The 57,500-nt window shown below is 39.0% G+C and overlaps 1 protein-coding gene and 1 long non-coding RNA gene across 2 annotated transcripts; one reads left to right on the forward strand and one right to left on the reverse strand.

The window, feature by feature from the left end:
• Positions 1-28,006: 28,006 nt before the first annotated feature.
• LOC136838335 (uncharacterized) lies at positions 28,007-53,205 on the reverse strand. The gene is made up of 3 exons (XR_010852942.1): positions 53,016-53,205; positions 51,321-51,416; positions 28,007-28,097 (listed from the first exon to the last, which is right to left on the reverse strand). It is a non-coding gene; the product is annotated as an uncharacterized lncRNA (long non-coding RNA).
• On the forward strand, positions 34,019-34,866 carry LOC136838337 (oocyte zinc finger protein XlCOF6-like). The gene is made up of 2 exons (XM_067103240.1): positions 34,019-34,340; positions 34,511-34,866. Exons 1-2 carry the CDS (start codon positions 34,019-34,021, stop codon positions 34,864-34,866), a joined length of 678 nt encoding a protein of 225 aa, XP_066959341.1.
• Positions 53,206-57,500: the final 4,295 nt, after the last annotated feature.

Genomic DNA, 57,500 nt, shown 5'->3' on the forward strand with positions numbered 1-57,500 from the left:
CGATCTTTAATTAACCTTTTAAGGGATTTTAAGGGACAGGGGAGGTCACGATGGCCCCCTAAAATTTAGGTCAGACATCCACGAATCACTTTGTGACGGAAAAAGTTTATTTTAAGTATTTTAAGGCCTTAAAGGGCGGCTGTTTAAGGACCTAATTTATGCCTATGTCCTAAAATTTAGTCCTTAAATTTAGGTCCGAAATTTGAGGAAAACTGGGTCTATTTTAGGTATTTTAAGGCATTAAAAAGGGGCTAATTAAGGACATAAATTTAGGCCTATGTCCTTAAATTTAGGCCTATGTCCTAAAATTTAGGTCCAAAAACTTAGGACGAAAAAAGGGTCTATTTTAGTAGTCCTTAAATTTTAGGACGAAAAAAGGGTCTATCTTATACTCAACACAACAGCATATATGTTATATATCGCCACATATCCAACATATATCAACATATATTATATCAACATAGCCCTATATGTATACACCTACTCTTCACAGCTATAAGTGATAATGTCAGTTTGTTCCTCTTTGACATTTAAACAGACTCATGAACATTCTAACATCCTAATTTGCATATCAGGTCAGGTAGCTTTGTATGTATTAACATTCGAACAAGTGGGCAGTTATCAGTAATGCGTCGGCCATATTTTAAAGTGACTTAATATCTTTCTCACTCTCTCTCCAAAAGACTTAATTTCTACTCCATTTTGAGGTTTTGCCGCGTGGTTAGGTTTTCATATCTTATGATTCGTAATCACATCATCGGGGAATTCTATTGGAAATCAAGTTAATATAGCACTGAACGGCTAAAGATGAATTACGTTAAAACATTCATCATTAAAAATCAATAAAAGATCTTTCCTAATCGTAATCCTTGGAGAACGAACAGGATTCTAAACTGGCCTTTTTAGATATTTTGATTTTCAAAGAAATTGACCATTTCAATACTACTATTTTTAGATAAAGGTCGTTTACTGGTCTTGGGTCAAACTTTTATAGATTCTGCTTTCCCCATTTCAAACTTAACTCTACTGGTAACTGCTTTCCAAAGGAAACTTTCAATAGAATCCTTTCCAGACTTGTGAACAAGTCCCTTCAATCCTACAGTAAACTTTAAACTCCCTATATGAGCCATTTTCCCCATTTTTACACGAAGGGATTTCAAGAGGATCGTTCAGAAGTACTCTTGGGACCACTGACATCAAACCCATCCCCAAAAATCCAACGACAATCGGCTCCTTCGACCGTCACAATAATTAATATGGAAAAAAGCCACAATCAGGTTCTTTCACACCTGAATGATCAGGGCCACAGTAGCACAAGAGAGGGATTAAAAATACTAATAAACAAAACGGCAAAAATATATTTATTACAAACAATACCTTGATAAATTTTAGACACTCCCCGAAAAGCCGAAATATTTAGGGAGGTAGAAACACATTCAATAACAAAACGCAGCCACTATACCGTCATTCGCCCAGCTAACTTTCGCTCATGAGGTCGACGGGAAAGAATTAGGCAGAGGAAAGAATTTACCTCACATACCACAGTGAGAGAGAGAAAATAAGAGAACCATTAACCTATTCCTATAATTTATACAATATCCAACAAAAACTATACAAATTGATGTAGGCGAGGTACCATAAGACCCTAATTCAGCCTCTCGTGACTGAGCAAAACAAAGCAAATATATATATATATATATATATATATATATATATATATATATATATATATATATATATATATATATATATATATATATATATATATATATATATTACGTTAAAGTCACGAATAAATTCAAATTACGAATAACCTGCATGCAATTAATGCAATTTTCATTATTTATTAGGGATATATTGTTGGAGAATTAAGAAGAAGAAGATGAAGAAGCTTTCGATAGAAAACAATATTAGTAAATCCGAATCTTATAATTTAGTTTCCTTTTGGTGTAAGATATACATAAATGATATTATTTAAAGTAATATATTATTTTTTATATATAAAATGCTGATTTTGGAAGTGTGATATCGCAAAATAATGTCATATATATGTCAAATGTTTTCAAGACCCCAAAGTGCGCATTTGAATTGTCGTGATCACCGTGAGACCGAATGATTTTTGCTTGTTTCCGTATGAATCGATTAACACAACAGCTATATATTACTAAAATGTTAAAACAACATAATATAATGTTTGTTATAAAATATTAAAAAAGTAGAATTGTTGAAATTTTACGTAAATGAACGAAAGACAATCATGTAAATTTTGGCAGAAGTAATCATTATATTGTATCTCAAAGCATTAATTTTGCTTAATTTGGTATATAATTATTAATTAATGTATTTAATAATATTTTCAAATGGTAAAATAATATGTTTTATTTAAATATACCAGAATTAAAAGTTGATTTACGAAATCCTGAGAAAACAATACAGGAAAAGAAGTGCCAACGCCGCCATGTCTTCTTTAAGGCGCGAAAAGCCAAGATCGACGTCGGTTTGTTTACATCTCTCTGTGAATGAGGAGAAGACGGTGTCTGGTGTCGTCTTATTTCTCCGTAAATACTGATAAAAAAGCTATTTAAGCTTACAGTGTAATTTGATTATACTTGAATATACTTATTTGTGCTTCAAAAGAGGATTAATATGATATAACGGCGTGAGGAGGTTAAATGTAAGTAACGGAGTGGTTCTGACGGTGATATGACCCGCAGATTTTCTATATATTTACAGCTAAATATTTCATTATATTTTATGGAAGGATTTCATGCGGCTTTTTTATTATTTACCAATTTTACACCATACTATTCATCCAAACTTCATTAAATGTGGTTAAGGCAGGCCATCACTTCATTACCCTCGTATGGTATTGAATGCTTGCGGCAGGAGGACCTTTGGGGGTGCTGTTCTAGGCTAGTTAGCATGGTAGGGTAGGCGTTGGTGATTGAACCCACTGCATAGATGGGTAGCCTTGGCCAGTCTCTCTCTCTCTCTCTCTCTGGGCAGGTCAGGGCACGGTATTGTCAGGTTTGGAAGGTAATTTCAGGCTAGTTCAGAGTACGACAGTCTTGGAAAGGTTAGGTTAAGGTTATCTTGGTCGGGTCGTAGCCTGTGCCCTAAAACGACATGTCAGAACAGGGAATTAGTTCCATTGATCTGTTTCGGACGTGAGGTGTTACCTGGGGAGGTCTGGAGCTTTGGAGGGGTGTTTGTGCAAAGCTCATTACAGTTGGTAACTAGGCCAAAGTGCACTGGCTCACACACTCTTACTATTAATATTACCTTATACTTATGTCGAAGCCTAAGTCATTCATATCCTTAATATATAAATCATACTATAATTCAGGCTATTTGTCTTTATGTTTTAAAAATTCAGAGCCAGTGTATACCTGAAAGGCCATGTGTCTGGCCTGGCTACCCCATAGTTGTAGTTATATTTCAGAATGACCGCAACTCAATCTGACCTACCTTAACCCAACCTAAGCTCAGATACTATGCCCTACCTGGCCAGGGAGTGGGTCTTTGAACCCCTTGGCAAGTCATGATTCCTATCTGCTTACTGCACCATTCATTCATTCCCAGGATAACCTCGGCCACTCTTGAGAGTGGGTGTTGTATTAAGATAAAATATATCCTTGTCAGAATCGCAAGAATAGTCACAGGAAATTTATGCTTTGTGTAGCCCAGTTTATATCCAGTAATGGCAATGAATTGAAAAGCACAGGACTCCACAGTCTCTCAGTGATTCCAGTGACGCTAGAAGATCACTCGGGCAGGATAGGTTCATGGGTTAACCGTTGCCATCTCTCCACACTTTTGAAATCTGCGGCATCCAACCTATCCTGTGGAATGAAATGGAGTATGAGGTTTCTGGCTAGAAAGACCCAGCACTGGGACCAATGAGGCTGGTCCAGTGCTTTGATGAATGAACATGATTTTGAAACAAAATATATACATTTATACTTGAACACACACACAACAGATACTTTTACAAGAGGTTTCACGATGCAATATTAAAAAATGCTTAATGATTTCAAACAGAGCATCGATATGTATTTTATCAATTTGTACTTTTTAAAAGTCACAACACACAATTGGTGGAAATGATATAAATTTAGAAAAGTTATATAAATTGCAATAAATTTGTATCTTAAAACTTCATTTAAATTTAAACATTGCATTCTGTCCAAAACCTCACAGTTGCTTTTGCCTTGCAGGTGATGTCTGCGGCTCTTACGATGTTAAAACTAAAACCACTACTGGCGTCCACTGTCAGACCAGGACCGCAATGGACACACACAGGTAGGTTATTTTCTCCAATAAAAATCTGTGATTCAAGAATGTGTATTAATTCTGAGGAAGAGAAAGATGCCTCTATAGCCTCTGATTATGTTGTTACGAAGGTCAAGGCTGATATTTGCCTGAATCTTTTATATTCTATTATTCAGAGTGAGGGAGAGGCCCTCCTCCTACATATTTTTCACGACATTACTGACGATATGGGTTTCATGTCAGCGTGAGGCACTTCTGTAGCTGGACAGCATTTTCCAGCAATGCCAACGTGAGCTGGCACCCAAATAAAACTGAATTACCATAGACTTCAGAGGCCAGGCAAAATACCAGCTTGCATTTTAGCGGTAAGACGACTACAGATATTGCCATTAGTAGATTTAGAAACATCAGTGATTATTTTAATATGATATTTTGATGTATCTGATTGGCGATCTACAAATCTGGCTTTCATTTCCTCATCAGAAAGATCCTTTGGAGTCCTGGGGTCATCCATAAAAGTTCTATTTTTTCTTCAGTTAATGATTTATCCTCAACTCTCTTCTAAAATTCCCACTTGTAGGGGTTTAGTGAACTAAGCTCATTAAATTTATCTATAATACACTAAGTTAGAATTCATTTTAGTTTCACATGCCAAGGAATATATTTGGCAACCGTAATCAAGATCTGACCTACGTAGAGTCATAATAGAGTTTAAGGAAAGGCTTTCTATCTGCACCCCAGTTATAGCTGGAAACCACTTTCAAAATATTAGAAGCAGGAAATCTGAAGCCGTTGTCATCTGCCTGCTCTTGTACGGCATTCGTAGAATTTTCAGAAGTTGGCATTGCATCAGAAGAGTCATATTTAGATGTTACAGGGCTGAGGTCATCTACGCATAATTAACACTTGACTGGCTCTTGAATGCCTTCTATGCTGCTATTAGCAATGTCGTGCACTACCAGTGACTCTGAGGAACTCCTCCTTGAATGTATGAAGTAGAAAACAGGTTTTGACGGAGGAAAAGCCTCTTTAGTAGCTGCTGTGAGTCTCAAAGAAGTTACACTTCCTGGTCCTCTCATGGCTCCTACAAGACCAACCTGTTGCAAAGAATTCCTTAGAGTTGGTCTCGGCCAGGATAGAGCTTGTTGGCACAGTGGATAGAATCTCATAAAGGACTCAGAGAGGCGGCCTCTGTCTTGTGCTGTTAGTACACGATTGGTGCAGGAACGGATTTGGGGTCACAATGAAACTCTGTCTTTCTTTTCAACCTATTTTACCCTTAATAATATTGCAGTGGTCTGAAGATCTTCAAACAGAACCTTATCCCAATTTTATTTATACTTTATTTGCTACGGTTTATTGATTGCTGTATCGTCTTTCAATACTTATCAAAACATTCTTCCTATACCTAACTTAGCCTAACTTAATACTACCAACAGTCAAAATATTACGTACAATCTAAATTGAGGGGATCACTGCCCCTATTACTCAGCCTTTGCCTAAAGTTCATCTGTCTTCCTTCCTTGTGCCACACTCGGCCAAACACACCCAGTCTTAACTGGCGAACTGAGGAGGGAGATAGGAGGCAGGTCGTTCGCTGGCAGTGCCCCTGAAGAAGTCTCCGCCAACCTCAAGCCCCGGATTCAGTAATGACACACAGTGTGTTGCACTGGGTCTTCAACTTCAGTCTCCACCACTGCACAGAGATGGCACCTGTCAGCGTCCTCGTCTTCATCGTACGATGCCAACATAAATGAACCTATTGAAGGTGGAGGGGAGCGGATCCTATCTTGACACTCGCGCTCAAGTGAACCACGTAAAGAGAAAAGAAAAACAAATATTAGTCAAATCATACTCTAAGACTAAAAATTAAATACAAAACAAACACACAATGGTTTCAAAACACAAAGTCTCTTCCAGTTTCTACGACCACCACACTGTCCTACAGTGGTTACCTAGGCTGTACTGTACGTCATACTTGCACAGATGTGACAATAGTCGACGCCATCTTCATTGCACGCCAGGTCTGTGCGAGAGAAATGTTCACCCCAGTCCCATGCCTTTTCGTCTGGGAAAGTGGGTGGGTTTGAGGACCACAGCAAGCACAAAAGTATCAAGAGCTGTTTTTTGATAGCGTAGTCGCTGTTCATCCTCAAAGGAGCCACTAAAGAAATTGGACAGGTGACAAAAATGCTTGGCTACTATAGCTCCATTCACTTTAAGGTGGAGATTTTGGGCCTACGACGCTTGTTTACGGCTCTGATTGGCTGGTACTGGAGGTATGTAGTCATCACTGTTGCATTTTAACGCTGTAGCTCAGAAAACCTTGAAATATTCTGTATATTTCTTATTTATCTCATTGTTTACACAAAGATAGGAAAGTTCTGATCATATCATAGAATCTCGGTATTAATTGTACAACTAAATCATGATTTCCTGAAATCAGTAAGATAAAACACAAAGGAATTACAACGAGTAGAAGTGAAGAGAGAGGCATTTCATTCTTTATACCCGTTTTTACATATCGTCGGATTTTGCATCATTGATGCGATCAAGATAAAATAAAACTAGTGTTTTCATACAACAAATTAATTCGAATACGCTGGTGCTTTCAGATTTTAGATGCGTAAGAGGTGAAGAGAAATGAAGATTATAAGTCGATATGTTGCATCCGTTTCGACTCAGTTTGGCAGTAGAAACCAGAGACGGTGATTCTGTGTTGAGGCGCCGCTGACAGTTGCCAAAGTTAGCAATATAGTTAATTTTTCTTGACAGTATTTACCGTATTATGCTCACTACATTTTTCTGTAAAATAAAAATAGAATTCCTATTATGAATGAACTTCTTTTCACCCAATATCATATAATCATGTCCACGCCTGGACATATCTGATAAGAAAAAATGAATAATCATATGGATGCATCTGATGTGCGTTTCAATTTAGGCTAGGTGAGAAATTTGCATACTGTAGGCTACATGATATATAACAGGCCTGCACAATTATCAAATACTGTATAACATTTATATAGAGGAATAAACGTTCTGGTGTAAGAGCAACTCAAACAAATTCTGAAAAAGACAGAATTTTATATTCGTTACATCGCCAATAGATTTCATGGTTAAGAAATAAAGATGTACTGTTCATTGAATGAACATATAAAAACCATCAGCTTTTCGTGTTATTGACCAGAGAAGCAAGCGGCCATAATAATGAACTCATAATTATTTAGCCTGTTATTTATCATGTAGCCTACAGGATGCAAATTTCTCATCTAGACTAAATTGAAGCCAACACAACCAGATGTATCCATATGATTATTGATTTTTCTTATCAGAAATGGCCAGACATAACAACATACATGATATTGGAGTGGAAAAAGTTTGACAGTCATAATGTAATTTATGCATTTATGCAGAAATGTAATATTACACACACGGTAAATACTCGTCAAAACTGCTAACTTATATCATTAACTGGCAACTGTCAACGGCACCTCAAAGCTCTCGCTGTTTGCAGATCACCGTCTCTCGGCACTACTGCCAAACTGAGTAAAGAACAGATGCAACATAATAAGACATATTCTTCATTTTCTCTTCACATATCACACGCATCTAAAATCTGAAAGCACCAGTGTATTCAGGGTGAATTTATTGTATGAAAACACAAGCTTTATTTTATCTTGATCGCATCAATGATGCAAAATCGACGATATGTAAAAACAGTATAAAGAATGAATGCTTCTCTCTTCACTTTTCCTCGTTGTAATTCCTTTGTGTTTTATCTTACTGATTTCAGAAAATCACGATTTAGTTGTACAATTAATAACGAATCCTATGGTATGATCAGAACTTTCCTATCTTGTGTAAAACATGAGATAAATGAAGAAATATAAACATATTGCAAGTTTTCTGAACTACAAACGTTGAAATGAAACAGTGAGCGAGCTGCAGACCTCCCGGTACCAGCCAATCAGAGGCCGCCAAACAAACGTCTCTTAGGCCCAAGAATCTACCTTAAGTGAATCGGCTATAATGGGCCAAATGGCAGCATCCCAGATTAATTTTTAATCCGAGGGAGTCTGTGTTATTAACCATTTTCTGTCTGGATACCCGCTATTTGGCAATAAAGACCAGGGAACAAGATATGAAACCAATACGTGATTGTGCTGCTCTCTTGTTGTTCAAGGTGCTTACCTAATTGTAGGGTCTGCTGCAGGATTTTAGCCTTTCAACAGTTCAAGAATACTGTCCGGATTGACTCACCTTTCTGGATGTCATGCTTAGGAGAGGGCAAGGGTCAGCTTTTATGAGGGCCACTAAATGATTCTGTTCCCACGTAGAGAGTGGTTTGTTCTGCTATGTAGGAAAATAGGACTGCAGTATCGGGGATTTTGTCGACGGCCCAGGTAAACCTTGTGAGTGCTTGAACCGGGCAGCGATATTGTTTACTAAACACCGAGTCTTTCACAGAAAAGGGGATTGCCCTGAGAGGTCCCCTATTCTGGCCAGGAATGACAGGCCAGGGATGCAGCAGATAACACTAGGTGTGTGTATATGTTGTCCTGATGCGCACCAAGAAGAAGGCTGCCTTTTGGAGCACAGGAATCAGCGATGACTGAGTCAGGAACCCCATTCAGGGACCAGGTGATGGTTCTGCAGGGAGCCAACTCTTGCAGTGTAGAAGACTGAAAGGAACCAGTCACTTTTATTAGAATCAATTCAAAACCATAAGTGCTCTGCCACTACTGCCTGTCTGCCACCATCGTTGAAATAGGGAAGACACTTACCCTTTCAAAAGATAATGAAATGTAAACTGAAAGTTCCACAGACTTCAACTGGGTTCTCATGGGGCACCAAACCGTATTTCCTGTATGGACTTATAGTTGACAGATGAAGTCTGTATTGCACAGGTACTTAGCAGTGTTAGTGGCACCATTTAGAATTAGATTTTAAATTCTCTGTGACGGCTGCGGCTTGAAAGGAGGATGTTGAGATCACTTCCTTCCTGCCTGTGGGTAGAATAAATGACAGAAATAATCTGTTCTTTGCCTGTTGTGGAGAAATAATGAACCACTACTGTTTGACCAACCTGTGGTTACTTAGGCAAGCGCTTTCTGTTGAAAGCAGACGTGACTCTCGCATCATATTCGACATCGCAAATTCACAAATCTTGCGGAGATTTTAACAGAGCATAATGGAAATATATCATGGATTTTCTGGAAAATTTTAGAAAATCGTTAGTATATGAACACCAAAATTTACAACTCATTAAAATATTAATAGTAAATAGTATTTCCTAGTCTTAAGAAATCGTCGAAAACAAGCGCAAAATAGCAAAACTCCTATGACAAAAAACTACCTAGAAAGTGATGCTTCATAGTACGCGTGCTCCATCGTTGGGAAAACACAAAGCGCATCATCTCGTACCAAGCCGCTGTAACACGGCTGTGATTATGTATGGAGGAGACGCACAAATACAGCTTCCCGATTTCTAATCGGCCTGTGATTGCGCCAGGACTGATGCCTGCAACCCGCAGCATCTCCTGTCTTCTCTTCGCGCCACTTCGTCGCTTTCAAACGGTTTACTTTATACGCCAGGTGATTTTTCAGGTTTTGTTTAAATCTTTGCTCCACTTTTCACCCCTGCACGAGCTTCCAAGCGTGCTGCTTTTCCAAGGCTGGTACTGAGCCTAAATGCCATTGAAGAATGATGACTTATCGCTGAAAGCACAACTTCGAGTATGTTGAAGGAAGGAGAAAGTCTATGCTGTAGTTCACATTTTGGCGTGAATTAATCCACCATTCGCTACATCCACAAGGACAGTTAAGATTAGAAGACAGCTGCCAGCACCTTTAATGTTACAAGGGAGTGGTTGTGTCAGAACAAATGATCGTCCGTACTGAAGCTGCTCTGGCCGTATGGATAGCCGATCGCCGGAAAGAAGAGAGCCTTGATGCGAACATTATCCAAACAAAGGCTAGAGCTCCAAAGTAGACCTGCCTAAGGAACCACAGAGGACTACAGGCGATGGGCGAAGAAGCAGAAGATGAAGAAGATCGAAGATCCGCAACCAGGACGCCCAGTCGTTCACCACGTAAGAAACTGCAAGATTCTGCTAGCAAGGGTGGTTTGCAAAGTTTCGTGTTCACGGGCTTCAAAAAGTGCTTCCAGCTGACAAGGCTGCTTCGCTGACACGGTCGCCGTTGAAACATATCGTCAATGAAACCTTCATGAAGGCTGTTATTCTTGTGTGATATCAGCCCAAACATGTTAATATGGACGGTGACGTGGTTTGACGGAAAAGAATGCCTCGAACCTTCCTGTTAAAGAGGAAGCAAAGCCTCGGCTTTAAAGAAGGCGATCGTGTGCGATTTTATTAAAGCCGACCTATTTGCAAGCTCCAGAAACCTATGGGCTTAAAACAAAAACACCGTCGACATTGATGCAGCATCCAAAGGTCTGGATAACGGTTATGCTGACTCGATCGTTTCCACGAAGTGATCCGCAAGTGGTGTGTATCCAGCGAAAAGGCGTGTCATTCAAAGTCCTTCACGATACGTTGCGGCTATAAGCATTGATCGTCGAGGCGGGGCTCAGGTTGAGTTCCCGCCACCCAACACGACGTCACTATTCAGCCAATGGACCGGGAGTTATCAGGGATTCAAGGCCTATACCGAGGAATGCCCTGGCGAACGTGGTTGTTTCTGGTGATGCCGCCAAGAAGACGATTTATTTCAACTTGAAGGCCGGCCGCAGCAGTGGCCACACCCAGTGCCCAATCCACAAGGCATTGGAAGAATGAAGCCTGCCACCTAACGCTAGCTGAAAGAAGTTGTGTTCGAAAGGTTACGACACAAAGCGATTTACGCCTGCCGAAATCCAACGCCGGCAAAAAGGTGAAAGTTGTGCAGCTGGTTGCCATCCTGAGTATGGCTTTGCAGACGCATCATCGGCATTGACAAACTTCTAGACTGTTACCCCAGTCAAAGTAACTGACGACCAAGAGTTGACGGTTGGAGTGAGCGAAGAAGAAGAAGAAGCATACAAGAAACAGAAGGTTCCCAAACTGCTTGACTTTGATCGCTCGCCGGCTCTGCAACCCGGCTATGAACTGCAAGAGCGTCGCAGGGAATGGACGATCGATATGGGTTCACCAATTCTGCAACGTGGCTGATGACGTCATGGCCCCTACAAAATGCTCTTCGACCGGTAAAGAAGCAGCAGCAGCTGCCAACCACAGTGTTTTTGGTAGCCTGCAAAGATATTCCAGTTCCTGCTGTTGCCACACGTTACTACCGGAAATCATAGAAGTGGCAGAGGTGCCCCAGAAATGGCACCACTGTCTGAAGAGACGTGTGCAACCCTCAGCTGGGATCACGCAGGAAAGCCATCACCTTCATCGCCATAATTTTACTGTGCAGCAAATTCATCGCATCTTCATTCGTTTTACTTCAACTTTTGTGGTGAGCACAGTAACAATCTTTATTTTTTTCTAATCTTATGTTACTGGTACTGTATTGCATGTAATATATACAGGAACATGATAATTATATTGTATTACTATATATATTATTACTGTATGTATACTGAATTTTTACAATTTAAAGCTTGCCATCACGTCATGCTACCATAGCCACTTTTACCGCAGTAATTTAGCCCCGTTATATGGTACTGTAACTCATACGAAATTCATGCTGTTAACAGTTGTCCCCAAGATAATAGAGTACAGGAGGTGGTTTTTGTCCAAATACACGCTAAATAATTAAATAAAATATGCTGTCCGCGGAAATTTCAGTTATCGCGTCGTGGTCTGAACCTATCTCCCAAGTATAAAACGAGGGGTCACTGTAGATTGTCTAAAGCTGAATCTGCACAATGAAGGAAAAAAGGTGTAATCGTCCGCCATTTGTTCCAGTCTTGCAGGAATGCATCTCATGTTGCTTGAGAGTCTGCGGTTCAGAGACACACACACTGGAAGTAAGTCGATGGTTCAGATGGCAAACCGTCCACCGATTGTGAAGAACGTTAGCATTTACTGACTCTGAGAGAAACTCAGCATGAGCCTAACTTCTCTATAGAAAGACATTGCACCATATTATCTTGGAGCAACAAACCCTTTTAGAGATTTCATTTTCTGAGACTGAAAGATGCCTGTAGCCCCAGGAAGCTGGTATGATGCCCTCTAACTGACAATCTCTCCCAGTGGCCTCCCAACCTGTCAAGGAGGCGTCCCTGGGTGGCTGTCACTCATACGAACAGTCACACAGATCATTGCCAGAGACCCCTTTCCAGGTCCAGCCGGACAGTGTCTCTTCCCAGTCTCCGATGAGGGCGATCACAGTTCTTTAAATCCTACAGTCACAATTCAGGATTAGATCCATCATGGACCCAAATTGCACAGGGCCCAGACTTCATTTCATGTCGCCTGGGAAAGCAGCTGCAGAGAATCTATTAAGTCCTTCCTTATTCTGGTCTGAGTAGTTTTAGAAAGTAGACCAGCTGGTCGCAAAGAGTATCCCAACAGAGTCTCAGCCTGTGAAAGTCTGCTGATGGAAGGTGAGACTTGTTCCTGTTATGAACCTTGACTGAGTCTGCCACCTACCACTGTGTTACTTCAGAATTGCCTTGGTGTCTCCCAGATTAGCCACCATCTACAGCTCTAGGCTTTGTTGGACACACCAAAAGCAGTATGATGGGAACAGTTTTGAGGCTGTTGAAACTGACTTTCTTGAACCACCACAGTGGTCAAAGACCTTCAAACGGAACCTTATCCTCATTTCATTTACATTTTAATACAGTTTACAATTATCGTCTCTTAGTACTTAATCTAACATTTCCTACTCACTCGTATACCTAACGTAGCCTGACTTAATACTAACACGACCCCCAAAAGAACCTTTTAAACCTCGCGGACAATAAATCAGGAAATATAGTGTTATATTTTTTCTTCCAAAGTTTTTCACTGTCAACACTTCACTTCTCAGTAACCTTTTCACTTTCTTCATTCGCTCAAACTTCTGCCCACTCTTTTTTCTCTCTTGGGTGATTCCTCTTTTCCTTACAAACTGTTCTATACATGTACAGTACTTGAGGCTTCCAATGGAGGCAAGAGCCCACCAATTTTTATCTGGAGGCTCCAACGGTTCAGGCGAAGGGGAGCTCCTCCTATTTTGTTTTTTCTCGCTCCAGCGAATGTTTTCTTTAATGTTTCGTACCAAAGCTCTTCAAACGGTAAGACTCCAAGTAAAAAAAATAACAGTTATGATTAATTAAATAATTGTACACCAACAACACATTCATACAATCAACATGTACACAAAGAAACTTAATAGGGAGACCAAAAAAATCAAACAAAAACAAAAACATCACAACAAACAAAGCGGAATAATTAATTCATACAAACCCAAACTTAACCTTCCACACCACCAGTGAGAATCCTTCCTTCCTGAGCTCCCATGAATAGTATATTCTGTGTATGCATCTGATGCAAAAATGTTTGTTCAGATTTGACGGGTCAAGGGTCACTCTTCATTTGGAGCAGTGCCTCTTGGGGGGCACTGAAGAGTGGCGGCAAATAAAGCCATCTTTCTCTGTGGCCCCCTTTGAAAAGGGGGTCCTGGTTTTTGGAAAACACTACTTGAGAGGAGGGGAAAGGTGAGACCATCTCTACCCCAGCCAATTGTGAATTATAATGTGTTCTCTGTAAGAGGAGGACCCTCCCTGAATGTTGTGCTGTAGAAGACAAACCCCAACCAAGGCCTGTGTCTACCTCTTCCTTTCTCACAGTAAATTAGAGTTGATTGTAGAGCTGCATTGCTTGAGCAGAGGATGCCATTTTCCTTTCTCGAGGGTCTAGTAGTTGTGCTGAAGGTAACAAAGTTGATACACCAACTTGATGCATCTTCTTGCGCTCTAACAACCTCAGATGTCACATCTTATTACTGTCATTGTCTCTCATAAAAGCATCGGAACTTTAATAAACAAGATATTAGCAGATTTTTCAAATCCCATTCATACACTCTTCTTTACCTCCTTCTTCCACGCCCTTCGACGTTCATAGTGGTGTCTGGTATTGAATTCCTTCTAATGCTGTGAGCGCTTCCCATTATCCGTGGCTACGCTCAAGGCCTATTATTCGGAACACGTCTGCTCAGGCCGTTCAGGCTACGGATAATGAGGAGAAAGATTTCACAACATTCTGAAGGCATTCAAGGTTTCGGACCACCATGAACGTTGGTAGGGCGAAGGAGGTAAAGAAAGTGTATGAACGGGATTTGGAAAACTCTGCTGAAAGTGTATGCAACCCATTTAGCGTTCCGCATAGCATGAAGTTGTGTTAATTTAATAAAAAGATTCGATATCTGAGGGAAGTTTAGATTTAGAACTTGAAGAGAAGATATCCAAGAAAGCTTGGTGTTAATCAGAGCTGCAAGGTTTACAGCAGCTACCAAAGGACCCTCTCCAACAACAGAGGAAAGGACAAAATGGCATCACCACCACCTTCAAGCCAAACAAGACGCTCCATCGGGGGAAAGAAAATCAACTCGACGTCTGTACCTACTAGAGGGAGTTCTCATTGCCGTAGAGAAAACCAACACGAATACGACGAGTATCGTCTACCACGAATTTAAGAAGAATAATGCAGAACACCCACCAAATCCAACTAATACCTGAAATGACAACTCTGAGAATGGAGATGCCCTGATGAGAGAAGGCGCCTTCAGACAATCCCCGACTACGACAGAAAGAGTAGAATGACATCATTCATCCTCGTAGCCCAATAGCAGCCAAAACTACGGATGATGTCAGCCGTGCATGACATCACGCGAACGGCAGGCCAATTGAACGCTTGAATGAACGACATTCCCAGGTTGCAAGATCTGTCAGGACGAGCTACCACACAGAAATTTGGCTTGGTTCGCTGACTGCAACCAATCAGAATTCGCCATCCATGACCCCCGCTGAAGCCCGTATAATTCAGAAGGACCTATGCAATCTGCCAGTCCTTCTTAATACCTCCTGCTGGAGAATGTGCCAGAAGAGTCTGTCAAACGCCGCGCAACAATTCTATAGAACTAACCAGCAGAATATATAAAGAAGCAGAATCAGATTTTGACTTTCCCCCCATGAAATGACAAATATAGGCGAGTTGTTAGCACGCACTCCACTGAAGAGAAGTCCGCACAAGGAAATAGAAAGTCTTCTACAAAATAAAATGCAGCTGAAGCAGCAATAATATTCAATAGAACTGTGGCTATTATTATTATTATTATTATTATTATTATTATTATTATTTACTCAGTTACTTAATATAAATCTTGAAAACATTCAAGTGCTGTCTGTGATATAATGTTTCTTGTTATTTAACAGACTCTGTGACTTATCAAAAATATAGAACATATCTAAGGATTTCACAGCCACAAAGATTAGGCTACCCAGTCTTTGCAATTTCATCTGTGCTCAACAGATCGGGATTGCTATTTATGTATGCTTAATCATTAAGCCGTTCGTTAAACAGACTGATTTCTAGTTTCCTGTTTTCTGTGTCGGTTCTATAATAGGAAGTCTGTATGTCTTTGAATAAATATTCCCTGATATCTCTCTCTCTCTCTCTACTGCTATTCTTCATTACGAAGAAGAAACGAGAAAACCCAGCCAATATAAGATGATGGAGTGCGAGAGAAATGGTAATAGTTGTATATTGGAGTCTTAATGGTGTATATTATGTGATATAATGATTTTAGTTATATATTATGTAATATAATAATGATTCCAATTATACAACGAATTGCTATGTTATATCACAGGATCTTGTATCATTGTATAAAAATACATTAAATTGAGTGATATCTATAATGAAAATACAATACATAAGCAGTAATTGTAATTTATACGTATATAACATTAATAGTAATAGTATTTATAATGAAAATACAATATATTGTATATTTATAATGTATATTGATGCCTTGTGTTTAAGGAGACTACAACTAATAAATACATATTATTACAAAAATGCTTTTTTTTTTCCAATGAACAAATCAGTACACCACCATTATATATAAAACAATTTACACTTCATTTTATTTTATTTTTTATAGTAAGCCTATGTGGTATTCATATATATAGAAGGTCTACATAGTAAGCCTATGTGGTATTCGACAACCGTCTGCTTACTGGACACTTTTAAGACATCGTCCGTTTGCTTAACGTCCGTCGAAATAATCTCTAAAAGAGCTTGATGTATATCCAGAGGATTGAACCTGACACAAAAAGGCCTTGAGAGAAAGTTCTTGAATCTCACTCATAACTAAACTCTCTCTCTCAAAGTTCACTAAACAAGAAAGCAAAATTGCCTCTTGAAATGATGACCGAAGGAACTGACGACTTTCTGTCCAACTCACTCAGAGGTCGAGGACCATCTTTGGCAAAGCATTTCATTGACCCTAATCTCACAATATGACTGATAAGACGTCTCAAATACATCGCAAGTCTAGAGTTCTTTGGTGACGTTGCCAGAGAGCCGAAATAAGCAAAGAAAGAGGTTTAATCTAATCAGAACGATGCAGTACTTTAGTCATTTACAAAGCAGGTCGTGGCTCCACACTTCTGACTGGTTAGCTTAAAACAGGAAACAGTAACAGTTACTCTACTGTGTCCAGGATCTACTGAAGCTTTATCTCATTCTTTGTAGAAGATTAAAAGCAAGAACATATAAAAAATAATCAAATAAAACTACACCTGATTTTCATTGACGCTTAATGAAGAAATCAATCTTTGTATTCACTAAGACTGACATTTCAGGGAAATATTCAGGCTTGCCAACTACGTATACAAATGCACACATAATGCCTAATAACAAAGGAAGAAAAATTCATGTCGCTTCAACGACAAAATTAATTCTAACTTAGAAATCATACAAAAGAAACAAACATAACGATTTTCCATCTTCCACTTTCACAGGAGGTTCTAATGCATAATACTAGTCCTAGTTAGGATCTGATCAAATTCTCTCTGTTTGGAATACTCTGAAATAAATATAAAAAACAAATGCTCTCAATAGCACAGTTTACAACACAGAATCAGAATAACTTCCCTGGAAAAGAGTAATTGGATCCTAAAATATAAATAAGGATTTTACTTTTTTATAGTCCCTTAAGTTACTGATGCTTATTTTTTTTTTTTTTTTTTTTTACAGATTTTGCATTTCTACAACAATTTATTTCCATGTCCAGTAACTTACTTTGAGGTGCAAACCTTAATAAATCTGTCAGTACAACTGAACATCACCTCTGATGTCAAAATGCTTGTGCATTTTGACACTTGAAAACACTGTTTTGGCATATAGAACCAACGACTGTGATTTGGAGATTACAAGACAAAAATATAACCCGCAGTGTAAAAGAACAATGTCTGTCCTCTGTGACTTCTCTCGTATGTCATGAATCTACAAGAGAGAAACTGCTTGAACATTCTTGTGTGGAAGAATGATATTTTTCTGAGCACACATTCATTCTAAGATGGACCTATGACGAAAAACTCTGGGGAACCAAGGCTTACAGTGTATATGACTTCTTTCTAGTATGAGTTTCACACACCTTTGAGACACCTTGATTCACAATATCTCCTTGAAGTACTCATGATGAATGGCTTCTCTCCAATATGGGTTCACAGACGTTTTGAGAGCAGAGAATATTAAAACCTTTTGGCAGTCTGTACATTAACCTCAACGCCGACTGGACGTATTGTGTGTCGCACTAAAATTGTCTGTCGTGGTGCTGCGGACGCATTTGCACGTCGACTACAAAAAGTTTTTTAAATATTTGCAGAAAAATTGTTATAGGCCTAGTTTGCGAAAGATTTTAAATAACGCACCTTGAGGGATGCTGGGAGTTCACGGATCACGCTGTTGTTTTGTTCACAAGTGTTACCCAGCTGCGCATGCACGAATTTCTTTCTTCTCGCACTACAAAGCATCAGCGACGCATCTCAGAAATTCTTTCGTCACTTTGTTGTAATTTTTGCACCATTTTATATTACTGTTACATAAAGTTTTATATATGAAAATGTGCGCAATTTCATGTAGAATACAACTAAAAACAACACATGGTTGTAGCTTTTATCAGTTTTGAAATATTTTTATATAAATCACGATAAGTGCCAAAATTTCAACCTTCAGTCAACTTTGACTCGACCGAAGTGGTCGAAAAACGCAATTGTAAACTAAAACTCTTACATTCTAGTAATATTCAATCATTTACCTTCATTTTGCAACAAATTGGAAGTCTCTAGCACAATATTTTGATTTATGGTGAATTTTTGAAAAAATTTTCCTTATGTCTGCGCTGCACTGCCTAAAATCTCAGAAATTCTTCATCACTTTGTCGTAATTTTTGCAATTATTTTATATTAGCCGTTACATAAAGTTTTATTAATGAAATGTATAATTTCATGGTATCACAAAAATACAAAAAAATAACTCACGGTTGTAGCTTTTATCAGTTTTGAAATATTTTCATATAAATCACTATTGAAAATTCGACTCGGTCAATTTAACTCGACCGAAATGGTCGAAAACTGTAATTGTAAGCTAAAACTCTTACATTCTAGTAATATTCAATCATTTACCTTCATTTTGCAACACATTGAAGTCTACAACAATTTCATTTATGGTGAATTTGAAAAAACTTTTGACGCCCACGTTACTTAATTCATGCATCATTTTGTGATAATATTTTCTAGTTGCTTGATCGCTTTTACAATTTGTTATATACCAAAATCATTGCAATTTAGTGAACTATACAAAAAAAAATAACTCATTAGCTTTAATCATGGCTCACAGCATTTGTATACAATTATATATGAATTTTTTTCGCTGTCATATATTTCAATAATTATATATGAGAATGATTTTTTCATTACGGATGGTTGCATACTAAACTTCAGGCAATGACAAAAAAGGAGCCAAAAATGAACTCTTAATTGAAAAACTAAGCGCATGTGATTTTTTAAAACTTTTTTCCGCTAATAATTTTAACGCCGCATACAGCAAATGAAATAGAGGCTCAGCGTTTAAGGGGGTTAAATGCTCCTAAATATTATGAATATGAGTAATCTCAAAGTTAATTTGAAATTGTCCAACATTTTTGACATTAGACTCGGAGAGTCTCAGCAATGATTTCAGTGTGTACTTGAGAACAGAATTAGAAAACTACCAGAACAATGATCAAGTATACAGTTTCTGTCTAGTGTGAATTCTCGTGTGTGTTTTGAGATTACCTGATTCAGAAAAGCTTCTTTGGCATATAGAGCAAGTGTAAGGTTTCTCACCCGTATGAGTTCTCATGTGTTTTTTGATACTACTTTTCCGAGAAAAACTTCTTTGACATACAGAGCAAGTATAAGGTTTCTCACCCGTATGAGTTCTCATGTGTTTTTTGAGACTACTTGATCAGAAAAACTTCTTTAACATAAAGACAAAGTATAAGGTTTCTTCCTGTATGAGTTCATGTGTTTTGAGACTAATTTGCTGAGAAAACTTTCTCGACATACAGAGCAAGTATAAGGTTTCACCTGTATGAGTTCTCATGTGTTTTTGAGACTACTTTGAGTCAAGAAAACTTTGACATACAGAGCAAGTATAGTTTCTCACCTGTATGAGTTCTCAAGCTTTGAGACTACTTTGATCAGAAAACTTCTTGACATAAAGAGCAAGTATAGTTTCCAGAGTTCTCACGTGTTTTTTGAGACCACTTGTTTAGAAAACTTCTTTGACATACAGAGCAAGTAAAAGGTTTCTCTCCGATGAGTTCTCAAGTAGATTTTGGAGACTACTTGGAAAGAAACTTCTTTGACATACAGAGCAAGTATAAGGTTTCTCACCTGTATGAGTTTTCGGTGTTTTTTGAGACTACTTTGATCAGAAAAACTTCTTTGACATAAAGTATAAGTATAAGGTTTCTCTCCCAGGCGAGTTCTCATGTGTTTTGAGACTAATTTGTTGAGAAAAACTTTTGACATACAGAGCAAGTATAAGGTTTCACCAGAATGAGTTTTCATGTGTTTTTTGAGATTACTTGTCGAGAAAGTCTCTGACATACAGACAAGTATAAGGTTTCTCACCTGTATGAGTTCTCAAGTGTGTTTTTGAGACTACTGGATCAGAAAAACTTTGACATAAAGAGCAAGTATAAGGTTTCTCTCCTGTAAGGAGTTCTCACGTGTTTTTTTGAGACTACCTTGTTGAAAACTTTCACAGAGCAAGTAAAAGGTTTCTTCCCTGCATGAGTTCTCATGCATTTTGAGACTACTTTGGAAAGAAAACTTCTTTGACATACAGAGCAAGTATAAGGCTCTCACCTGTATGAGTTCCCATGTGTATTTTGAGACTACCTTTTGTTCAGAAAAACTTCTTTGACATGAGCAAGCAGGTTTCTCCCCAGTATGAGTTCTCATGTGTATTTTGAGGCTGCTTGCTCGAGCATAACTATTTGGGCATATAGTGCAAACAAACGGCCTCTCTCCAGTATGAGTTCTCATGTGTATTTTGAGATTATCTGCATGAGAGAAACTGCTTTGACATTATTGGCAAGTGAAAGGCTTTCTCCCATATGAGTTTTCATGTGCATTTTGAGATCACTGATCAGAAAAACTTTTGACATACAGAGCAAGTATAAGGCTTTCCCATATGAGTTTTCATGTGTTTTTTGAGATTACTTTGTTCTTTAGAAAACTTCTTTGATATACAGAGCAAGAATAAGGTTTTCCCATATGAGTTTTCATGTCTTTGAGACTACCTGTTTAGAAAAACTTTGACATACAGAGCAGCATAAGGCTTTCTCCAGAGGAGTTCTCATGTGCATTTTGAGACTACTTGAAAGAAAAACTTCTTTGACACAGAGCAAGTATAAGGCTTTCTCCCATATGAGTTTTCATGCATTTTGAGACTACTTTGATCAGGAAAACTTTTGACACACATAAGTGCAAGGTTTCTCTCCCCCGTATGAGTTCTCATGTGTTTTTGGAGACTACTTTGATGAGAAAACTTCTTTTGACATACAGAGCAAGTATATGGTTTCTCACCTGTATGAGTTCTCATGTGTTTTGAGATTATTCTGTTCAGAAAACTTCTTGACATACAGAGCAAGTATAAGGTTTCTCTCCGTACAGAGTTGTCAGTGTGTTTTTTGAGACTACCTTGTTGAGAAAAAACTTCTTTGACAGACAGAAACATATATGGTTTCTCACCCAGAAGGAGTTCTGTGTGGGATTTCAGGATATCGTTGACGTCCTTGGGCATTCCAGCATGCTATTCGCCCTGCTGTGTTGCTTCTCTGAAAATTCTTTTGTTCTAAATCCAATGTCTGTTTTCCTTGCAATACAGTGACCTTCTTTCCACTCCCATCATCGCAGCTTGGCATTGTCCTCGCATTTCATTAGATTGGGATGAACAGTTTCACATCAAATTCACTATGTTCAAAGAATTCTGGTCTCTGCCTTGACTTAAGAAGGGCTCGTAAAATAAAGGGTTCATCTGTGCTTTCAGGAAGATCCTCCAAATTCTGCATCTCTTCTTTGATTAATGACATTTCCACAGGATGTTCCATTTACAATACTAAATCCTAGTTAGGATTCTGAAGTTTTCTCTCTGCTTGGAATACTTTGAAATAAAATGAAAATCTGAGAAAACTGTTCTGAATAGCAATTATCAAAAACAGAATTTGAAATTCAAAATAATTTCATATGTTTTACAGTATGCTCATTTCAACTCTAAAATACATCCTCTGGGAAAACAAACATCACACGTAATGACCATCTGGACACAATTTGTTTCAAAAGAAATAAATGGCATCCTTGGATTCTGTTTGAAATCAATTTCATTCAGGCCAACGTTGGTTGGTTGACAGTCAACCAACAGCTTCTGCCTTTACCACAAATTCAAGACTTACTCTAATTTTGACAAACAAATGAAGAGCATCTTTCCTTCATGAGTTGGGAGTCTTATAAATCTATCTACAGAAGAATGACCTTTGTTTGTAATGAATTGCATGTGCATTTTGGAGGTGGTTCTAATGAAAAAGGCTACTTGGACAATCTAGTGCATATACATAAACCATTTCTATCTAGTATGAGTTTAGTGCCTGAGAACATGCCAAAGAGAGCCAAGCCTAACAATTAGAATGTTCCTAACCTCAAGAGTTAAACTTTAAACCATACATGAACGACAGTACTCATAAACGTGCAAATAATCTTTTAAATACTTACAGAAAAATCAAATGGACAGAGGTCCTAACATGTTCCCAATGAGACCAAAAGATACAATTCCTTCTTGACAGATCAAGTACTTCAACTTCTTACTTTCTGAGGACCTCTCACTGTTCGCTTGGTGCGCCACTAATTATCTGGTAAGATAAAGAACGGACTGGCTATAAATATACAGGACCATCAGGCTTACATTAGTATACAGGCATTAAAGTTGTTCAAGAGTAATAACATAAAAACGTCCTACAGACTAAAGCAAACACTGTATATCCATAAGTCGCCACTTCAAACGCCAGGCTGTTGAGGTAAAATAATTGATGTTTCACCTAACTACAGGTCTTCTTTAAACTCCGTTTCACTGTCCTTCTATTTCAGACCATCTTTAAGGTCAAATGAACAGTCCAACTGGACCTGACTGTATACCCCAAGCTCCTATAATGGGATGCTGCATTGAGCACTGTCAACAGGAAGTCTGCTCTAGGCAGCTAAGTGTGTGCTGGCCCAGAGAAACATTTATCAAGGACATTTGGTCTATAAATGAAAGAGGGCATTTTAATACCAGTGGCAGCTGAAGGGATACCATTTTCTTTCCCTTCCATTCAACCTTCGGCTGAAAACCCCCATTACGGACAGTCAACAGAAGGCACACAAACCAAATTGGTGCCAAAAGGGAAGTCAAACTGCAGAGAGAGAGAGAGAGAGAGAGAGAGAGAGAGAGAGAGAGAGAGAGAGAGAAGTAACAGGAAAACATGACAAATACATAAATACAAGGGAACAGAAACTAAACAAAACTACCTGCAGAAACGTCATGCACAACTCTCCCACAACCTTAGCCCAGCCTAGGCTATATAAGGTAGCCTAGCATAGGTTATATAGGGAAGCCTAGCCTAGCCTATATAGGGTAGCCTAGCCTAGACTTTATAGGGTAGCCTAGCCTAGTTTATATAGGGAAGCCTAGCTTATCCTAGTCTATATAGGGAGGCCTAGCCTAGTGGTTGCCTAGCCTAGTTATATAGGGGTTGCCCAGCCTAGGCTACATAGGGTAACCTAGCCTGCCTATATAAGGTATCCCAGCCTGGTTATAGTGGCAACTGGTCTCATACCCAATCTGGAAGCTCCTTGAGGCGAACAGAACACAACTAACGCTTTAGAGTCACCCTAGGTTGGGCTGATGCCTCCTCTGTGGCCTAGCTTTCTAGCCTTGACCAGCTCATGACGGAATTCGGGCAATTTGTCACCATTTCAAGGGGGTATTCGCCCCCAACGGCCATGATATTCATTCAGTTCCCTAAAACACCTAAATTGGGGTTAAATCAGGCACTCACAACTATCCCATGAGGCTTGTACATCACCAGGTCCAGGACCAGTATGATGGAATTAGGGCAATTTGGGTTATATAAGAGGGGTACCTGCCCCTTGATATCTGTCTAGTTCTAACCCAAATTAAGTTAAATAATCCCCTCTACATCGATCCCCCGAGGGAGGCTCCTTCGTACATCACGAGGTCGAGACCACGAACGTCTGAAAACCCCTTATTTATTTGCGTCCCGCGACGCAAAACCGACGTCTTTTGTTTCAGAGAGGTCAAGGGATAATTGTAGATGGTCAAAATGCGTCACTGCGACGCATTTCCGATGTCGCGGTGAATGAAACGAGGCGGAAATAATACGTTTGGCATCAAATAAGGGAGAAGAACGTCAACGCCTCAATTGAGGGAGAAGAAGAAACGTCAACAAAGTGAGGGTGAAGTTGTAGTAGTAGTATTAAGAGGCTGGATCTTCCTCTGCAACGGCTCCTCCTCCTCCTCCTCCTCCTCCTCCTCCTCCTCCTCCCCTCCTTCGCTCTTCTCCTCTATTCCTCCTTTCTTGTGTCTGTTTGAGTTCTTTCTGTCTCTGTAAAGCCATACTCCATATATATTATATATATGTATATATATATACAACCTGAGACATTTAACCAACTCCCGGTAACCAAACTTTTCATTAACATAATTAATTATACCTGATGTCACCCATCCTAAAACACTTTAAACCTCTGTACATTATCACATCATATCTAATTATAATTATTATTATTATATGGAAAGGAGCCTCAACCCTGACCAAGAACACTCTGTGCTCCTCGTGTCGAATTACACAGAGTGTTAGTAAATGAACCCTTGACACTAATGTCCACTTTATAGGAACTGCAATCGACCACTCTTCGAAAGACCAGAGTGCAATATATAGTAATATATTATTTATATATATATATATATATAAAATGCTGATTTTGTAAGTGTAATGTCTAAAATAAGTCATATTTATGTCAAATGTTCTGGAAGACAAGACGCTAACATATGCTTTGAAATTGTCAGATTTTGGCTCAGCATTGGATGATTTTGCTTCGTTTCCATATGAAATCGATTAACATAATATTCTATATATTAATGAAATGTTAAAATAACATACTATAATGTTTTTCTATATAAAATATTCCGAAAAATGTAAAATTGAGCTCGAATGTTACGTTAAAAATGTCGAAAGCTTTGACAGGAGTAATCGTTATCTCAAAAATGTCTTTTTAAATCCGGCTTGATTTTGAGACAGAATCGATCAAAACAGTACATTATATTTAAAAATATGAAAATAATTTTTTAAAATGTTAAAATGATATTTTAGTATTTAAATATGCCGAAATAATGTTGAAATTACGTGAAATCCTGGAGAAAAACAATACATGAAAAGGTGCCAAACGCCGCCATGTCTTCTTTAAGGCGCGAAAGTCGAAGACTCAGACGTCGTTTGTTTACATTCCTCTGTGAAATGAGGAGAAGACGGTGTCTTATGTCGTTCATTTCTCCGTAAATAAGCTGATAAAAGCCATTTAAGCTACAGTGTAATTTCGAATATACTTATTTGTATTTCGAAAAGAGGATTAATAAGTGATATGAATATGGGAGAGTTAGCACAGGCAGCGGTGAGTGGCTCTTGACGTGTAGATATGACCCTGCAGATTTTCTATATATGTTATTTTACACTAACATTTCATTATATCTATGGAAGCGATTTCAGATGGATTTTTTTAATTATTTAGCAATTTTTTACACTATAATTATTCATCCAAACTTCATTCATTAAATGTGGTTAAGGCAGGCCACTAATTTCGGTAAATTCCCATGGGGTATTGAATGCCATGGGCAGGAGGACCTTTTGGTGGGGTTACAGCCCTAGGTTAGTCAGGTAAGGGTAGGGGTAGGCGTTGGTGATTTGAACCCACTGCTGCAGATGGTAGCGCCTAGCCAGCCCTCTCTCTCTCTCTCTCTCTCTCTCTCCTGGCTAGTCAGGCACGGTGCCCTAAGTCAGGTTTGAAGGTACTTCTGGCCAGTTCAGAGTACGACAATCTTGGAAAGGTTAGCTTGTTATAGCTGCCATGGTTAAGGTCATAGCCTGTGCCTGAAAGTGACATGTCGGAACAGCGAAAGAACCTTAATTGATCTGTTTTGGACGTCAGGTGTTACTCTGGGAGGTCTGGATTTGGGGGTGGAGTTTGTGCAAAGCCTATTACACTTAAGGCAGCTCTAGGCTAGATCGCACTGGACTCTGAGCATACTTTACTATTAATATACCTCATAGTTTGTTATGCTCGTGAGCCTGAATCACATTTATATCCCATTATAAAAATCATACTATAATTCCAGCTATTTTTCTTTATGTTTTGAAAATTCAGATCCAATATATAGTTGGAAAGGCTAAACATAGTCATAGTTGGAATTTCTGAATGAATGCAAACTAATCTGACCTACTCAACCCAACCTACAGATGTCGTGTCTTTACCTGGCCAGGAGGCCTTGACCCCCTAAGTAAGTCATGATTCCTGCACCTGCTTACTGCACCATTCATTCATTCTGCTGGGACAGGCGCTTAACCCCGGCCACTCTGAGAGTGGGTGTTGTATTAAGGTAAAATATATCCTTGTCAGAATCGCAGTCGCTGGAAATTTATGCTTTTGCAGTCCAATAATGGCACTGAATTGAAAGCACAGACTCACAATTTTCTCAGTGGACCTAGCATGTTTGTGAAGGCTTATCTGTTTCAAGTAGATAGTTCATACACCGCTGCCATCTCTCCACACTTTTGAAATCTATGCATCCTAACTCATCCTGTGGAATGAAATGAGTACAGGTTTCGCCAAAGACCCAGCACTAGACCAGTGAGGTCATTCAGTGCTTTGATGAATGAACATGATTTTGAAACATAAAAATATATACATTTATATTTTTGAACACATTAATAATTAGATACTTTGTTGTTAGGTTTCACACGTGCAATATTAAAAAAATGCTTAATGATTTCAAACAGAAAGTCGTGTATATAATATTTTATCAATTTTGTACTTTTAAAAGTTTCACAAATAAGTCAATAATTATGTAAATGATATAAATTTAGAAAAAGTTATATAAAATTGCACAATTTGTATCTTTGAACTTCATTTTAAATTTAAACATTGTAATTCTTGTCCGTAACTCACAAAGGTTTTTGCCTGCAGGTGATGTCTAAGTGTTTCACGATGTTAGAATCACAAATTCATTGAAGCACGTGCTCCACTGTCAGACCAGGACTGCAATGGACACACACACAGGTAGGTTACTTTCCTCCAGAGTACCTGTGATTCAAGAATGTGTACAATTCTGAGAAGAGAAAGATGCCTTCATAGCCTCTGATTACGTTGTTAGATGAAGGTCAAGGCTGATATTTGCCTCAATCTTTTGTATTTTATATTATTCAGGAGTGAGGAGAGGCCCACCTCCCTGCTATACTTTTCTTGTGTACATTACTGACGTATGGTGGGTTTCATGTCAGCGTGAGGCATCTCCTGTAGCTGACAGCATTTTCCAGCAATGCCAACGTGAGCTGGTACCCAAAACTGAATTACCATAGACTTAGAGGCCAGGCAAAATACTAGTTTTGCATTTTAGTTAAAAAGATGACCAGATATGGCTATTAGTAGATTTAGAAGCATCAGTGATTATTTTAATATAGATTTGTAGATCATAATCAGATACATCAAAAATCTATATTAAAAATAATCACTGATGCTTTCTAAATCTACTAATGATGTTTCATATCTGTAGTCATCTTTAACTAAAATGCAAAAACTGGTATTTTGCCTGGCCTAAGTCCATGGTAATTCAGTTTTGTTGGGTACCAGCTCACGTTGGCATTGCTGGAAAATGCTGTCAGCTACAGGAGATGCCTCACGCTGACATGAAACCCACCATACGTCAGTAATGTACACAAGAAAAGTATGGCAAGGGAGGTGGGCCTCTCCCTCACTCCTGAATAATATAAAATACAAAAAGATTCGAGCAAATATCCAGCCTTGACCTTCATCTCCTCCAACAACGTGAATCACAGAGCTATGAAAGGCATCTTTCTCTTCAGAATTGGCCACATTCTTGAATCACAGATTTTTTCTGGACAGCAACCTTACCTGTGTGTGTGTCCATTGCAGTCCTGGTCTGACAGTGGAGCAATGCCAGTGGATTTATGAGTTCTAACATCGTAAGAGCCGCAGACATCACCTGCAAGGCAAAACCTTTGCAGATTTTAATGCTAATTGTAATGTTTAAATTTAAAATGAAGTTTAAAAGATACAACAGTAATTATATAACTTTTTCATTTATATCATTTACATACTATTATTATTTGTAGCTTTTAAAAGTACAATAAATTGATAAAATATTATATACGGCTTTCTGTTTGAAAATCATTAAGCATTTTTTTTAATATTGCACGGAAAACCTGCGTAAAAGTATTCAATTGTGTGTGTGTGTTCAAGTATAAATGTATATATATTTTATGTTTCAAAATCATGTTCATTCATCAAAGCACTGAATGACCTCACTGGTCCCAGTGCTTGGGTTTTGGCCGAAACCTCATACTCCATTTCATTCCACAGGATAGGTTAGGATGCCGCAGATTTCAAAAGTGTGGAGAGATGGCAACGGTTAGCTCCATGAACCTATTCATAAACAGATCGTCATTGAAACATCACTGGAATCACTGAGAGATTGTGGAGTCCTGTGCTTTTCAATCTGTGCGCCATTATTGGGCCAAAAAGCATAAATTTCAACGACTATTCTTGCGATTCTGACAAGGATATTTTACTTTAATACAACACCCATCTGCAGGCCAAGTTAGCGTCAACCTAAGGGAATGAATGAATGGTGCAGTAAGCAGGTACAGGAATCATGACTTACTTAGGGGGTCAAAGACCCTCCTGGCCAGGTAAGGGCACTCCACATCTGGATGAAGTTGTTGCTAAGGTAAATGATTAGTTTGCATTCATTCAGAAATTCCAACTATGACTATAGGTAGCCTTTCCAACTATATATTGGATCTGAATTTTAAAACATAAAAGAAAAATAGCCTAGATTATAGTATGATTTTTATATTAAGGATATAAATGTGATTCAGGCTACGCAGCAACAAACTAAGGAGGTATTAATAGTAAATTATGCTCAGAGTCAAAGGATCCTGCCTAGGCTGCCCCTTAAGTGTAATGAGCTTTGCACAAACCACCCCCCCCAAATCCCCAGACCTCCCCAGGTAACACCTGACGTCCAAAACAGATCAGTGGAACTAACTCGCTGTTCCGACATGTCACTTTCAGGCACAGGCTATGACCTTAACCTTAAGCTATAACCTTAAGCTAACCTTTCCAAGATTGTCGTACTCTGAACTAGCCAGAAATTACCTTCCAAACCTGACTTAGGGCACCGTGCCCTGACCTGGCCAGGAGAGAGAGAGAGAGAGAGAGAGAGAGAGAGAGAGAGAGAGAGAGAGAGAGAGAGAGAGAGAGACTGGCCAAGGCTACCCATCTGTAGCAGTGGGTTCAAATCACCAACGCCTACCCCTACCCTTACCTGACCTAACCTAGGGCACCAGCAACCCCCCCCCAAAAGGGTCCTCCCTGCCCATAAGCATTCAATACCCCCATACGAGGGTACCGGAAATTAGTGGCCTGCCTTAACCACATTTAATGAATGAAGTTTGGATGAATAATTATGGTGTAAAAATTGTAAATAATTAAAAAAATCCATCTGAAATCGCTTCCATAAGATATAATGAAATATTTAGCTGTAAAATAACATATATAGAAAATCTGCAGGGTCAGTATCTACACCGTCAAGCAGCTTCACCACCGCTGCCTATTTTCTCTAACCTCCTCCCACGCCGTTATATCACTTATTAATCCTCTTCGAAGCACAAATAAGTATATTCAAGTACACTGTTTAAATAAGCTTATCAGCTTATTTACGGAGAAATGATCACATAAGACACCGCTTTCTCTCATTTGCCAGAGGAATGTAAACAAACCTATCGTCTGAGTCTTCGAAGGCGCCTTAAAGAAGCGACATGGCGGCGTTTAAGCTTCTTTTCATGTATTGTTTCTCCAGGATTTCACGTAATTTCAACATTATTTCGGCATATTTAAATACTAAAATATCATTTTAACATTTTAAAAATTATTTCATATTTTTAAATATACTGCAATTGTTTTGATCAGATTCTGTCTCAAAAATAAAGTGATTTAAAAGACATTTTTTGAGACATAATACAACGATTACTCCTGTCAAAAGCTTTCGACATTTTTAACGTAACATTCGAGCTCAATTTTACATTTTTCGGAATATTTTATATAGAAAAACATTATAGTATGTTATTTTAACATTTCATTAATATATAGAATATTATGTTAATCGATTTCATACGGAAACGAAGCAAAATCATCCGGTCTCTTTTGAGCCAAAATACGACAGATTCAAACGCGCTCGTTCAGCGTCTTGTCTTCAGAACATTTGACATAAATATGACCTTATTTCGCGACATTACACTTACAAAATCAGCATTTTATATATATATATATATATAAAATAATATATTACTGTATACTCATTATTTGCACCTGGTCTTCAGTTATGTCGATTGCGGTTCCTCATAAAGTGGACGTTAAAGTCAAGGGTCTATTTACTAACACTCGTGTGGTCGACACGAGGAGCACAGGGTGTCTCTCTTGGTCAAGTTGAGGCCCTTCCATATAATAACAATAATTATAATTACGAGTATGATGTGATAATGGAATAAAGAGGTGTTTAGATGGTGAGATCAAGGTATACTAATTAATATTAATGAAAAGTTTGCTTACCGGAGTTGGTTAAATGTCTCAGGTTGTATATATATATACATATATATAATATATATATAGAATTATGGCTTTACAGAGACAGAAAGACTCAAACAGACACAAAGAAAGGAGGAATAAGAGGAAGAGCGAAGGAGGAGGAGGAGGAGGAGGAGGAGGAGGAGGAGGAGGAGGAGCCGTTGCAGAGGAAGATCCAGCCTCTAATACTACTACTACAACTTCACCCTCACTTTGTTGACGCTTTCTTCTCCTCAATTGAGGGACGTTGACGTTTCTTCTCCTTATTTGATGCCAAACGTATTATTTCCGCCTGCTTCGTCGCAATGACGCTGAAATGCGTCGCAGTGACGCATTTTGACCATCTACAATTATCCCTTGACCTTCTCTGAAACAAAAGACGCGGTTTTGCGTCGCGGGACGCAACAAAGTGGGTTTTCAGACGTTCGTGGTCTCGACCTCGTGATGTACGAAGGAGCCTGGGGATCGATGAGAGGGGGTTATTTAACCCAATTTAGTTTCTTTAGGAACTAGACAGATATCAAGGGGGCAGGTACCCCTCTTATATAACTTAAATTGCCCTAATTCCATCATACTGGTCTGGACCTGGTGATGTACAAGCCTCCCTCATGGGATCGTTGTAGGTGCCTGATTTAACCCCAATTTAGGTGTTTTAGGGAACTAGATAGATATCATGGCCATTAGAGGGGCGAATACCCCTGAAACAGTATTAAAATTGCTCGAATTCCGTCATAGGCTGGTCAGAAGGTTAGCCACAGGGGAGGCATCCCAGCCCAACCTAAGGGTGACTCCTAAAGACGTTATTATTGTTCTGGTCGCCCAGAAAAACAGATTGGGTATGATTGGTTGCCACTATAGCTTAGGCTGGGATACCTTATATAGGCAAGGCTAGGTTACCCTATGTAGCCTAGGCTAGGCAACCCTATATAACCTAGGCTAGGCAACCCTATATAACCTAGGCTAGGCCTCCCTATATAGACTAGGATAAGCTAGGCTTCCCTATATAAACTAGGCTAGGCTACCCTATAAAGTCTAGGCTAGGCTACCCTAATAGGGCTAGGCTAGGCTTCCCTATATAACCTATGCTAGGCTACCTTATATATTCAAGGCTGGGCTAAGGTTGTGGGAGAGTTGTGCATGACGTTTCTGCAGGTAGTTTTGTTTAGTTTCTGTTCCCTTGTATTTATGTATTTGTCATGTTTTCCTGTTACTTCTCTCTCTCTCTCTCTCTCTCTCTCTCTGCAGTTTGACTTCCCTTTTGGCACCCAATTGGTTTTATTAACGCCTGTTGACTGTCCGTAATGAGGGTTTTCAGCCGAAGGTTGAATGGAAGGGAAAAGGAAAATGGTATCCCTTCAGCTGCCCTGGTATTAAAATGCCCTCTTTCATTTTATAGACCAAATGTCCTTGACAAATGTTTCTCTTTGGGCCAGCACCACACTTCGCTGCCCATGCGACAGACTTCCTGTTGACCACAGTGCTCAATGCAGCATCCCATTATAGGAAGCAGGGTATACAGTCAGGTCAGTTGGACTGTTCATTTGACCTTAAAGATGGTCTGAAATAGAAGGACAGTGAAACAGGTTTAAAGGAGACCTGTAGTTAGGTGAAACATCAATTATTTTACTTCAACAGCCTGAGCAACGTTTGAAGTGGCGACTTATGGATATACAGTGTATTTGCTTTAGTCTGTGTGGACGTTTTGTTATTACTCTTCTGAACACTTTAATGCCTGTATACTAATGTAAGCCTGATACAATTCCTAGATATTTATAATGATCAGTTTTTATCTTGTGATAATTAGTGACGACCAAATGAAGACTTCCGGTGAGAGGTCCTCAGAAAGTGAAGTTGAAGTACTTGATCGTCAAGAAGGAATTGTATCTTTGGTCTCATTGGGGAACATGTTAGGACCTCTGTCCATTTGATTTTTCAGTATTTAAAAGTATTATTGTAATGTTTATGAGTACTGTCGTTCATGTATGGTTTAAAGTTTAACTCTTGAGGTTAGGAACATTCTAATTGTTAGGTTTGGCTCTTTGGCATGTTCTCAAAAGGCACCTGAAACTCATATCAGATAGAAATGGTTTATATATGCACTGGGTGTCCAAGTAGCCTTTTCATTAGAACCACCTCAAAATGCACATGCAATTCGTACAAGCAAAAGGTCATTCTTCTGTAGATAGATTTATAAGACTCCCAACTCATGAAGGAAAGATGCTCTTCATTTGTTTGTCAAAATTAGAGTAAGTCTTGACACTTGTAAAGGCAGAAGCTGTTATTGACTGTCAACCAACCATCTGGCCTGGAATGAAATTGATTTCAAACAGAATCCAAGGATGCCATTTTATTTCTTTTGAAACAAATTGTGTCCAGATGGTCATTGCATTGTGATGTTTGTTTTCCCAGAGGATGCTTATTTTAGAGTTGAAATGAGCACATACTGTAAAACATGAAATTATTTTGAATTTCAAATTCTGTTTTTGTTATGAATGGTGCTATTCAGAACAAGTTTTTTCAGAGCTTCATTTTATTTCAGAGTATCTCCAAGCAGAGGAAAACTTCAAGAGATCCTAACTAGGATTTGAGTATTGTAAATGGAACATCCTGTGGAAATGTCATTAATCAAAGAAGAGATGCAGAATTTGGAGGAGGATCTTCCTGAAAACACAGATGAAGACCCTTTATTTGCAGAGCCCTTCTTAGAAGTCAAGGCAGAACCAGAATTTTTGAACATAGTGACTTGATGAACTGTTCATCCCAATCTATTAGTACGAGGACAGCTCGCTGCGATGATGGGAGGGGAAAGAAGGTCTGTATTGCAAAGGAAACAGACATTTGGTTAGAACAAAAAGAATTTTTCAAAGAAGAGAAGCAACACAGCAGGGAAGCGAATAACTTGTGCTGAATGCCAGCTATTTTCAACGATATCCCACCTGAAATCCCACATGAGAACTCATACAGGTGGAGAAACTATATACTTGTTCTGTCTGTCAAAGAAGTTTTTCAACAAGGTAGTCTCAAAAACACATGACAACTCATACGGAGAGAACTTTATACTTGTTTGTATGTCAAAGAAGTTTTTTCTAAACAGAATAATCTCTAAAAATGCCATGAGAACTCATACAGGTGAGAAACCATACATACTTGCTCTGTATGTCAAAGAAGTTTTTCTCATCAAAGTAGTCTCAAAAAACACATGAGAACTCATACGGGAGAGAAACCTTATATTTCTGTTCTGTATGTCAAAGAAGTTTTTCTGATCAAAGTAGTTCAAAAATGCACATGAAAACTCATATGGAGAGAAACCTTATAATGGCTCTGTATGTCAAAGAAGTTTTTCTTTCCAAAGTAGTCTCAAATGCACATGAGAACTCAATGGGAGAGAAACCTTATACTTGCTCTGTATGTCAAAGAAGTTTTTCTAAACAAGGTAGTCTCAAAAGACACATGAAAACTCATATGGGAGAGAAACCTTATTCTTGCTCTGTATGTCAAAGAAGTTTTTCTGAACAAAGTAATCTCAAAAAACACATGAAAACTCATATGGGAGAGAAACCTTATACTTGCTCTGTATGTCAAAGAAGTTTTTCTGATCAAAGTAGTCTCAAAATGCACATGGAAAACCTTTTCATGGAGAGAAACCTTATACTTGCTCAGGTGTCAAAGCAGTTTTTCTTTCCAAAGTAGTCTCAAAATGCACATGAGAACTCATACGGAGAGAAACCTTTATACTTGCTCAGATGTCAAAGCATAGTTTTTTCAAACAAGGTAGTCTCAAAATACACATGAGAACTCATACGGGAGAGAAACCTTATACTTGCTCTGTATGTCAAAGAAGTTTTTCTGAACAAGGTAGTCTCAAAATACACATGGGAACTCATACAGGTGAGAAACCTTATACTTGCTCTGTATGTCAAAGAAGTTTTTCTTTCCAAAGTAGTCTCAAAATGCACATGAGAACTCATACGGGAGAGAAACCTTATACTTGCTCTGTATGTCAAAGAAGTTTTTCTAAACAAGGTAGTCTCAAAAAACACGTGAGAACTCATACAGGAGAGAAACCTTATACTTGCTCTTTATGTCAAAGAAGTTTTTCTGATCAAAGTAGTTTCAAAAACACATGAGAACTCATACAGTGAGAAACCTTATACTTGCTCTCAGGAGGTCGTGTGCTAGTTTTTCTCGGCAAAGTAGTTCTCAAAAACACATGAGAACTCATACAGGTGAGAAAACCTTATACTTGCTCTCTGTATGTCAAAGTGAAGTTTTTCTCAGCAAATAGTCTCAAAAACACACATGAGAACTCATACAGAGAGAAACCTTATACTTGCCTCTTTGCGTCAAAGAAGCTTTTCCATCAAAGTAGTCTCAAAAACACACGAGAACTCACAGGTGAGAACTTATACTTGCTCTGTATGTCAAAGAAGTTTTTTCCAAAGTAGTCTCAAAATGCACATGAGAACTCATACGGGAGAGAAACCTTTACTTGTTCTGTATGTCAAAAGAAGTTTTTCTAAACAAGGTAGTCTCAAAAACACGTGAGAACTCATAAGCAGAGAGAAACCTTATACTTGCTCTGTATGTCAAAGAAGTTTTTCTGATCAAAGTAGTCTCAAAAACACATGAGAACTCATACAGGTGAGAAACCTTATACTTGCTCTGTATGTCAAAGAAGTTTTTCTCGGCAAAGTAGTCTCAAAAAACACACGAGAACTCATACAGGTGAGAAACCTTATACTTGCTCTGTATGTCAAAGAAGTTTTTCTCAGCAAATTAGTCTCAAAACACACATGAGAACTCACAGGAGAGAAATTTTATACTCTGTTTTATGTTAAAGAAGTTTTTCTGATCAAAGTAGTCTCAAAAACACACGAGAACTCATACAGGAGAAACCCAGAATACTTGCTCTGTATGTCAAAGCAGTTTTTCTCGGAAAAGTAGTATCAAAAAACACATGAGAACTCATACAGGTGAGAAACCTTACACTTGCTCTATATGCCAAAGAAGCTTTTCTGAATCAGGTAATCTCAAAACACACACGAGAAATCACACTAGACAGAAACTGTATACTTGATCATTGTTCTGGTAAGTTTTTCTAATTTGAAATTCAAAGTACACACTGAAATCATTGTACAGAGGACATCTTCCAGTCCCACGGTCAAAAATGTTGACAATTTGGCAAGCTTTGAGATTACCTATGAAAATTCATAATATTTAGAGGGCATTTTAACCCTAAACGCTGAGCCTCTATTTACAAAAGTGTTCTGCTGTATGTCGTACGGCGCTCAGAGCATGCCAAGCTGGAAAAAAGTTTTTAAAAATCACAGCACGCTTAGTTTTCAAGATTAAGAGTTCATTTGGCCCTTTTTTGTCATTGCCTGAAGTTTAGTGACAAAACCATCTGTAATGAAAAAATCATTATCATATATAATTATTGAAATATATGACAGCGCCAAAAAAAATTCATATAATTGTATACAAATCGCTACTGTGAGCAAACGGTTAAAGCTTAATGAGTTATTTTTTTTGTATAGTTCATTAAATTGCAATGATTTTGGTATATAACAAATTGTAAACGATCAAAGCAACACAGAAAATATTATCACAAATGATGCATGAATTGCAATATCGTGGACGCCAAAAAGCGTTTAAAATTCACCATAAATCGAAATATTGTGCGCAGAGACTTCCAATGTATGCAAACGAAGGTAAATGATTGAATATTACTAGAAATGGCATTTTAGCTATACTACAGTTTTCGACCATTTCGGTCGAGTTAAGTTGACTGAAGGTCGAATTTTTCTATTTATCGTGGATTTATATGAAAATATTTCAAAACTGATAAAAGCTACAACCGAGTTATTTTTTTTGTATTTTTTGTATTCTACATGAAATTATGCACATTTTCATTAATAAAACTTTATGTAACGGCTAATATAAAATGGTGCAAAACTATTACGACAAAGTGATGAAAGAATTTCTGAGATTTTCGGTCTAGCAACACAAGTAGACATAAGGAAAAATTTTTTCAAAATTCACCATAAATCAAGTATTGTGCCAGAGACTTCCAATTTGTTGCAAAATGAAGGTACATGATTGAATACTAGAATGTAAGAGTTTTAGCTTATTAATTGCGTTTTGACCACTTCGGTCGAGTCAAAGTTGACTGGAAGGTTGAAATTTTGGCACTTATCGTGATTTATATAAAATATTTCAAAACTGATAAAAGCTACAACCATGTGTTGTTTTAGTTGATTCTACATGAAATTACATTTTCATATGAAAACTTTTATGTAACAGTAATATAAAATGGTGCAAATTACAACAAAGGACGAAGAATTTCTTGAGATGCGCCGCTGATGCTTTGTGAAAAGTGAAGAAAGAATTCGTGCAGGCGCAGCTGGGTAACACTTGAACAAAACAACAGCGTGATCCGTGAACTCCCAGCATCCCTCAAGGTGCGTTATTTAAAATCTTTCGCAAACTAGGCCTATAACTATTTTTCCACGAATATTTAAAAAAACTTTTTTGTGCCTACTTTATCATGACATTCACTTGGCAACTAAACTCGGACAGACAATTTTAGTCGGCCACAATAATACGCCCAGTCGGGCGTTTAAGGGTTAATGTACAGACTGCCAAAAGGTTTTAATATTCCTCTGCTCAAAACTGCATGTGAACCCATACAATATAGAAGCCATTCACATCTCATGAGTGCTAAAGAGATATTGTGAATCAAGGTGTCTCAAAAGGTGTGTGAAAACTCATACTAGAAAGAAGTCATATACACTGTAAGCACTTGGTTCCCCAGAGTTTTTCGTCATAAGGTCCATCTTAGAATGAATGTGTTAACTCAGAAGAAAGATGTCAGTCATTCTTCCACACGATGTTCAAGCAGTTTTTCTCTTGTAGATTCATAACATACGAGAGAAGTCACGGAGGACAGACATTGTTCTTTTACACTGCGGGTTATATTTTTGTCTTGTAATCTCCAAATCACAGTCGTTGGTTCTATATGCCAAAACAGTAGCGCATGTCAAATGCATAAAGATTTTGATATCAGAGGTGATGTTCAGTTGTACTGACAGATTTATTAAGGTTTGCACCTCAAAGTAAGTTGCACTGGACATGGAAATAAATTGTTGTGAAATCTGCAAAATCTGTAAAAAAAAAAAAAAAAAAAAAAATAAGCATCAGTAACCTAAGGGACTATAAAAAGTAAAATCCTTATTTATATTTTAGGATCCAATTACTTTTCCAGGAAGTTATTCTTGATTCTGTGTTGTAAATCAGTTATTGAGAGCATTTGTTTTTTTATATTTTATTTCAGAGTATCTCCAAACAGAGGAAAATTTGATCAGATCCCAACTAGGACTGAGTATTGTACGTAGAACTCCAGAAAGTGGAAGATGGAAAATCGTTATCATTGTTCTTTTTGTATGATTTCTAAGTTAAGAATTAATTTTAATGTTGACCGATACGAATTTTTCTTTCTTTTGTTATTAGGCATTATGTGTGCATTTGTATACGTAGTTGTAAGCCTGAATATTTCCCTGAAATGTCAGTCTTAGTGGAAGTACAAAGATTGATTTCTTCATTAAACGTCAATGAAAATCAGGTGTAGTTTTATTTGATTATTTTTTATATGTTCTTGCTTTTAATCTTCTACAAAGAATGAGATAAAGCTTCAGTAGATCCTGGACACAGTAGAGTAACTGTTGTTTCCTGTTTTGGCCAACCAGTCAGAAGTGTGGAGCACACCTGCTTTGTAAATGACCACAAAGTACTGCATCGTTCTGATTAGATTAAACTCTCTCTTTGCTTATTTCGCTCTCTACAACGCTGCCTCACCAAAGAACTCTAGGACTTGCGATGTATTTGAGACGCCTTATCAGTCATATTGTGAGATTGAATAATGAAATGTTTATTAAAGATGGTCCTCGACCTCTGAGTGAGTTGACAGAAAGTCGCCAGTTCCTTCGGTCATCATTTCAAGAGGCAATTTTGCTTTCTTGTTTGTGAACTCGAGAGAGAAAGAGAGTTTAGTTATGAGTGAGATTCAAGTGAACTTTCTTCAAGGCTTTTTTGTGTCAGGTCTAACTTTCTGATATACATCAAGCTCTTTTAGAGATTATTTCGACGGACGTTAAGCAAACGGACGATGTCTAAAAGTGTCCAGGCAGACGGTTGTCATCACCACATAGCTTACTATGTAGACTCCTTCATATATATGAATACCTCGATAGGCTTACTATAAAAATAAAATAAAATGAAGTGTAAATTGTTTTTATATATATGATTTGATTGTACTGATTTATTCATTGGAAAAAAAAGCATTTTTGTAATAATATGTATTTATTGTGTAGTCTCCTTTAAACTTACAAGGCATCAATATACATTGGTACATACAATATATTGTATTTCATTATAGCATTCACTACAATGTTATAGCATTATAAATTACAATTACTTTATGTATTGTATTTTCATTATAGATATCACTCAATTTTAATGGCTTCTTATACAATGATACAAAAGATCCCTTAATATAACTATAGCAATTCGTTGTATAATTGGAATCATTATAATATTACATAATATATAACTAAAATCATTATATTACATAATATATACACCATTAAGACTCCAATATACAACTATTATAATTTCTCTCGCACACTCCATCATCTTATATTGGCTGAGTTTTCTCGTTTCTTCTTCGTAATAAGAAGAAGAATAACGAGTAGAGAGAGAGAGAGAGAGATATCAGGGAATATTTATTCAAAGACATCACAGACTTCCTATTATAGAAAACCGACACAGAAAACAGGAAGGCTTAGAAATCAGTCTGTTTAACAGACAGCTTAATGATTAAAGCATACATAAAATATGATACGATCTGTTGAGCACAGATAGAAGTTGCAAAGACTGAGTAGCCTAATCTTTGTGGCTGTGAAATCCTGGAATGTCTCTATATTTTTTGATGTCACAGAGTCTGTTAAACAGAAACATTATATCACAGACAGCACTTGAATGTTTTCAAGATTTATACTACAACTGAGTAAATAATAATAATAATAATAATAATAATAATAGGTTCTATTAACATTATTGCTGCTTCTAGCTGCATTATTTTGTAGAAGACTTTTTCTATTTTCCACAGGACTTCTTCAGTGAGGTGCGTGCTAACAGCTCGCCTATATTTGGTTGGTTTCATGGGGAAAAGTCAAAATCTGAATTCTGCTTCTTTATATATTCTATAAGCAGTTAGTTCTGTTAGAATTGTTGTCATGACGTTTTTGACAGACTCTCTTCTTATCATTCTCTGAAGCGGAGGTAGTAGAGGACTGGCAGATCAGGTCCTTCTGAATTTATACACGGGCTTCAGTGGGGGTCATGGATGGCGAATTCCGATTGGTTGCAGTCAGCGAACTTCAAGCCAAATTTCTGCGGCGAAGCTCGATCCTGACAGATCTTCGCAACCTGGGAATGTCATTCATTCCAGCGTTCCCATTGGCCTGCTGTTGCGTGATGTCATGCCGGCTGACATCATCGGTAGTTTGGCTGCTATTGGGCTGAGGATGAATGATCTTCACATCTACTCTTTCTGTCGTAGTCGGGGATTGTCTCGGCGGGCGCCGCCATCAGCATCTCCCATTCTGTGGCTGTCATTTCTCAGGCATTCGTTGGATTTGGTGGGTGTTCTGTAATATTCTTCTTAAATTCGTGGGTAGGGAGCGATGCTCCGCGCCAGATTCATTGTTGGTTTTCTCGGCAATGAGGAGCTCCTCTAGTAGGTGGTGTCAGACAATGAGGAGTTGATTTTTTCTCTCTCTTTGGATGAAGCTTGCTTGAAAGGTAGGTGATGCCATTCTTTCTGCCAGTTGAGGGTCTTACAGCAGATAGTTTCAAGAAGACTAGCTTGATATCTTCCTTTCGTTTCAATTAACTTCTCAAGATCTTATATTTCACTTCATGATCAGAACCTTTAAGGGAAAATAAGATACACTTTCAGCAGTTTTTCCTGTCTCACCATACACTCTTTTCACTTCTGGCTCACTAATGTCATAGCGGTGTTCGGAAACCTGATCGCCTTTCCAGAATGTTAGAGCCCTTCTCCCCATTATTATCCGTAGCCTGAACGGCCTGAGCAGACGGGTTCCGGAAGACAATAGGCCTGAACGTAGCCACGGATAATGAGGAGAAAGCGCTACAACATTCTTAGAAGGAATTCAATGTCTGGAACACCACTATGAACGTCAGAAGGGTGAAAGAAGGAAAGAAAGAGTGTAAGGAATGGGATTTGGAAAAATCTGCTGAAAGTGTATGTGAACCTCATTTAAAGGTTCCGGATAAGCATGAAGTTGTGTTAATTAATAAAAAGATTCTGATGATCTGAGGCTTTAGATTTAGAACTTGAAGGAGAAGATATCCAAGAAAGTTTATGCTAATCAGGCTGTGTACAAGCCTACAGCAGCTACCAAAGGACCTCTAACAACAGAGGAAAGGAGAAAATGGCATCACCACCACCTTTCAAGCCAAACAAGACGCCCCAATGGGAGAAAATCAACTCCTGGACTGCGTATTACGAGGAAAGGAAGAGGTGATCTCACAGGACTGCATGGCTGGGGTTGCTTTCACAGCACAACATTCAGGGAGGTCCTCCTTTACAGAAACACATAATTCACAATTGGCTGGGGAGAGATGGTCCCACTCTTTCCCTCCTCTCAAGTATGTTTAAAACCAGGACCCCCCAAAAGGGGGCCACAGAGAAAGATGGTTTTATTTGCTTGCCACTCAGTGCCCCTGGAGGCACTGCTCCAAACAAAGGTGACCCTTGGACCCGTCAAATCTGAACAAACATTTTTTTGCATCAATTTTTATACACAGAATACTGTACCTATTTCATGGGTTTCAGAAGGAAGGATTCTCACTGTGTGTGGCGTTAAGTTTGGGTTTGTATGAATTAATTATTCCGCTTTATATTGCCGTGATGTTTTTGTTTGTTTGATTTTTTGGGTCCCTATTAAGTTTCTTTGTGTACATGTTGATTGTATGAATGTGTTGTTGGTACAATTAATACCAATCATAACTATTTTTTTTACTTGGAGTCTTACCGTTTGGAATATTTCTTGGTAATGAAACATTAAAGAAAACATTCGCTGGAGCGAGAAAACAAAAATAGGGAGTGAGCTCCTTCGCTCGAACCGTTGAGCTCCAGATAAAATTGGTGGGCTCTCTTGCTCCATTGAAGCTCGGCACATACGTTAGAACAGTTTGTAAGGAAAAAGAAGGACCACCCCAAAGAGGGAGAGAGAAAAGAGTAAGACTGAGTAGTTTGAGGCGAATGGAAGAAAGAAAAGGTTACTGAGGAAGTTGATGTTGACAGTGAAAAATCCTTTGGAAGAAAAAATATAACACTATATTTCCCTGATTTATTGTCCGCAGGTTTAAAAGGTTCTTTTTGGGGTCGCATAGTATTAAGTCAGGCTACGTTAGGTATACAGAGTGAGTAGGAAATGTTAGATGTCACACTTAAGAGACGATAATTGCTAAACTGTGGCAAATGTAATGAAAATGAGTGATAAGGTCTGCTTTGGAAGGTCTTCAGGCCACCGTAATTAGGTTAAGGAAAGCTGTTTCATTTAACAGCCTCCAAAACTGTTCCCATACTGCCCCAATTGTGTCCAACAAAAACCCTACAGTGGCCTGCCCAGATGATTCATTAATCTGGGGAGACACCAGAGGCGAATTCTGAAGTAACCTGAGAGTGGTGAAGGACAAGACTCCAGTCAAAGGTTCCTTAAGAGAACAAGTCTCACCTTCCATCCAGCAGACTTTTCCTGAGGCTGGGACTCTGCTGGGATACTCTTGCGGCCAGCTGTGGTCTCCTTCCTGCAAAGCACTCAGACCAGAATAAGGAAGGATTTAATAGATTCTCTGCACAGCCCAAAGCTTTCCCAGATGACAACTGAAATGAAGTCTGGGCCTATTGCAGTTTGGGTCCATGATGGACTCAATCCTGGAGATTGTGACTGTAGGATTTAAAAAGGCTTGGTGGATTGCCTCTCTATCGGAAGATCAAGAGATACCGTCCGTGGACCTGGAAGGGTCTCTGGCAGCTGGATCTGACGCCACTGTCGTGAGATAGACACATACACGACGCCTCCTTGACAGGTTGGGGGAGGCCACTGAGGATTGTCAAAGCGAGGGAATGTCATACCAGCTTCCGCTACAGGCTGTCTTTCTGCCCCAGAAAATGAAATCTCAAAAGGGTTTACGGTTCCAAGATATATCGCAATGTCTTCTATAGAGAGGTTAGGCCTGCGCATTTCTCTCTCAGTCGTAACGTTAACGCTTTTCCGCCAACCGGAAGTGACCGTTTGGCCACATGCAGAACCATCGACACTTCCAGTGTGTGTGTCTCTGAACCTGACTCTCAAGCAACAGCAAGAGATGCATTCCGCAAGACTGGAACAATGGCGGACGTTATACCTTTCCTCGCGTCCCAGATTGCTTGAACAATCTACAGTGACCTGCTTATCGCGGAGATAGGTTCTAAGACCGGTCGCTATAATCATTGAAATTCCATGAAGACTGACAGCACATTATTTAATTATTAATGTGTATTTGACTTTTAAACTTCTCCCTGTAATTTCTGTTAATAAATAGGGACAACTGTTGCTAAATATGAATTTCAAGAGTTTACAGTATAAATCGGGGCTAAATTACTGCGGTAAAGTAGCTATAGTATATGGACGATCGGCAAGCTTTAAATTGTGTAATTCAGTATACATACAGTAATAATATATATAGTAATACATGCAGAATATGTTCCTGTACTGTATTACAAATACAGTACAGCAACACTTAAGATTAGAAAACAAAGATTGTTACTGTGTCTACCACAAAGAAGTTGAAGTAAAACTTGAATGAAGATGTTGATGAATTTGCTGCACAGTAAAAATTATGACGATGAAGGTGATGATGACTTTTCCTGCGCAGTCAATGATTGTATTTTACGTCTCTTCAGACAGTGGTGCCATTTCCTGGGGCACCTCTGCCACTTCTTCCGCAGTTTCCGAAGGCGTAACCGTAGTAGCAGCAGCAGGAACTGGGTCTTTTTTGCGAGGCTGCAAAAACACTGTGGTTGGCAGCTGCTGCCGCTGCTTCTTTTTCCGGTCGAAGAGCATTTTGTAGGGGGCCATGACGTCATCGACCACGTTGCAGAATTGAACCGATCGAACCATATCGTCGTCCCATTCCTGCGACCGCTCTTGCGAGTTCCTTAGCTGCCAGAGCCCGGCGAGCCATTCCAAAGTCAGTTTGCCGGGGAGACAACTTCTGTTTCTTGCTGCGCTGCTTCTTCTTCTTCGCTCGCCAACTTCGTCAACTCTTCGAGGTCTTCGTCAGTTAGCGGCTGGGAGTGGCAGTCTAGAAGTTTGTCGACGTCGCCCGTGGTCACGTCTGCAAAGCCCTCACCTCCAAGGATCGCAGCCAACTGCAATAACTTTCACCGCCGAGCGTTGATTTCCGCAGGCGTAAAACTTTCGTCGTCATAACAACCTCGCCACAACTTCTTCCAGCTGGCGTTAATGGTGGCAGGCCTATTTCTTCCACTTGTGATATTTTGAGGCATTCAGCACCAGTACCGCTGCCAATACGCCTTCAAGCTGAAATCGTCGTCTTCTTTGGGCGGCATCCACAGAAGCAACACGTCGGGCCAGGCATTCTCGTGTATAAGGCCTGAACCTTGATAACCCTCGTCCATTGGCTGGAATAAGTGACGTCGTGTTGGGCGGCAGGAACTCAACCTGAGCCCCGCATACGACAGATCAGTAGCATGGCCACCATTGTCCGATAGCCGAGAAGACTTTACCAGCACGCCTCTTTTCCGCTGGATACACCTTCACTTCATGGGATAAAACATCAGGAACCAGTCGGAGGTCAGCATCTTCGTTATCCAGGTTTTGGATGCTGTATCCAATGTCCGTAGTAGATTACTTTTGTTTTTAAAGTCTTTGGTTTCTAGACTTGTAAATAAGTCCCGGCTTTAATAAAAATCCCGCACACGATCCTTGTATGCTTTAAAGCCAGAGGCTTTTGCTTCCTCTTTGAACAGGAAAGTTTGCGAGGGCATTCTTTTCCAAAACAAGCCCGTCTCGTCCATATTAAAAACATGTTTGGGCTGATATCCACCTTCAGAGATAACCTTCTTGAAGGTTTCATTGACGTATGTTTCAGCAGCGCATCGCGGTCAGCCGGCGAGCCCCTTGTCATGCAAGGAAGCACTTTTGGAGGCCGTAGCGTTTCTGGAAACTTTGCAACCACCCTTTGCTAGCAGAATCTCGTGTTTTTACGGTGAACGACTGACGCCCTGGTTGCGGATCTTTCTAAGTTCCTCTTCATCTTCTGCTTCTTCGCCACGCCACTGTCGTCCTCTGGTTCCTTAGCGGCAAAGGTCTCGGTACAGGCTCCTAGCCTTGTTTGGATAATGTTCGCATCCGCGCTATGTTCTTCTTTCGGCAGTCTAGTTATCCATATGCTTACAGCTCTGTACGGACGATCATTTATTTACTTGAGCCGCACCACCCTCTAACTTGTTAAAGGTGCTGGCAGCTGTCTTCCTAATCTTCGCCTCGTCCTTGTGGATGTAGCGAATGGTGGATTCGTTCACGCCAAAATGGCGGGCTACAGCCGCGAACTTTCTCCCTTCCTTCAACATATCGAGAAGTTTGCCTTTTCAACGACGGCCATCATTCTTCAATGGCATGAAGTTCAGTACTAGCCTTGAAGAAGCAGCACGCTTGCAGCTCATTGCAGGGGTGAAATTGGAGCAGTTCAACAAACCATGAAAAATCACACAGCGATAAAGTAAACCGCTTGGCGAAAGCTTTCTAGCTGGGCGGTCGCGTAGAGAGAGAGACAAGGGAGATGCTGCGGTTCTGAGTACCAGTCTACACTAATCACAGGCCCGATTAGGAAATCGAAGCTGTGATTTGTCGTCTCCTCCCATACACCAATCACAGCCAAAAGCTACAAACGCGCGCTTAGTCACCGGTGATGGTACGCTTTGTGTTTTCCCAACGATGAGCACGCGGTACCGTATAGGCATCACTTTCTAGATGGTTTTTTTTTGTCAGGAGTTTTTGCTATTTTACGCTTGTTTTGTTGTTCTTAGACTAGGAAATACTATTTATTATTAATATTTTAATGGATTTAATGAGAAATTTTGGGTGTTCATATATCGCGATTTTTCTAGAATTTTCCAGAAAATCCATGATATATTTTCCATTAATATATATTAAAAACTCCGCGAAGTCGTGAATTTGCGATAATCGAATTGGTAGCAGCGAGGTCACGCACCAGCTTTCAACAGAAGCGCTTGCCTAGTAGCCCTGAGTTAGCCAAACAGTACTGGTTCATTATTCCACAACAGGCAAAAGAACAGATTATATTTCTGTCTGTTGTTCTACCCCAGACAGGAGGAAGGGAAGTCGTCTCAACATCCTCCTTTCCAAGCCATGACCGTCACAGAGAATTTAAAATCTAGTCTAATGTGAAGATTACTTGCCCAACATTGCTAAGTACCTATTGCAAATACGGACTTCATCTGTCCAACATAAAAGTCCATACGGGAAATGCAGTTAGAGTACCCCCACACTGAGAACCCAGTTGAAGTCTGTTAGAACAGTTTTACATTTCATTATCTTTTGAGATCAGTGTCTTCCTATTTCCAACATGGTGGCAGACAAGGCAGTATTGGCAGAACCTCTTGTTTGGAATTGATTCTAATAAAGAAATTGTTGGTTCCTTTCTCCAGTCTTCTACACTGCAAAGGTTGGCTCCTGCAAGGTTTCCCATCACCTGGTCCCTGAATGAGGTTCCCTGACTCCAGTCATCCGCTCGATTCCTGTGCTCCAAAAGGCAGCCTTCTTCTTGACTGCTTTAGCATCAGGACAACATTATACCACTCACACACCTAGTCATTATCTGCTGCCGTCCCCTGGCCTGTCATTCCTGGCCAAGAATGAGGACCTCTCTCAAGGGCAAATCCCCTTTTCTGACGAAGGAACTCGGTGTTTCGTAAACAATATCATGCCCGGTTCAAGCACTCAAGGTTTACCTAGACGTCGCGGCAAAATCCCCGATACGGCAGTCCTATTTTTCCTACACCCAGCAAGAACAAAACCATCATTTACGTGGGCTGAGAATCATTTTAGTGGCCCTCATAAAAAGGCGACCCTTACCCCTCTCCTAAGCCGCATGACATCCAGAAGGTGAGTCAATCCGGACAGTATTCTTGAACTGGTGAAGGCACAAAAATCCTGCAGCCAGACCCTACATAATTAGGTAAGCACCTTCGAACAACAAGAGCAGCACAGTACGTATTGGTTTCATATATTGTTCCCTGGTCTTTATTGCCAAACCAAACGGGTATCCGGAACAGAGAAATGGTTAATAACCTGAGACTCTACCGACCAAAAATTAATCTGGGATGCTGCCATTTATTATTATAATATTCACTAATAGGATCTTTGGCCCAAGATTGTTTGTTTGGCACTTATCACGGTGTCATATTCGGTAGCCGTCACTATTTATCACCGGCCAGTTCAGAAAATTTGCAATATAAATAGATTTTCATTTATCTCATGTTTACACAAGATAGGAAAGTTCTGATTCATGTCAGGATCTGTTATTATCAGGCAACTTTAAATCATGATTTCTGAAATCAGTAAGATAAAATACAAAGGAATTACAACGAAAAAAGTGAAGCAGTGAAGCATTTCTATCTTTATACTGTTTACATATCGTCGGATTTTGCATCATTGATGATCAAGATAAATAAAGTTTGTGTTCATACAATAAATTACCCTGAATACGCTGGAAAGCTTTCGATTTAGATGCGTGTGATATGTGAAGAGAAAATGAAGAATATGTTTATTATGTTGCATCTGTTCTTTACTCAGTTTGGCAGTAGTGCCGAGAGACGGTGATCTGCAAACAGCGAGAGCTTTGAGGTGCCCTTGACAGTTGCCAGTTAGCGATATGAGAAGTTTGGAGTTTCGACAGTATTTACCGTATTATTATGTCATTACATTTTCTGCACATAAATGCATAGAATTCACATTATGACTGTCGAACTTTTTCACTCCAATATCATGTATGTTCGTATGTCTGGCCATTTCTGATAAGAAAAAATCAATAATCATATGGATACATCTGGTTGTGTTGGCTTCAATTTAGTCTAGATGAGAAATTTGCATCCTGTAGGCTACATGATAAATAACAGGCTAAATAATTATGAGTTCATTATTATGGCCGCTTGCTTCTCTGGTCAATAACACGAAAAGCTGATGGTTTTTATGTTCATTCAATGAACGAAAGTACATCTTTTATTTCTACCATAAATCTATTGGCGATGGAATTTAATATAAAATTCTGTCTTTTTCAGAATTTGTTTGAGTTGTTTCCATAATTGAACGTTTATTCCTTCTATATAAATGTTATACAGTATTTGATAATTGTGCAGGCCTGTTATATATCATGTAGCCTACAGTATGCAAATTTCTCACCTAGCCTAAATTGAAGCCAACACATCCAGATGCATCCATATGATTATTCATTTTTTCTTATCAGATATGTCCAGACGTACGGACATAATTATATGATATTGGAGTGAAAAAGTTCGACATTCATAATGGGAATTCTATGCCTTTATTTACAGAAAATGTAATGACATAATACGGTAAATACTGTCGAAACTGTTAACTTCTCATATTGCTAACTGGCAACTGTCAACGGCGCCTCAGCTTTGGAGATCACCGTCTCTCGGTTTCTACTGCCAAACTGAGTCAAGAACGGATGCAACATAATACGACATATTCTTCATTTTCTCTTCACACATCACACGCATCTAAAATCTGAAAGCACCAGCGTATTCAGGGTGAATTTGTTGTATGAAAACACTAGTTTTATTTTATCTTGATCGCATCAATGATGCAAAATCCGACGATATGTAAAAACGGGTATAAAGAATGAAATGCCTCTCTCTTCACTTCTACTCAATTCCTTTGTGTTTTATCTACTGACTTCAGGAAATCATGATTTAGTTGTACAATTAATACTGAATTTATGATATGATCAGAACTTTCCTATCTTGTAAAACGTGAGATAAAATGAAGAAATATAAAGATATTTCCGTTTTCTGAGCTACAGGCGTTAAAATGCAACAGTGAGCTTGTAGCTGCATACCTCCCAGTACCAGCCAATCAGAGGCCGCCAAACAAACGTCCTCGTAGGCCCGGGCACTACCTAAGTGAATCGACTATAGTAGCCGTCATTTGTCACCTGTCAATTTCTTTAGTAAGCTCCTTTGGAGGATGAACAGCGCTACGCTATCAAAAAAACAGCTCTTGATATAGGAAAAGCCTACTTTGCAGTCGCAGAGTTCTCAAACCCACCCACTTTCCCAGACGAAACGGCATGGGACTGGGGTGAACATTTCTCTCGCACAGACCTGGCGTGCAATGAAGATGGCGTCGACTATTGTCACATCTGTGCAAGTATGACGTACAGTACAAGTTTGTGTAACCACTGTAGGACAGTGTGGTGGTCGTACGGAAAACTGGGTTTGTGAGAAGAGGCTTTTGTGTTTTTGAAACCATTGTGTGTTTTGTTTTGTATTTAATTTTTGAGTGTTAGAGTATGATTTGACTAATATTTGTTTTTCTTTTCTCTTTACGTGGTTCACTTGAGCGCGAGTGTCAAGATAGGATCCGCTCCCCTCCACCTTCAATAGGTTCATTTATGTTGGCATCGTACGATGAAGACGAGGACGCTGACAGGTGCCATCTCTAGGGACTACAGTGGTGGGAGACTGAAGTTAAAGATCTGAAAACACACTGTGTGTGCGTACTGTCCGGGGCCGGAGGTTGCGGAGACTTCAGGGCACTGCCAACGAACATTTTCCTCTGACAATCGTATATAATCGCCAGGTGATACTCGATTCCGCAGTTAAGACTGGGTGTGTTTGGCCGAGTGTTACACAAGGAAAGTAAGATGATGAACTTAGGCAAAGCTGAGTAATAGTGTGATCCCCAATTTAGATTGCATGTAATATTTTGACTGTTGGTAGTATTAAGTTAGGCTAAGTTAGGTATAGAAGGTCGTTTTGATAAGTATTGAAAGACGATACAGCAATCAATAAACCGTAGCAAATAAAGTATAAATAAAATTGGGATAAGGTTCTGTTTGAATGTCTTCAGACCACTGTAATATTATTAAGGTAAAAATAGGTTGAAGAAAGACAGAGTTTCATTTAATGACCCCCAAATCCGTTCCCGTCACACTGCACCAATCGTGTACTAACAGCACAAGACAGAGGCCGCCTCTCCTGAGTCCTTTATAGGATTCTCATCACAATAAGCTCTATCCCCTGCCGAGACCAACTCTAAGAGAATTCTTTGCAAACAGGTTGGTCAGTCTTATGGAGCCATGAGGGGGGGGACCAGAGAGTGTAATTTTTACACCTGTTAAAAGAGGCTTTTCCTCCGTCAAAACCTGTTTTCTACTTCATACATTCAAGAGGAGGGAGTTCCTCAAGGAAGTCTACTGAATGGTGCATATTTTGACATTGCTAATAACAGCATAGCAGAAGGCATTCAAGAGCCAGTCAAGTGTTAATTGTACGTAGATGACCTCAGCCCTTTCTGTATCTAAATATGACTCTTCTGATGCAATGCCAACTTCTGCAAAATTCGACGAATGCCGTACAAGAGCAGGCAGATGACAACGGCTTCAGATTTCTTGCTTCTAATATTTTGAAAGTGGTTTCCAGCTATAACTGGGGTGCAGATAGAAAGCCTTTCCCTTAAACTCTATTATGACTTCAGCGAGGTCGTAGATCTTGATTACGGTTGCCAAATATATTCCTTTGGCATGTGAAACCAAAATGAATCTCTCTAACTTAGTGTATTATAGATAAATTTAATGAGTTTAGTCTACCTAAACCTCAAAATTAGAATTTTAGAAGAGGTTGAGGATAAATCATTAACTGAATTATGGCCAGAAACTCACTATGGATGACCCCAGGACTCAAAGGATCTTTCTGATGAGGAAATGAAAGCCAGATTTGTAGATCATAATCAGATACATCAAAATATCTATATTAAAATAATCACTGATGTTTCTAAATCTACTAATGACAGCCATATCTGTAGTCGTCTTTTAACTAAATGCAAACTGGTATTTTGCCTGGCCTCTGAGTCTATGGCAGGTAATTCAGTTTTGCTGGGTACCAGCTCACGTTGGCATTGTTGGAAAATGCTGTCAGCTACAGGAGATGCCTCACGCTGACATGAAACCCACCATACGTCGCAATGTACGAGGAAAAATATGGCAAGGAGGAGGCCTCCTCACTCCTGAATAATAGAAGATATAAAAAAGATTCAGGCAAATATCCAGCCTTGGCCTTCATCTAACAACATAATCAGAGTCTTTGAAACACGTCTTTCTCGCCTCAGAATTGGCCACACATTCTTGAATCACAGATTTTTATTGGAGAAAAGTAACCTACCTGTGTGTGTCCATTGTGGTCCTGGTCTGGTCTGACAGTAGACCCCACGCTAGTGGATTTTGTGAGTTTTAACATCGTAAGAGCCGCAGACATCACCTGCAAGGCAAAAAACCTTTGTGAGGTTTTGGACAAGAATTGCAATGTTTAAATTTAAAATGAAGTTTTAAAAAGATACAAATTTGTGCAATTTTATATAACTTTTTCTAAATTTATCATTTCCATAATTATTATTACTTGTAGCTTTAAAAGTACAAATTCGATAAAATATTATATACGGCCTCTGTTTGAAATCGCTACATTTTTTAATATTGCATGAAACTCCTAGTATCTATTTGTGTGTGTGTCTGGCATAAATGTATATATTTTACTCTGCATCCTATGTTCATTCATCAAAGCACTGAATGACCTCATTGGTCCCAGTGCTGGGTCTTTGGCCGAAACCTCATACTCCATTTCATTCCACAGGATAGGTTAGGATGCCGCAGATTTCAAAAGTGTGGAGAGATGGCAACGGTTAGCCCATGAACCTATCTGCGAAACAGATCGCCTTCACAAGCGTCACTGGAATCACTGAGAGATTGTGGAGTCCTGTGCTTTTCAATTCATTGCCATTACTAGATATAAACTGGGCTACACAAACCATAAATTTCCAATGACTATTCTTGCGATTCTGACAAGGATATATTTTATCTAATACAACACCCACTCAAAAGTGGCCGAGGTTAGTGCCTGTCCTATGGGGAATGAATGAATGGTGCAGTAAGCAGATACAGGAATCATATTACTTAAGGGGGTTCAAAGATCCTCCTGGCCAGGTATGGGCATGGGCATCTGGTCAAGTCACACAGAAACTGAGCCAAGCTGTTCATCTGTTCTCAACCACAACTATGGGGTAGCCCAGGCCAGACCGCATGCTATCTTTCCAGGTATACACTGGCTCTGGATTTTAAAACATAAAAGACAAATAGCCTAGATTATAGTATGATTTATATATTAAGGATATGAATGTGACTTAGGCTTCGAGCATATATAAGGTATATTAATAGTAAAAATTATGCTCAGAGCCAGTGCACTTTGGCCTAGGTTACCCCTTAACTGTAATGAGCTTTGCACAAACACCCTCCAAAGCCCCAGACCTCCTCAGGTAACACCTCACGTCCGAAACAGATCAATGGAACTAATTCACCTGTTCCGACATGTTTGTTTTAGGCACAGTTAAGACCTGACCAAGATAACCTTTAACCTAACCTTCAAGACTGTCGTGTACTCTTGTAAACTAGCCTGGAATACTCCTTCCAAACCTGACTTAGCAATCGTGCCCTGACCTGCCCAGGAGAGTAGAGAGAGAGAGAGAGAGAGAGAGAGAGAGAGAGAGACTGGCCAAGGCTACCCATCTGTAGCAGTGGGTTCAAATCACCAACGCCTACCCCTACCCTTACCTAACCTAGGACACCAGCCCACCCCCCAAGGGTCCTCCCTGCCCATAAGCATTCAATACCCCCATAATGAGTAATGGAAATTAGTGGCCTGCCTTAATCCACATTTAATGAAGCTGATGAATAATTATGGTAAAATTGCAAAAAAATAAAAAACAGACACAAAACTGCTTCCATAAGATATAATGAAATATTTAGCTGTAAAATAAACATATAGAAAATCTGCAGGGTCATATCTACACCTCGTCAGAGCCACCACCGTTGCCTATTTAACCTCCTCCCACGCCGTTATATCACTTATTAACTCTCTTTAAATAAGTATATTCAAGTATAATCATATTAATTGTAAGCTTAAATAAGCTTTATCAGCTTAATATGGAGAAATAAGACGACATAAGACAATCGCCTTCTCCCTCATTTCATTACAGAGGAATGTAAACAAACCGACGTCTGAGTCTTCGGCTTTTCGCGCCTTAAAGAAGACATGGCGGCGTTTGGCGCCTTTTTCCTGTATTGTTTCTCCAGGATTTCGCGTAAAATCAACTTTAATTCGGTATATTTAAATAAAAACATATTATTTTACCATTTGAAAATATTATTTAAATACATTAATTAATAATTATATACCAAATTAAAGCAAAATTAAATGACATTCTTTGAGATACAATATAATGATTACTTCTGCCAAAATTTACATGATTGTCTTTCGTTCATTTTACGTAAAATTTCAGCTTAATTCTACTTTTTTAATATTTTATATAACAAAACATTATATTATGTTGTTTTAACATTTTAGTAATATATAATGTTGTGTTAATCGATTTCATACGGAAACGAAGCAAAATCATTCGGTCTCTTTTGAGCCGAATTACGACAGATTCAAATGCGCCACTTTGGGGTCTTGAAAACATTTGACATATATATGACATTATTTTGCGATATCACACTTCCAAAATCAGCATTTTATATATAAAAAATAATATATTACTGTAAAATAATATCAGTTATGTATATCTTACACCAGAAGGAAACAAAATTATAGGATTCGGATTTACTAATATTGTTTTCTATCGGAAGCTTCTTCTTCTTCTTAATTCTCCAACAATATATCCCTAATAAATAATGAAAATTGCATTAATTGCATGCAGGTTATTCGTAATTTGAATTTATTCGTGACTTTAACGTAATATATATATATAAATATATATATATATATATATATATATATATATATATATATATATATATATATATATATATATATATATATATATATATATATATTTGCTTTGTTTTGCTCAGTCATGAGAGGCTGAATTAGGTCTTATGGTACCTCGCCTACATCAATTTGTATAGTTTTTGTTGGATATTGTATAAATTATAGAATAGGTTGATGGTTCTCTTATTTTCTCTCTCTCACTGTGGTATGTGAGGTAAATTCCTTCCTCTGCCTAATTCTTTCCCGTCGACCTCATGAGCGAAAGTTAGCTGGGCGTTTTGTTATTGAATGTGTTTCTACCTCCCTAAATATTTCGGCTTTTCGGGGACTGTCTAAAATTTATCAAGGTATTGTCTGTAATAAATATATTTTTGCCGTTTTATTTATTAGTATTTTTAATCCTCTCTTGTGCTACTGTGGTTCTGATCATTCAGGTGTGAAAGAACCTTGATTGTGGCTTTTTCCATATTAATTATTGTGACGGTCGAAGGAGCTGATTGTCGTTGGATTTTTGGGGATGGGTTTGATGTCAGTGGTCCCAAGAGTACTTGAACGGTCCTATTGAAATCCCTCGTGTAAAAATGGGGAAAATGGCTCATATAGGAGTTTAAAGTTTACTGTAGGATTGAAGGGACTTGTTCACAAGTCTGGAAAGGATTCTATTGAAAGTTTCCTTTGGAAAGCAATTACCAGTAGAGTTAAGTTTGAAATGGGGAAAGCAGAATCTATAAAAGTTTGACCCAAGACCAGTAAACGACCTTTATCTAAAAATAGTAGTATTGAAACGGTCGTTTGCTTTGAAAATCAAAATATCTAAAAAGGCCAGTTTAGAATCCTGTTCGTTCTCCAAGGATTACGATTAGGAAAGATCTTTTATTGATTTTTAATGATGAATGTTTTAACGTAATTCATCTTTAGCCGTTCAGTGCTATATTAACTTGATTTCAATAGAATTCCCCGATGATGTGATTACGAATCATAAGATATGAAAACCTAATCACGTGGCAAAACCTTAAAAATGGAGTAGAAATTAAGTCTTTTGGAGAGAGAGTGAGAAAGATATTAAGTCACTTTAAAATATGGCCGACGCATTACTGATAACTGCCCACTTGTTCGAATGTTAATACATACAAAGCTACCTGACCTGATATGCAAATTAGGATGTTAGAATGTTCATGAGTCTGTTTAAATGTCAAAGAGGAACAAACTGACATTATCACTTATAGCTGTGGAGAGTAGGTGTATACATATAGGGCTATGTTGATATAATATATGTTGATATATGTTGGATATGTGGCGATATATAACATATATGCTGTTGTGTTGGGTATAAGATAGACCCTTTTCGTCCTAAAATTTAAGGACTAAATTTTAGGACATAGCCTAAAATAGACCCTTTTTCGTCCTAAGTTTTGGACCTAAATTTTTGAGGACATAGGCCTAAATTTAAGGACATAGGCCTAAATTTAGGTCCTAATTAGCCCCTTTAATGCCTTAAAATACCTAAAAATAGACCCTGTTTTCTCAAATTTCAGACCTAAATTTAAGGACTAAATTTTAGGACATAGGCCTAAATTTAGGTCCTTAAACAGCCGCCTTTTAAGGACTTAAAATACTTAAAATAAACTTTCTCTGTTACGAAGTGATTCGTGGATGTCTGACCTAAATTTTAGGGGGCCATCGTGACCTCCCCTGTCCCTTAAAATCCCTTAAAAGGTTAATTAAAGATCGGTAAGTAGGGAAAAGTTCGAAAGGCGCCTGGTGTTGCCATGGTAACCGGAGTGACGTCATCAACGAGTGTAAAATAAATAAGTGATATATTAATAGATAAATGTATATATATGGAGAGAGAGAGAGAGAGAGAGAGAGAGAGAGAGAGAGAGAGAGAGAGAGAGAGAGAGAGAGAGAGATGATGACATCGAATCTGAGTCTTATTTATTAGAAAAAGTTTTGCAATCCCTGACTGGACTGTCCTTCCTGAGAGAGAGAGAGAGAGAGAGAGAGAGAGAGAGAGAGAGAGAGAGAGAGAGAGAGAGAGAGACAGGTGTCAGTGTAAATCTTATTACTTTTGAAAAGGTCAGTGAACATATAAGAATATATTTAAATTTCAGCTTCGATTTGAGAGAGAGAGAGAGAGAGAGAGAGAGAGAGAGAGAGAGAGAGAGAGAGAGAGAGAGAGAGAGAGAAAACACATAACAGTTAATCTCCAAATTTCCTACAAAATCACACTCTTACTTTCCCCCTCTCTCTCTCTCTCTCCTCCAACACCCCGTCACCACCGCCCCAATCACCAACACCCTCCCCCACCCCCAGAACGCTTTCCCCAATATCCCCAAGATGACTCCTCCTCCTCCCTCCTCCTACTCCCACACGCGGAAACGTGGCAACACCGCGAAGGAGTAAGCGAGGAACCTACGCGGTCAATTTGGCAACAAATCCTCTGCACTTCTGGGCGAGGTTAAGTCATAGAAAAAGGATTTTAGGAGGCGTCTGGAGGAGGAGGAGGAGAGGAGAAGGAGGAGGAGGTGTTGATGTCCTTCTGGGGTAGGCATGCCTCGGGCCTCCGGGATCCGACGTCTGGGCATGGTAGATTCCTAGGATCCCCTTTGGTGGGGCGAGAGAAATGCAGGACGGGTTCCTTCAGGGAGGTACCTTGAGATCAGGGACGTCCTTCTTGGGGTGGGGGCATGCTGGTCCTCCCCTGGATCCCGTGGCTGCCCACTGTAGATCCCCAGCATCCCCTTGGGTAGGGCGGGGGAGCGGGAGGCAGGATTGGTTCCTTCGGAGGGGACGTGGAGATGGGGACGTCCCCGTCTGTCGGACCCTGTCGGACCCTGTCGGACCCCAGGACCCCACCATCCCCGTGTGCCTCAGTATGGCTTTGCCAGTGTTCTTAGACGGGTGTGAGCCGTGGCGCGCCTCTCCTCTCTGCTGGTGCAGGATTCAGCAGGATTCATCCTTCCTCCTTCTTCATACAAACTTCCGACTCCTTCCCCAATCCTTCGTCCTACCCCGTGACGTCACCGGCTGCTTTGATTGTTTGGAAATGGCGTCGCAGATGAGGGGTCGCTGAGATCTTCATAGGGGCAAAGTTTCTTCACTTCAGTACAACTTCTGGTCAGTGGGGAAACAAAAAACTTCCCAGAAACTTTCGCTTTTCTTGATTGTTTGATTGTCACTGATTGATTCTTGATTGTTTAACCGGATTACTGATTGTTTTGCTTGGTTGCTTGAGGTATTGTTGATCAGCTTTCGATTTTTTGCTTACATGATTCTTGATTGTGTGAGTGAATTTTTTTGTTTAAATAGAACTTATATCTTTGATTGTTTAATTTCTTGATTGATTTGTGATTGTTTGGTTGTATCTGATCGCTTTTTGATTGTTTTGTTGATTGTCTGACCGAATGCTTGATTGCTGTGGGGGTTTTTAAAATCTAATATTGATGAACTTTTGATAATTGATTGTTCAGTTTTCTTGACTGATTACTGATTGTTTCAACCGATGGATTGTTTGATAGGTAAGTG

This window comes from Macrobrachium rosenbergii, unplaced genomic scaffold (assembly GCF_040412425.1).
Source record: "Macrobrachium rosenbergii isolate ZJJX-2024 unplaced genomic scaffold, ASM4041242v1 60, whole genome shotgun sequence".
In the NCBI taxonomy this organism is placed as follows: domain Eukaryota; kingdom Metazoa; phylum Arthropoda; class Malacostraca; order Decapoda; family Palaemonidae; genus Macrobrachium; species Macrobrachium rosenbergii.

Bases quoted from the DNA above. Each gene is read 5' to 3' on its own strand.
- LOC136838337 (XM_067103240.1), top strand. From the start codon at position 34,019: ATGCACATGAAAACTCATATGGAGAGAAACCTTATAATGGCTCTGTAT. The intron at 34,341-34,510 runs GTAGTCTCAAAA...TTTTCAAACAAG, and splicing joins AAGAAGTTTTTCTGATCAAA to GTAGTCTCAAAATACACATG.